Below are 70,884 nucleotides of genomic sequence, written 5' to 3'. Positions count from 1 at the left end.
TAAATTAGGATTGAGGTTGGCCTGTATGTCGCAAGGGTAGGCAGAGGTGTTAGTGTACGAAGCTTCAATAAAAGTACTTAGGCATGAACATATAGTTGACAGGTAAGAATTCTTATCATGAGCAACTAACACAAGTTCAAATAGACATTGATTTCGTGACCTGGGAATCGAACTCAAACTTCTTCTTCTTCTTTGTCAGTATCACTCTGATAGAGCGGTCGTGCTCATCACTTCAGGTGTGGTGGAAAGCTTCACAACACGTCGCCACTCTTCTCTAATGGCAGCCTTCCTCATGCATTCATGTAGTGATGATGAGCCATTTACTATTACCATTTAGTTTATAGGAACTCAAACTATTAACATTTAAATGGACTGTAATTTGGACTTATCTCACAATGTTATAAACTAGCGTTCAATAGCAAATACACAATACATTAAGGCGAAAGGTGGGCGATCTCAGAGCGCTGTCCACCGCCCCAGGGCAAAAGGCCTGATATCATCAATAATAAACTGGAATTATTTATCGATTACGCATATTAATGGTACTAATTATACAAAATGCTTGTTCCGATTATTTAATACTTGTACTTATGATTGAAAATTAAGTGGAAGTACTTGGAATATTACTTTAATTTACTTCGTAGGTCTTTCGGGTACAGTAGTGGACTAAGTAGTTTGTGACAATAATGAATGCTATTGTTTAGTACACTTATCAAACTTGCCGACTTATTCATTTGTATTCTCTTACTTATGTGTATCTTGCGTACGCGCATGTTTGGTAGGTATCACCGAGGTTTTTTTTTTGCTAAGCAAAAATATGAGTTATTTTCAAGTTGAATAACTAGGCATTATGAGGCATGCAGCGGCGGTTGCGGAGGACGATGCACTCTTTTCCGAAGGAACCCGCAGCCATCTCTTATGCGCCGAAGCTGGGCGGTAATGGTAAAAACTACACTTCCTCCGTGAAACCAAAAAGTAAAGCATTATAAGGCATACATAAGACTTATCATTTCATTAGATGACCAGCGTAATGCAGTGTTAAGCACTGTTTTCTAATTCAAAGTCCTGGTGGGTTTTACAGGCCATTGCTCAGTTAGATAGTCTGAAGAAATATTAATAAAATTCCCCTTAACAACAGAGATATTTAAGATGAAGAAATTAATATTTTTATGGGCCACATTTACACAGAATGGGCGGCACCGGCCGAGGTTATTTTGGGCCCGCCGAAGTGCTGTTGATGTGAGCAGGAAGTGGCACAACTTATATCTTATTTGTATTAATGTTATTTAAATAAATTGTGTAATGTCCATTGCTGGATGACGTTGATACTTGTGAATCGCGTTTTTATTTCAAATCCAACTGCATTTTTTAGTATGTTCCAGAAACGATTCGAGCTACTCTTTACGATTAGCTGGCTTGATCTAAGCTCCTTGATGCTCCAGTTTTGCCTAGAAATTGAACCCAGGCGGCCACAATATCTTACTAAACCGAGGAAGAGCTGAAGAACTTATCAAAATGCAGTACGAAATTAATTCTGCAGACATTTCAACACAGATCTATACACGACAAATCGCCAGACTATCAAATAAGAAAAATAATATTTTCTAGATAAAATGGACACTTAACTTGTTAAGAAATTTCTACATTAATCTTTCAATGTAAAGGATATGAATGATTGCTATATTACTGGGAACATCGTCTGCATTCGTATTCAGGTAATTGAGATGCTTGTGTGTGGAATTTGAGCTGTAAATGAACAGCTAAAGGTGTCTTTTTCGCTTGAAAATGTATTTGATCAGAAATATCTATTCTGATACTAGATATGCTCGCGACGTCTCTCGAGTCCTGCTGTGATTTAATAATTATATTTAAAGTTTAGCGTAAGTATATTGTTTATGGTTAGTAATTTTCTGGCTATATAATTGTGACTTACTCTCCAAGGGGCAAGCAAACTGTGCCTGTTACCCGTTTTAGTAGAGAACTACCCATTATGTGCTAGAGGGATATTTTGTCACTATTTACTAACACTTTGTGACACTAATTTATTTATGTTTAAACTAAAAACTCGTTTTTCAACTTTTCTTTATAAAGTATTTTTGTCTCTACCTAAGAATATAATCTACTAACTCATTCATAAAAACGCAATAAACCAATGCGAAATTCAGTGTACATTTTAATATTAAGATTTACTTTTCTCTGCTATAGAAAGCCAACAAACTTCAGGATATAGAGCTTCCGGCTTCCGGTTTCATTATTTACAGTTCCTTTTCATCCGGTTAATCTTCGTAGTTTTATTGCGCTGAGGTATTTCATTCTTTTTTAGATGGGTAGAAAGATAATTCTTTATTGTGAACCATTTTATAACAATGTAAATATAAAATGTTATAACAGGTAGTCTTGCTGCTAAGATCTTTATTAGTTAATTAATAACGAGGATAATTCAAAGGCATAGGTAAGTAAAGCTTATGCTTTCCAGATCATGTGACGGTGTGACGTTATCTTATGATATTGAAACTTAAAGTTAAACCAACGATAAAAGTTTGCCTAGTTTGGGGACCGTCGTCAATAAATTTATTAATTTCTTACTTTAATGTAAAATTAATACTTTGTATATTCGTTATGTATACCTATAGCAAAATCTTTTGTGTTAAATAAATATTTTTTTGTTATTTTATTAGACATTTACCGCTCTATGCAATAAACCATTTCAAATACTTTTTTTCATTTATCTCAAAAATGGAACAATCAGAATAAAGTTTGTTTTATATGCATATATAAGAGTTGCCCTGATTGTTTCGTGAAATCATTTAGCTTTATTAACTGATCTACTAATTATTACTCACATCAAAACGAGAGACAAAACACAGCCTAAATAATAAATTTGAAATTATTTCAGGTTGTATAACTATTTGTATTCATAGAAATATAAGCACAGACAAACCCATTCACAGAGAAGCGAAAGATAAATTTTAATTAGACATTAGCAGTGTGTCCCGCGCTTTGTGCAAATTATTTTCGTACCATTCCAATGATTTATTGTCGCTTCGGGGAAACGTGTACTCGTGGCTCTTAAATTATGATATACTGTGTCGTTTTGAAATTCATTTGGCAAGCCTGTAGATACAACATCCTATGCAGTTGTCAAGTGAACTGTAAAAAGCATGAGAGAGATAGAAGGAACGTGCGGGTCGTAGCTGTCTTGCTCTCACACTCCGATTGTTCACTTACATTCGTCACAACAAACGCAGGAATAGAATGAAAAGCTAGCCTTTTGTTTCAATATCTTTTTCAAGAAGTAGTAAAAAATTCTGGTGTTGCATTTTATCGGGTGCGTTTGGCAAATAAAATAAAACTCCTTATTTAATAATTAATTTGGTTCGTAAAGTCGACTTCCAACTTTCCAAATAATAATAATATAAGCCCTGTATTATACACTGTCCCACCTTTGGGCACGGTCTCCGTTAATACTGAAAGTGATTCGGCTTAAGTCTACCACGCTGGCCTAGTACTAATTGGTAAACTTCACACAGCCTTAAAATTTCTTTAGAGAACTTCTCCGGTATACAGACTTCCTCACGATGTTTTCCTTCATGTCTAAGGCAAACGATAATTCACGAAAAATACACACATAATTTTAGAAAATTCAATGGTGCGTGCCTTTGGATTTTGAACCTGCTGACATTCGTCTCGCCAATCCGTTTCACATTCAATTACGCTATCGCCGGTTCTTCTAAAGTGGTCCTATATTACAATAAAAACCGATGTTAGTAAAGTTACAAAATAATACATTTTATGCTCAGAAATATGAACATTCTAAGACAAAATACACAATAGCATTCCATTCCATGATTTGATTTCCAAGCCGAGTCCTAAAATGAAATATGTTTGAAGCGGATACCGGAAATTGACTGTCCCGCGTGTGAATGTTACATGGATCGCAGTTCCTGGACCAAATGAGATGCCGTGTTCAGATTGACGAATAGTCCAGGAATACAGGTATAGTGTAGTGACAAGTTCTTATCGATGTTTTGTGCGGCATTGTTCTGCCATATTGGTAAAACTGAAGAAGCAAGAATAAGGTGTGATGCCAAAATATTGCATGAAATAAAGGCGTAGGCTATGATATGTGTTGCCAAATGCCTAAAGCCATTGTTGACGTTGTGAGATTAATAGGTGTGGATCCGGAATAACAATGTACACTCTACGTGAAATTATAATTTGCTAAATTTCGAGACTTTGCTTGCATAAAATTTTAGCCAGAAGAATAGTAACGAAATCAAAATAAACATAGACATTTTATTTAGGAACTGTGTGGGTTAAAAGATACTTTAAGAAACCGCTTATATTTCTAACTAATAAACCTACTTCACCTTCCTATAGTGAAGTTCAACTAACTTAAAATATATAAATTCTAACACTCGTACCATTAAAATCGTTGACTTATGTTAAGAGTTAAACGGTGATAAATTCCCCATACGAGTGGGGAGAAGTTCCGAATTAACGTTCATAAACGGAGCAGGTGCGTAAAAACTTCGCTCAAAACTTTTATATTAGAGTTTCGATGATTTATTGTGAATGATGTTACAGCTTTTGAACGCACGCATACATGCAAATAAGTATTAAAGTTTTTTTGATACGTGCATGGCCATTGCACCTGATGGTAATTGGAGTAGGTGTAGTATCACGGTTACTTTAATGAAAAACACTTTTATTATGTATTAAATTTATATTTATTTAATCAACAATCACACACCAATGATCAAAGGGGGCACGGGGGAGAGGTGGGCTGCCTTTTTTCAAACGTCAGCTATCAAATTTAACAGATGACACGACTACCTAACATTTGAACCTTGACAAAGGAACCACAGACTCAACACTGCAACAGTGGGCTCCAATAGAATGTCGATTGGCGAAATATAATTACCCCTCGGCAGTCGACACAATTATGCTGGCCTGTTGGAAACAGATATACACAAGATGATCTTCGAACGTGATACACTTACATGGGCTACTATAGCGGGTTTTAATGTCTTGTGTACGATGGTCACTATCCGGACGGATATAAAATATATGCTACCACCGGCAAAATTGCAAGCTGTGTTCGTTATAGTTGCCTGTATTATACCCGCCTATCCTATTACCATGATGCGGGTGCACGTGTGGAAATGCGTATTCTTAACTGTGGCATCTATTGTTTTTTTCCTTTATTCGTTTATTGTAAGTAGCTATTTGTTACATGTTCCCTCCTCTGTAGCAATAAATATTTCTTTCTTTCTGTCTTTACACTGGCTAATCCTCGAATAAGACTTGTTGGGGCGCGTCATTAGGGCAGATTTTTATTGAGACATCATGGTCGCATTTTAGCCAGATGCAAAATATTTTATCTGTGTACAAAATACTTCCTTACATCAATTAGCATCAAAGTGTTGATGAATCACTCGGCAAAATGTTTATTGGCAAAGCCCAAAATACGCAAACAAGATAAGAAATGAACAGTACTGCAGTTGGTTTGTGACCAATTAAGGCTCGCGTTTGAGCCACGTCAGGCTCAACCGCGCAGTTTGCTAACTACGTTAAATTAAGGGCATTCATACACGAGGGACGCGTCAGCGATAATGTTTTGTAAAGCTTCGTTCACATGTTTTATGGCCTGTTGCTTAGTTAATGAACTTTATTTACGTATGGTTTTATTTCACGTGAGAGATTTTTTTATAACTTTGGCTGAATAAAAAGTTCTGTGATTACGAACGATGACAGAAGAATCTTTGATTCGTAGGGACTTTAAATGCAGGGAAGCTTTGGATTATTCCGAAATAAAGGCTGTGTTACTTTTATTGTGGTAGTTATATATTTCTAAAAAATATCATTGTAGTGACTATTGAGTAGCAGTATTGAGGTAATGTTGCTATTGTAGTATACACTCATGAATAGCATCTACCATTAAAGAAGCTGTTAGTTCAATACAATGAGTAAATTAACAGTCACAAACGTCACACAGTCATGTTAAGTATTACATAAATTACTTCAACAAGCAAAGTAATTAGTAGATCACACAACAATTTGTCTTAGTGCGTGTACCGAATATGGCATCCATGAAGGCTGTCAACCAACAACCGGTGTCTTTCACGAGAAGTTGTCAATAAGTCCAGTATGCACGCACCCTCACAGCATCAGCACGAGATGAGAGATGAAACGGTCATTAACGCGTCATGTTCCTTCGCAAGTTCTCCGAACCGAGCGGGGGTTTGATAAATCGTTTACAACTTTTGCCATCCGCCAAATGTCAATGGTTCGGATTTCGGTGGTGTTTAAAAGAAAATGGAATCAGATTTGGGATTATATCATCAAAGATTCTTACCAATTTTATTTTTAAATTATGATAAACAATTGTTATTTTACACTGAACTGAACGAATCGTCTAGCGATGAATGGAACTAGAGAGAAGTAATAACCAGAACTTTGAATTACGAATGCATTATGCCATACTGTTCTCACTATCCTGATACATTAGTTGTTAAGTCATATTATTGCCAGTAATTACATTAGCTACAATGCCCTCCAAGACATAACGCAGCAAAGCTTCGTACGCCACTAAATGGCAGTAATGACTGGTAATGCTTGTTCTAAAGATGAATTTAAGTAATTCCATTTGTATCTATTTTCGTGTCCTTCCTTCATTTTCCTTTATCTTTTTTTTGTGTTCATTAGTCGTGATCTTAAATATTCAATGTCTAAAATCGCTCAATTATAATATAACTATAAAGTTCTCGATATTTTATTCTCTGTTTACTCAGCTGACTGTAATACTTTACGAGCGCTTTTCATCTCAATTTCCGGGTTTCCATTGCAACAAACAATTGACAGAGAGTTTGTCATCTGTATTCGTGCCGTTACTATGGCAACGGCATCCCTCGACCTACCCCAGTAAAAATATAAATGCCAACTCCAATATTGCCTTTATTTCTCTAGGAAATGGGGATGATGTTTCATGTAGAGCTTAGTGAGTCCTTTCGTATTGTATGAAACGTGATATTGTTGAGTGTGAAACTGACATTTATTTATACTCAATATGCAACTGAAGTTATTACCGGCATATGCTGTGTTGGAGCCGTTTTGTAACAAACATAATTATAAGTATCTATTTCGTTAGTTATTCTTTACTGACTTACGTTGTTTTTTCTTGTTGCAAATAAATAATTCCTTACCACGATTTTTTAAAACAGTGAAGCAGTTGCACTGGTTTTGTAAGTAGTATCCGGACAAATTGAGAGTCGGTCGTAAAAAAAAACATAAATTAACTACGATACGAAAAAAATCTTCTTAATTAGTATTTATTAAAAAAATAAACATTTTTTTAACAATTTATAATTGATACGAAATACTAAATATTAAAGTGCACAATTGGTACATTTTAACAATAACGCCGAATGACAAGTTATCAACATCAGATATGTTTCAAGCCACAACACCTAACAAAAGAAGCAATTCCTAAAGCAATGATCAGAAAAATATTCAGGAAACTGATAAAATATACACATCACAGTCCCTTCCTGCGTTTTATGGGACCTTAGTGGCACCAAAAAACTGTATTGATGGTCGGAGGTCCAAATATTCATCAGAAATAGCCTTCGATTCACCATTTGGAGACATAACGCGTCTTTTTGCGAGTTTTTGTCGTGCAAAAAATAGTAAATCCTCTGGAAAATTCCAAGGGACGTGTCCATACAAAAATCGCTTTATTATTCCAAATTATAAGAGAATTCAGAGAAAACAGCTATTATTCTGACCAAATGAGTCGCGTAGGTCGAAATAATATTTGAATTACGGTGTCTTACTATCAAGGCAATGAAGTTACATTTATTTTGTGAGAAAATAAAATTATTCAAGGTTATTTATTTTTATTGTTGTAACATTTCCTCGCAGAAAAAATACTGTTAGTCAAGATATAGTGTCACCCTCCATAGTACCTTTTGTTACGATGGCGATCATAGTCAGATATTACAAGTTGAATTTCGTAAAGCCCAATAATTACGAACTAAAATGCAATTAAAACCAGGCTAATTTGTAATGCGATTGAATTATACGAAGCAATCAGGAGAATTATACAAGATGTCTTTTTACGATCGTTAACGCCTGTCTATTGTTAGGACATGTTATTCCCATAAAGTTTTTATTATCATTAATGATTGCACAAAGGCGCCTTGTCCACCGCCTCTGTGTGTCCACTCTTAAACTGTGGAAAACATTATATCTATTTATAGGTACACAAACATCGGCCATAAGCTATTCAGAAATACAATTTTCCTTGTGAAAACCTTAAAGAAACAATAAGCATGCGATATTATTTTGTTCCCCATATTACAAATCATATAACGTGAGGTCTTCCTCACAAAGCAATATGCACACATGAGATCTACAAGCCGTTTTACGAGACATAAATTTATTGTTTATATTACAGAGAAAAGTGAAAGCATCTTTAGTCTCACACACACACACACACCATCACACATTTTATCCCCGAAGGGGTATGCAGAGGCGCAACCATGGCACCCACTTTTCGCCAAGTGTGTTCCGTCCCATGATGTGATAGGGGGCGAGCCTATCGCCATATCGGGCACAAATTCCAGACTCCGGGCTGATACTGAGCAGAAAAACCCTAATATCACTTTTGCCCGACCCGGAATTCGAACCCAGGACCTCAGAGCGCTGCCCGTACCGCGCATGCAGTACAACTACGCCACCGAGGCAGTCACCAAGGTCACCGTAATTCCATATTTAAAAACGGTCCGAAATTTAAATGTTTTCGCCGTTAACTCGCGTGTGTAGCAACGATAGGGTGACGTGCGTAATCAGGGGTTCTACCAACATGACAAAACGGACAAATTATCCACTGGCCAATTTTGGACGAATAATTTTTAATATATTTTTTTGAGCATATTTTGGTCAAATAACAAATATAGTACGTGGTAACCAAGCGTGAAAACTCCCACAAGCCCGGAACATGTACTGGGATCTCAGTTTCCTCGGATTGGTTTGCTCAGTATGACGACAGGGTTATCAGTTAGTACTTTTTCCCTGTGCTTTACAATAAATGTGAGTTGGTATATTATTTAGGTCACAAAAAAGGTAAATTAGTTGGTGCATGGCGGTAGACAAGAAACAAAAATATTATATGTAGCAGCCACACTTAATTAATTATTGGAAGATAATTTGCTCGTAGTAAAACTGTACAAATAAAATACGTTTATACATATAAGACAGCAGACGGCAGGTAAATAAGTAGGTCACCACGTGGTAAATATAGTATCCTCGCCACCCATAAATAGAATGGTATATAATAAATTATGGGTGACCACGATTATCAGAGACTATGGAAACAGGCTGTCTGCTGCAATCAGCTCTTTTGACCTAATCAGAAGGATTACTATTGGTTCTATTTGAGAAAACAAATTGATAAAATAAAGTTTAGTGTTTGGGCAAAGTGATATTGGGCTTTTCTGCTCAGTTTCAGATTGGAGTCTAGAAATTGTGCCAGATACGATGGTAACCTAGCCCCCTATCACATCATGAGACGGAATACACATGGCAAAAAGTGGTTGTATTTGTAACAGCTCTGGCTACCACTTGAGGGTCTAAGGCGTGGTGTGTTTGTTTTGATTTTGAAAGTCTTCATTGAATTCCATGCATAGCATCACGCCTTTGTTTCCTTTTTAGTAATAAAGAGAAGTTTAACACACCAACATTTCGACAGCTATGTAAGTTCCCAAATAATAGGAAGCTATCCTATAATCAATTAACGGACACAATACCAGAGTTCGGGATGTAACTGAGCAGAAAAAAAATTCGCAACTTACTTCACAACGAAAAGAATTCACTTGAAATCTTGCGCGGGGGCGAACACAAAACCTCAACGGCTTGCCGCTTGCACTGAATTTATAACTACGCTAACGGGGCGGTTGTGGTAGTCTTAAAGTATTTTTATTTTTTCACAATAATTTAAGTACAATTTACAATTATAATTTACTCAATATAGTCTATCTGCACGTTTCCTATTCATTTAACGTGATCTTATATGTATAAAGGTGCAACATCTTAGGTATTGACATATTGCACTTGGATACACAGAAACGATATTAAATATTTAAAAGAGAAGAGAGCTCACTTCATATGCATAACCAGTAAAGGGGCGACAAAAGAACTCGTCCAAAATGTGGAATTATTTTTATATTTTCAATTTCATTTGTTGCATAAATGCTGTTACTTATAATTCTTTCTATGGAGTTCCGGCAACGGCCGAAGAAATAGCAAAGTTTCAAGAAAAAAATATCGCTCAGTAAGTTCAAACAACTTTATAATCAAAGACATTTCATAAGAAAATAATGCTATCAAAAACATTTAATGTAAAGTACGTTTTCAAGTTGGCAAGACTTAAGTAGAGCCGTGTTAATAAGTGCATCCCATCTTTGAGTAGGATCTTAAGTGGACATTTAATTTATTGAATAATTTAATAAACAATACCTTATTTATAATTTAAGTTTCGACGTTGTTTAATAAATAAAATTCAGCTATAAAAAACATAATATGCTGTGACTTAGACATCATTTGAAATGTTAACATCTGTTTATGAAATAGCGAGAACTTTAAGATGCTCACTTTAAGGTGACAGCTAATATCGCATTTCAGAGCGAAATGAGTTGCATTTTAACATGGCCCCTAAAAGCTAATAATATTTAAAGTTATATATATGGTCGTTAATTGGTCTACAAACTCTCTGATGATTAATGGTCTGCAAACCCTATATGTTGCTCGAAAAGACTAATTATCTAGGTTCCGTTGTAAGAGGTCCGCAGAACGTAAACAGGAGGTGTTAGTGTCCGTGTATGCGTTGTTAATACATCACGACAAAACAATATAATTTTTCAGTATATGCTTATCCAACTTCGAGCCGTGTGATGAGAACGAGTGGAGCCGCGTGGATGGCTCCTGCGACAATCTGGAGCATCCTACTCTTGGCATGTATAATACTCCGATGTTGAGGATGTTACCGGCCAACTATAGTGAAGGTTAGTGTTTTTTTTGTATCCTCAGAACTCCGGAGGATGCATTGCAATCGCAAAAAAAAACATTCAAATATAAATAGTCACAAAAATACTATTACACTGAATAAAAATATTATGTACAAAAATATATAATCATATTAGTCTGCCGAGGAAATTAGGGAGCCTCGCCATACTCTAAAATATGTAACTAATTTTGTGAACAGACAACGTTAATTTGAAAATGAAAAAGAAAAGAACGAAGTGTGCTCCCAAAAAATGTTTTTGTTCTACTGGTCAGGCTATAATGTGATATATGGTTCGCGGGTTAGGCTGGCTTGTTTTATAGCTGGAATACCCGTCACGCTCAATGGCTCGACTATTTTACGGGCGAAGTGCCGGAAAAGGAGCCCACAACCAGGTTCATGGGTTGATGGAGATGAAGCTTTCTAAATTCTAAAGTTCATACTACTCTACTAAAAACGCCATTGACGTACCCTAAGATTTAACAATTATTTTCAACAGGTTTCGAACCAAGAAAGACAAAATCAGGAAATGACCTCGACCTCGCGAGACAATACCGCTTATTACTCTTAAAAGTGGGTGAGGGGTTAAATGAGAAGTTAACTACGGCAGTCTCGTACTTTATGGAGTTTGTGACGGCTGATATAGGATCCGCTCATGATATTTGTAAGTACTCTATGAAGGTAGATGTAAAATGACTGTATATAAAAATTAAGAAAAGATACCCTTTGGATTACTTATCATAATCACGTATTAGGCCCTTCGATATAACCTATGTCTGTCAAGAAATATATAAATGCATAGTATATTGGCATTTTAATCCACCAAGGGGAAAATAAAAATATATATTATCTCGTTATATGATAGGCTACCAGCCATTATACCAAAAAAATTGCTGCGGGCGATTCAACTCAAAATGTCATAACTTAAGCTGTAAGTACGTTAACAGACCGGATATTGTGTCTCTTTTATTCTAGTAACTTATCTAGTTTCTGTACCATATTGCTGTCAACCAAAAGGCTTAAGTAACCCATTGTGCACACCAAACTATATACCTGAGAACGACAACTTGCACAGATTTACTGGCATCACTTGCCTGAATATGACCAGACCGCTATCGTTCCAGAGCACAGGATGCGTGGCAGCTGACACGGTTCCTAACAGGGCAAGTATATTGATTGTATATAGCCCATCTATCATTGCCAGTTCGCTGAAAGATTTCTGATATCTTTTTCTTAATGAAAATAACTCAGTATTTGGTCTATTGTCTACTGCTTCTGACTAAATTAAATTAAAAGCTTCGCGGTATTCGCGACGTATACTACTACGTAATTCTTCTTCACATTCCGCTTGCACGAAAAATATTACAGAGCTAATAATTAATTGCTTCATTCGAAAATGTTTTTAACGATCTACCACATGAACGTGGACCTTTTTGTAAGTAGGATGGTATGTGAAAGAAATACTTGAACCAAAAGTTTTGTTGAAGTTCATTATGACAAACTACCTCTTTGGTTACATGATGTGAAATCATAATGTATTTCATTGAATCAAAGTTTCTATAAAAGTTATTAGACGAATAGAATTCGTAATTAATTTTTATAATCTATTTGCGGTTATTCCTACTTGGCTTATTGTATTTGGTTCTTTTTTCATTTTTAATGTTATAAACGTCTGAGAGCCACTCAAGTAAAATAAAGTAAATGAGCTAGATAAGGCAGTTGATCAGGTCACTGGTTTGATGAACACTTCAACAAGTAACATAGTACGGCGTCTTAAGACATTACCGAAAAAGAAAGACCACCGTTGCTTGTCCTTCATTTGTCACTTCAAACCGGGAACTAAGGTGCTACCTAATGGCTAGTAAAGATCAAATAGACTTAATTACTAATAAAATTATAATTGTATTTCAGATTAATTTGGCAACAACTAATTTTGATCTATCAATGGTGTATTACTACGCCGCGGGATCTATCCAACAAACCAGGGCCTTCGAAGGTGGTCGGCTTAAAGTTGAAGTTGTTGAAGACGGTATTTTTCCAAGCGCCGCCAACGCCAACACTACCTGTTTCTTAAAAGAAGCTTTTAAGACAGGTTGCAGCAGAAATGGTAAGCGCGTTTGTTTGTTCGTAACTGATAAGTCTTTCGCATATGTTGAAGTCTGACTTGGTACTAATAGGAACTAACTCTGTTCTTATTACCCCGCTAAGCGGCAGTGTGGGCGTACATAAGGTCCGTGCCGAGCGTAACTATAAACTTTAAAGGTCGTGTGGCGCTGCTACTATTTCCGACTATCCAGAAGGTTACCTTTAGACGTTATCCAACGCGTCCCATCATAGTGTTATAGAACAAAACTTACTTGACATGTAAACATTCACATTTTCCTATTTATAACAAAGTAAAAAATAGGGTAATTTGAATTCTTCTAGAACATATATTATTCCAGTTCCAAACGGTTTGATCGGCATGAATATGTTTATCGTGTGGGTCTGGAGATTCCACAATCTGATCGCGGACACTCTAGCCAAGCTAAACCCTAGTTGGGATGATGAAACTCTGTTCAACACTGCGCGGGATATCAACATTGCCCACTTCTTACAAATTATGTTTTACGAGTTTTACACTATTATATTAGGTAAGTGCATATAGTAAAAGAACTGAATCTGTGAAAAAATTACTACCTACATTTAGTATAACTATCGACTACTTTTTTATAAAATTCATCCTATTTTATCATTTCGATAATACAAATTTAGTTTTTACCTTTATTTTCAGGTAGGGAGAATATGATAAAAGAGGGGATTATCGGGTGTGACAATGGGTTCAGAGATCCTTACGATCCTAAGGTTCTTCCTGGATTGTCCACCGAGTTCGGTTATGCTGCACGCTGGTTTCACATCACGCAGGATGCGAGGCAGCGGTATGTATAGTTGACAGAGTGCAAATATTTTGTACTTCACTAGATGGCGACAATTGTATAAGTGTTAAAGATAAAGATAAAGATAAAGATATATTTATTTGCAAACATGGGTGAAACAGATGATCATACATTAAATTATTTAGAGCAACCATATTTAACCAGTAGTTGGTATGCAAAATTAAATTGTTGAATTTAAATACTATGTCACAATTATTACATAAAAAAAGAATAGAAAAATTAAAAACATAAAATAGTAAAAAATAAAAAAAATGTCAAGTAACAGTATGCTAATGGGTCAATATTTAAATTAAGATTTTAAAAGAAAATTATTATATTATGTCATTTTAGGTAATTATATAATATTATTTATGCTCCAGTAAAAACTCTGTTAAATTATAATACACCTTATCTACTAAAAAATTTCTTAACTGTTTCTTGAATATTGATATGTTCAAGTCTTTTAATGCCTTAGGCAGCTTATTATATATGACTGGTGCTTATTATATATGCCAAAATACATGTGTGAATTCCAGAATGTACGACAAAAATAATAATTTCATTGACACGGTTGCTATCATCAACTACTCTCTTCGCTCGCAAAATTTAGCATTCAACAAAACCATGGAGGGATTGGCGCATGGCATCCACATACAGGCCGCTGCAGCATTCGACGATACTGTACACCCTGATGTGAGTTTCGCTTTGGATTATTAATATTTCAACAAAGTGTCCACGGTCTCCCAGCAAACACATTTTATATAAAAATTGTCTTTCTCTTACAGCTCGCTGATCTTGGTCTCGGTGGACTACAACGTTCATTTGACATCCTCACAGCTGATTTGTCCAAGGGAAGATATTTTGGATTCGCCCCCTACAGTCAATATAGAGACTTTTGTACCGACTACACTATCAAGCATGAGAAATTCGAAGACTTAAACTACCTCATGAGGCCTTCTGTAAGATATTTAAATATATTTTTTACCTCTCGATTCATTAGTTTCTTAGGTAGAGGATATTATAAAATATTCGCACTAAACATGAATTTGATCCATTATTACACTATCAACATATTCAAACTGCAATATTTCACAGAAAATAGAAGAGCTCCAAAGAGTTTACAAGGATTTGGTGGATGTTGAACTAATGGCTGGTATTTGGTCTGAGAACTTGATGGAAGGAGCGTGGGTACCGCCAACTATCTATTGCATTATCGTGAACCAACTGAAGAGAAGTGTGGCCAGTAACCGTCATTGGTACGAGAGACCCAACAGACCACACGCCTTCACCGAGGGTAAAGTTATTATTATTTTTTTAGTTTGAAAGTCGTGTATAGACTCTTTTGACAGAAAAATCGTCATTGAAATTCTAACTTCAATAGATACATTTTTGATATAAGTTATTTGAATACAACTTTATGTATGGTATATACTTATAAAAGCTACTGGTGTATTTCTTGTAGTACAATCCTTTAAATCATTGTAATATTTCTAGTAATTAATAGATATTATTTTTGAATATTTATAGCACAATTTCATGAAATCCGGAAGGCGTCGCTGGCTGGCCTACTTTGCGCTGTTGGAGATGGTATTTCCGAAATCCAACCACAAGTTTTCTTGAGAATTGGTCCCGGGTAAGATTACTAATAACATGTGACTCCGCTAACAAACCCCTAGACTAACATCACAATTCACAATGTTTGCACGAGCAGATGATAAGAGAAATTTAAGCAAGCAATCTATCAAATTAAAAGGATGACAGTTTAGGTATTTTAGCACGAAGAGTAATACGGAATTCTTAAATTTTCTGTAACGTAAATATAAAATTTATTACATATCAATTAATTTATTGTAATAGCACCGATACATTCCATCGCAACGCGTGTATAAGTTCAAGGAGACATCAAAAGACCCGACCCCATGAACGCCATTTTCATTTAAATATTATTAAAATAATTACTTTGGAGTATTAAAGTTTAAATTGGCTAGAATTATTAAATATTTAAAATGTCAATATTTTCTCACAGGAATAATAAGATGGGCTGCGAGAATATACCAAGACTGGATCTCACTGCGTGGAAGGACCCTATCTCTGACAGCAGATATTAATAAACGAATCACGTCTAAACATATCTATTGTTTTTATTTTCCTAGCTTTTAAGATTAACCCTAATTAAGTTTTGCTGTACGATTTGCATGCTGGATAGCTGAAGCTCATTTTTGCTTAGCGCAGGAATATTATTAAAAACAAATTGTTTCGACTTTTGAACAGTATTATTATACGTATTAGATTTCTACTGTAAATGGCCAGTCGCGTTGTTTACCATCAGGCAAGCGGCTCATTTGGACATTGGTTATAAAAACAGTGTACAATTACCTAGTTGGAAATGGAACCATCTGTAGAGACGAATTTCCGTAGGTACGGGTAAGATATATAATTATTCTACATAATAAGCTCCATATTATAATACAACTGTTATGGACCATGGGTATTCTGGAACAATTTCTCATCAAGTGCACGTCAGTAGCAGAATATGCGCCCGATGGCTGCGGCGGGACGCACTGCACTCGACGTGCTACAGTTAATTACAATAGGCACGGACACGCCACGTGTTGCTCGTTAAAATCACACGCTGCGTGTTCAGTTAAGGGCTATTGGCGATTAAAGGTGTGGGCGATTTTAATATTAGCAGGAGTCAGTTGCATTAATTGCTGATGGATTAGATTTCTTTACTATTGTCTCATGTAAATTCAACATATAAATAAGAATATTATACCATAAAACAAAATTCAAAGAAAAAAACTACAATAACTTACTTTTTCACCTCGTGAAATAACAAATGAAATGTTTTTTATGAGTGTTTTATATGGCATCAATGAGTATATACAGTGTCATTCAAATACATGATAATAATATAATATGGCCAAATTAATCATATTATTCAATAATCATCATATTATTTCACAAGTAATGTTGTCCCTAGACCAAGGATGGCGAACCTTTAATGGTTACTGTTCATAAAAAAATTACCGGTGACGTGGCATCCAGAACTGGTTTTATTTATCCAAGTGTCACTTTTTAGCAGCTTTTTTATGACCTAACTATGGTTTTTGTTTGTTTTTTTCTTTTTTATCGGGCTTCGGCTATGTGACTTCGCTGCACCTGATGTTAAGCAAAGTGAAGCCTAAAGAAATATTGCTATACAATGTTAGATTTACTCGTGTGACCGAAATATTTTGTCACGTGCCACCACTGGCACGCGTGCCACTAGTTCACCATCCCTGCCCTAGACAGCCAAATATATCTTGATAAATATAAAACTAGAAATGATGTAGTCAGCCCGCGGCCGCTTATAACTTGCACATTCACCTAATCGATCGTGTAAAGTTAGTCTAATTGCCGTAAACTTTCAAATGAGCAATGGGTGCTCGAATTGATCGCAACGTTGCTTATGACACTTGCTTAGGGCGTGTGCACACGCCAATATATTTATCGGTACGCTTGTTAGGTCCCTTAAATGTAAAGTGTTTGAACTGGGGTTCTAAAAAATATGCTGTTGACATAAGTTTTTTCAGTTTTGTTTTTCCGATGTTTCAAGTTTTTTTTTTACAGGTGGCGTGGTTTGAATTTGTGTAGCTGTTTAAATATGTAATAAGTATTGTTGGTATTTTTTGTAATTAATTAATCTATCTATATCTATACTTATAATAAATCTGTAGAGAGGTAAATTCTGTACATGAAATATATTTCAAAAATAACTATCAGGGGGGTGATTAGGGATCGATACAGATGCCAAAAATGCGATTAGTAAAATTTTTGTCTGTCTATCTGTCTGTCTGTCTGTCTGTCTGTCTGTCTGTATAACCGTTATAGAAACAAAAACTACTCGACGGATTTTAACGAAACTTGGTACAATTATTTTTCATACTCCTGTGCTGGTTATAGTATACTTTTCATCACGCTACAATTAATAGGAGCAGAGCAGTGAAGGGAAATGTTGGGAAAACGGGAGAAGTTACTCCATTTTTAAGCTTCCGTCGCGTGTGCAACCTTAATGGTTAAAGCTACGCAGAAATCATGTATGACGAAAATGTTCTCCTTAAAATTATGTAAAAAATATCCCACGACAGCATATGTCTATCTTTTATGGTTGACTCACAATAACACGTGTAACACCCGATAGCTTAGTAGTTCGAAGCTTTCTCATTATATTTGTCTACTCTTACTTTATAACACTCTCAGTCATCCCTAATTAAAAAGTTAACATTATTAAATATTTCATAAAAAAGAATCATAGAAATCGGTATAGAAACACCGAAGTTATACATGAAATACGCTAATAATTATAAGCCATCACGCGTGAATACTGAATCATGCTATAAGCTTCCTTCGATTTCACCAGGATCCCATCATCAGACCCTGACCGGACAATCGGACCACCTGCATACCACCATACATTAAAAAAACATCCCGACAAATTGAGCACCTCCTCCATTTTTGAAGTCCGAAATCCACGCGGGCGAAGCTGCGAGCGGAAGCTAGTATATAATAATTTGATAATGAGATTTCGTTGCAAGCGATTATTTTGACTACAGGATGAATAGTTTATCTAAACCTCACCACACTCAGCCTCACATTTATGTTTCTAGTGCAATTAAGAAGTATAATTAATATTATTGCTTAATTGCTCATAAGCCTACAACCTCTTAGCTCAAGTGAAGAGCAGATCACAAGATACCTGATATATTTATAACATTCTGTTTTAAAAAGTGGTAAAATTACGACACGCACAAAAACTAACGTCACCCTGATTCCAAATTTAAAAAATGGTTCGAAATTTAAATTTTTTCGCCGTTATATTACGTGTACTGGTCTCTGACACGTGCGCTGACCATTAGAAACAGATGTCGACTCATGTGTGAATAATAATCGAGCCGCGCAGCCACAGTAACGATAGGGTGACGTGCGTAATCAGGTAAGGGTTCTACCAACATAACAAAAGGGACAAATTGTCCACTGGCCAAATTTTGAACGAATGACTTTTTATATCAATTTAAAACAGATTTTGGACAAATAACAAACGGTATAGGATAACCAACCGTGAAAATTCCTACGATCCCGGCTCATGAACTGGAATGTATGGGCACCGCCAACAATAGTTTTAGGGAGGTACGCCTGCACTTATGCACTACTTATACTTTACTGGCGAAGATTTGTGATAAGCATAGAACCATATACTGTGTTTAACCTCTACTGATATAATTTGTCTGTAAATCTTCCTAAAATAAATAAATAAATAAATACTACATAATATCATTTTTTTTTTCAAAAATAAATCGCGCGTTAAAATGCTTTATCATAAAAAAACCTCGGTGGTGTTCCCTTTGTTGCAGATTTATTCAGTGAGATATTTTTTGTGATTTATTTCTAGGCAGGGGATGCACGTGCACTTGCGCCCATGCTGGGATTTGAGTTTTCTCGGATTTGTTTGCTCCGTACTACGACAGGCTTGTCAACTTGTAGATTTATCCTACGCCAATCTTTATGAGCATAAAAGTGAGTTGGTATATTTTTTGCAATACAAAAAAGGTAAGAAACTACATGATGCATGACAGTCGATAGAAGAAAAATAGTTCTGTTTGAACAGTCACACAGTTAATTAAGTATAGGTAGATCATAAATTACTCGTAGTTAAACTGTACAAATAAAGAACGTCTATACCTATACACCAACTTTATAATAACAGATGGTAGGTAATAAGTAGGCCACTAAGTAGCAAGTATAGTACCCTCGCCATCAATAAATAGAATGGTATATAATTAATTATGGGTGATAACATACGATTTTAAAACAAATCATGGATGCAGATACTGCTGATTTTTTTTTAACTAATGTAAGTATGTGATCATTTTTGGTCATATTTAAGAAAACAAAATGGTAAAATAGTTTATTTTTCGGGCAAAAGGATATTCGGGATTACGGGCAATGTCTGGAATTTGTGCCAAATATGACGGTAAATTGCCACCAATCATATCAAGGGACTGATGCCACTTGGCGAAAAGTGGGTGCAGTGGTATCAACTCTGGCTACCACTTTGGGGACTAAGGCGTAGGGAGCGATTTTTTTGATTTTGGAAGTCTTTCTTGATTGTCATAAACAGCATCACACCTTTTTTTCCTTTTTAGTAATGAAGAAGGGTGTAACACATTTCACTTGAAAACTTGTGCGGGCGAGAGCACAAAACTTCAACGGCACACGTAGCTTGCACTAAATTTATAACTATGGTTCTGTTTTTCATTATTTCACAATATTTTTAAATATTTTCAATAATAAAAATATATCGAACAAATTAAATCGATATAATTTTGGGATACTCTATCTACACGTGTTATATTTATATTATTGATCTAACGTGATCACATATGTATAAAGGTGAGTCATATTAGGTATTGACACATTACAGTTGGATACACAGAAACGAAAATAAATATAGAAATAATAAAAAGAGAAGAGAGCTCACTTCACGTGCAATAACCAGTGAAAGGGCGATAAAAGAACTCGTCCAAAATGTGGAATTATTTTTATATTTTTAATTACATTTGTTGCATAAATGCTGTTACTTATAATACTTTCCATGGAGTTCCGGCAACAGCCGAAGAAATAGTTAAATTTCAAGAGAGAAAAAACGCTCAGTAAGTTCTAACGACTTATTAATCCTAAACATTTCACAAGGAAGTGATAATGATTCTAAAAAAGTAAGGTAAAGTAGGTTTTCATATTACCAAGACGTAGAAGCTCATAATATTTCACTTTTAGAGTTATTTCATTTAATCTAGAGCCAAGCCCTAATGCTACAAGCCCTATTTTTTTATTGTTTTCGAAGGCAGACGAACGTACAGCCTCTCTTTCTCTCAATTATCAACCAACCCCTTATCTTGCTCAAAAAGATAATTGTCTAGGTGTCGTTGCAAAAGATCCTCGAAACGTAAACAGGAGGTGTTACTGTCCGAGCATAAGTTGTTAATACGTCACGATATAATAATATAATTTTTCAGTATATGCTTATCCAACTTCGAGCCGTGTGATGAGAACGAGTGGAGCCGCGTGGATGGCTCCTGCGACAATCTGGAGCATCCTACTCTTGGCATGTATAACACTCCGATGTCGAGAATGTTGCCGGCCTATTATAGTGATGGTTAGTGGATTATTATTTATATCCCAGAACTACAAAGGATGGAGGTCATTTAAAAAATATATAAATGAATTTTTGAATTGTTTTTTATCAACAGTTCAAAAGTTTTCCAATATCAGTCCCAACCCGGAATTCCAATTCGAAATATCAAAGCTACAGCAAATGGAACATAACTACGCCATTGATGTGGTTTAGCCTAAGATTTAAAAATTATTTCAACAGGTTTCGAACCGAGGAAGACAAAATCAGGCAAAGACTTCGACCTCGCGAGACAATACCGCTTATCACTACTTAAAGTGGGTGAGGGAATTAATGAGGAATTAACTACCGCCGTCTCGTACTTTATGGTGTTCGTGACGGCTGATATAGGATCCGCTCATGATGTTGGTGAGTACTCAATGAAGGTAGATGTTAAGATATATAAGGTATCTCTTGGATTACTTATCATAAGCATTTACATGGTTAATGACAATATTACTATTAGAGCATTCGATATGAACTTCGGCTGTCAAGAAATGTATACATGCATAGTATTATGTATAAGCTCACATTTTTGTCCACCAAGTGAAATATATAATGTCTTGTTGTATGAAAGGCTACCAGATAAATACCAGATAATAGATATAATATCAAAAAATTCTAGACGAAGTAACTACGAGCTTGCTTTCATTCGAATCGAAAAGCGAACATGTTACTAATTGACTTGGCAATCCAACTCAATATTATAACTCACAGCTTAAGTACGTTACAAAACCAAAACGATATGTTTTTTTTTTTCTAGCAAATTATATACTCTCTCTAACGAATTGCTGTCAACCAGAAGGTTTAAGTAATCCGATGTGCACGCCAAACTATGTACCTGAGAACGATTACTTGCACAGATTTACTGGCATCACTTGCCTGAATATGACCAGACCGCTGTCGTTCCAGAGCTCAGGATGCGTAGCAGCTGACACGGTTCCTGAGAAGGCAAGTATATTTATTTTATACAGAACATCTATTAACATCGTCAGTTCGCAGAAATATTGCCGATATATCTTCCTTAATGAAAGTAACTCGGTCTTTGGTTGATTATCCACTGCTTGTGACTAAAATAAATTTTAATAATCCTGTTCAGTATTGGCGATGAAAAATCTTTTTTACAATAGAGTAGTTGACGACTTTTTTAAATACTTTTATCAAAAATATATTTCATCCAAAGTCTATCGGAAAAAGAATATACAAAATCCACGCAATAATAAATTAGTTATAAACAGTTTGAAAGCTTTGAACTTTGCTGAAAAGGGAAGGTGTCAAATTATAGTAATAGTGAAATGTGACGTCACCCAGTGCCACCGGCCAAAACGCTGCGTGAGTGAGAAAAGGACAACGCGATAACCCCACCACGCCGCGACTTTTGCTCACAATAATATTAGAAATATGAATATCTGCTTTATTTTTCAAACAATTTTGATGCTGATTTCACAGAAGAATTTATTTTTCATGTTATTTTCTGTTATTTATAAAATATTAAACTAAATCTAACGTACGAAGCTACCTTAAAGCACTTGCATAAACAAATTACAGAACTAATAATTTCATGGTTCAATCTGTAAAAGCTTTTGAGGATCTATGATATGGTGTGAGCGTGTACGTACCTGTTTTGTAGTAGCATTGACTTTGTTAGAAATATTTTAAACAAGAGTTTTGTTAAGAATCATGTCGCCTAACTATTAGTGGTGTGTCTACTGTTTTGCCCGTATGGGCAAACCAAAGCGGGAAAAAAAAGGTCGCGTCTTCGTTTCATATAAAATGCGTGTTAGAAAATAAAATAGGTATCCAATATCACTTCGTCCGTCTCGGAGAGCGATGGTGGTGCCGCGCACGCAATACATGCAATGCCACCGAGGCAAGTTACGTATTAGACACTTTCATCTAAAGACGATTTTGATCCATCGAGACCTCTGAAAGGAAATTCTTGTGCTTTTGAATAACAAACACACTGGCTATAATATGATTATTCTAGGCGCACAATTTGTTTAAAAAAATTCTCGCATACTGTGCATTATTATATATTGAAAAAAAAGCGGAGCTTTCGTTACGTACGCTGCATAAATGGTTAAATTTAGGCAATAATCATGTGTGACGGAATTGTTCGTCTTAAAAAGAAAGTAAATCTAAAAAATACATTATAAATTAAAGTCCCTCGCTGCAACTGTCTGCTTGTCTGAACGCGATAAAATCAAAAACGATCCAACGGATTTAGATGCAACTTGGTATGGAGATAGTTTGAGACCCTGGAAAGGACATAGGCTGCTTTTATTCCGAAAAAATATAATATATCGGGACTTCTATCCCAAAAAAGCAAAAGCCGCGAGCAAAAGCTAGTTACTAATGAAATTATAATTGTGTTTCAGATAAATTTGACAACAACCAATTTTGACCTATCGACGGTATATTCACACGCTGCGGGATCTATCAACCAAATCAGGGCCTTCGAAGGTGGTCGGCTTAAAGTTGAAGTTGTTGAAGACGGTATTTTTCCAAGCGACGCCAACGCCAACACTACCTGTTTCTTAAAGGAAGCTGCTGAGACAGGTTGCAGCAGGAATGGTATGCTCGTTGAATTGTTCGTAACTGATAAGCCTTTCGCATGAAGTCTCAGTTGGTACTGGTAGGAACTATCACTGTTCCTATATTCCCGCTAAGCAGTAGCGTGTGCGTACATCAGGTGAGTGCCGAGCTAAACTATAAACTTCAAAGGTCGTGTGGTGCTGCTACTATTTCAGACTATCGAGACGGTTACCATTAGGCGTTATCATACCCACATCATCATACTGTTATGTAAAAAACTTACTTTTAACCAACATCGAAATATCTTCACATTATGCCATTTATAACAAAATAGAAGTAGGGTAATTTCAAATTTTATAAGAACATAACATTATATTATTTCAGTTCCAAACGGTTTGCTCGGCACGAATATGCATGTCGTGTGGTTCTGGAGATTCCACAATCTGATCGCGGACACGTTAGCCAAGCTGAACCCCTGTTGGGATGATGAAACTCTGTTCAACACCGCGCGAGATATCAACGTTGCCTACTTTGTACAAATTCTGTATTATGAGTTTTATGCTATTATATTAGGTAAGTGCATATAGTAAAAGAACTGGGTCCGTCAAAAAGGTACTACCTATTACATGTTTAATATAACTACCAACTTCTTTTATGAAATTCACCCTACTTTATAACTTCATTGATACAAGTTGTATTTTATCCTTATTTTCAGGCAGGGATAATTTGATAAAAGAGGGAATTATCGGGTGTGACAATGGGTTTAGGGATCTTTACGATACCGAAGTTCATCCTGGATTATACAACGAATTCGGTTATGCTGCACGCTGGTTTCACGGCACGCAGGACGCGAGACAGCGGTATGTATAATTATTGACGGGTGGGTGCGGATTTATTTCATACTTTACTGGATGGACTGTACAAGTAGTTAAAACCTGAATAACAGCTCGGTTTGAAGAAGAGCGTGCTTGCATTCCTGCGATAATTAAGACCTCATGTCGATATTAGAAGGTCACGTCTACGTGATAATGGTGTATTCACAATATTCACTTTACCGTATGAGAATTAAAAAGACATTGGGCATTACAAGTGCCAAGAATACCAGGATACGTCCATAATTGGCTATTTGACAGTTTTTACTACAAAATTTGTAATACATATAATATATGATAGCTTGGACGGAACTTTATTGAACACGAACTTATTATACAGCATTTTTTGCATTAATAGAAATTGAAAATATTTAATTTTGTAAAATAAAATTGCGTTTGCTTTTCGAAGGCCTTGATTGAGCCATGTGTGAAGTCAATTTTTTTGTTTATGTTTTACTCATATTGTTATTATTCTGTGGATTTTTATAGTCACTTGTTTTGTTTATTAAATATGATGCCACCTCTCAAATGTCACGTGACCGACTGCTTTCGTCAGATATTTGAAATAAATTAAGTTTTTTTTTTTATTATATTGCAGTTATTCTAGAAAATGTTTAACTAAATTAAATTGTAAGGAGTACCTATGAAATCAACATGTCTTATTTGTAAAATAATTTTCCGAAAACTGTCTAGTAGCGAATTATATTAATTTAAATACGTGTGTGAATTCCAGAATGTACGACAAAAATGATAATTTCATTGACACGCTTGCTGTCGTCAACTACTCTCTTCGCTCGCAAAATCTAGCATTCAACAAAACTATGGAGGGATTGGCGCATGGCATCTATATGCAAGCTGCTGCAGCATTCGACGATACTGTACACCCTGATGTGAGATTTATTTTTGGATTATTATTATTTTCACAAAGTGTCCACTGTCTCTTAGCAAACGCAGTTTATATAAAAATTGCCTTTCACTTACAGCTCGCTGATCTTGGTCTTGGTGGATTTCAACGTTCATTTGACATCCTTACAGCTGACTTGTCCAAGGGAAGATATTTTGGATTCGCCCCCTACAGCCAATACAGAGATTTATGTACCGACTACACTATCAAGCATGAGAAATTCGAAGACTTAAACTACCTCATGAGTGCTTCAGTGAGTTTTAAATATATCTTTTTTATCTCTCGGTTCATAGTTCATAGTAAAAGAATTTTAAGTTTTAAAAATATTAAATAATTATTTAAATTATATTTCTTACATAGAGGATATTAATGTAAAATAATCGCATTGTACATGAATTTGATCCATTATTATATTATTAACATATTAAATCTAAATTTCACAGAAAATAGAAGAGCTCCAAATACTTTACGAGCATTTAGAGGATGTTGAGCTGATGGCGGGTATTTGGTCTGAGAACCTGATGGAAGGAGCGTGGGTACCGCCAACCGTCTACTGCCTTACCATGAACCAACTGAAGAGAAGTGTGGCCAGTAACCGTCATTGGTACGAAAGACCCAACAGACCACACGCTTTCACCAAGGGTAATATTTTTATACATATTTTAGTTTTACAGACTACTTGTCAGTAGAATTTTTTTGACAGAAAAATTGACATTGAAGTTTTAACTTTAACGAATTAATTTTATTTTCGAGATTAGTGATTGAATACAACTTTATGTATAGTATATACTTATGAAAGGTATTGGTGTCTTTATTATAGTATAATCCTTTTAAGAATTGCAGTATTTATAGTAATTAATGCATCATTTTTATATAACATAGCACAATTATATGAAATCCGGAAGGCGTCGCTGGCCGGCCTGCTGTGCGCAGTTGGAGATGGTATTTCCGAAATCCAACCACAAGCTTTCTTGAGAATTGGCCCCGGGTAAGATTACTAATAACATGTTACATCCACTAGCAAACCCCTAAACTAACAGCACAATTCACAATGTTTGCATGACGAGATGATGAGAGAAATTTATAAGTAGTTTATCAAATTGGAAGGATGAAAGTTTAAGTATTTTAACACGAAGAGAAATACAGGTTTTTTAAGTTTTCTGTAACGCGCGCAAAATTTAGACAATCATAAAAATGAAATGGATTATATATCAATAAACTTATTGTTATAGTACCTAATACCTATACATTATAACCCGTGTATAAGTTCAAGGAGATTTCAAAAGACCCAACCACAAAAACGCCATTTTCATTTAAATATTTCAAAAATTAATATGAAGTATGGAAGATTGAAAGTTATTCTTTTCTCACAGGAATTATAAGGTGAGCTGCAAGTACATACCAAGATTAGATCTCACTGCATGGAAGGACAGAAGTTGTTAATAAACAAATCACTTTAAAAAATATCTATTGGTTTTATTTTCCTAGCATTTAAGATGGCCCATAATTAGCTGCATGTGTTGCATGCTGTATGGCGGAAGCAGAACTATTGTCATGAGATTTTGGGGAAGTGTTTGTCCAGCGTACTCGTAAAAATAGCAGTTAAAAGTTTTTAACAGTATTATAATAATAGATTTCTGCTGTTTATGTCCATTTGCGTCGTTTATCATTAGGCAAACGCCTATCTTGTTATTCAGTATAAAAATTGTGTACTGTGTGTAATTACTTAGTTGGGACTAGAACGATCTGCGGAGACAAATGTCAGCAGGCTTAAAACCCAGGTACACACTTCTAACATTCCGTACTGATGTATGTATAATCGTGAGGAGACTTACATCCCTTGGGAATCTCAAAAACAATTTTGACGGTATGTGGAGACCACGTACCGGTAAGCATAACGTTGGATGTCCTGCAATGTGGATAGACGACTTGATAAAGATCGCAGGAACACGCTGGATGCAGGCCGCTTTCGATATGTCTATCTGGAAAGCTTTAGAAGAGGCCTATGTTCAACAGTGGACTTTAGTGGTTGATGATTTATTTTTTTTAATTTACTCTATATATAAATTGTCTGAAGTTGTCAGAGATCTTAAATACCTAGTACATTATTAATATCCCTTATTATAATGATATATAATACAATTTACCAATATATTATAGCCTAGTTAGCCATAGCCTAGTTGGGTGTGGAACGGACTGCCAAGACGAATGTCCGCAGGTTCAAATCCCAAGGGCACACACCTCTGACTTTTCTAAAGACCATGTGTGTATTCTTTGTGAATTTATCGTTCGCTTTAACGGTGAAGGAAAACGTCGTGAGGAAACCTGCACACCTGAGAAGTTCTCTATAGGAATTTCGAAGGTGTGTGAAGTCTACCAATCCGCACTAGACTAGCGTGGTGGACTAAGGCCTAATCCCTCCCTCCCAGTAGTAGAGGAGGCCCGTGCTCAGCAGTGGGCAAATACATCATACAGGGATGATATTATTTTATTATATTATTATTATTACTGTGGCTGATGATTATGATGATGATATATGTGAAGTCTGCCAATTCGTACTAGGTTAGCGTGATGGACTAAGGTTTAAACCTTCTCAGTAGAGACGCGGTCCTTATTCAACAGTCGGTAGTATAAAGAACTAGGCTGTTATTATTATATAAAATATGTAGAAAATATTTTTTCCGCTGCCAAAATAAACTTTTACAACTGTGCTAATCGCGAAAAATAAAAATATCACGAGGTCCCTCATGTCAACAGCAGTTTCACTTGTCAGGTGCAAGCCTTCCGTCTGGCTGGTTCATTGTTTCTTATATTTATATGAAAAATGCACGGACACGTTTTGTAAAACGTGATGAAAATATTTTTTCATTATTGATGTTTTAACTGTTTGATTCAAGTACAAGGTTATGATTATGATTTTAACCATGATATAAAAATGGCTTCTGTTTGGTTGTATATAATATGTAGATGTAGATAAAAGAAGGTCCATAGATAACATAAACAGCAATTATATAACTGGTGCAAGTCGATTTTTTTCTCTTACTTGTAGAAAAAATTACATAATAGCAACCCTACTTGGAAATAAAAAAAGCGAATACCAACAACAACTTGATGAATTTACTCTGCCTCTAATATCTTCTAAACTGTAACATGACAAAACCACATTGCTTAGCGAGAAAAATAGACAAAGCGATATGTGCATTCTTAGTACCTATACGAATACACCATCTATTTTCAGTATGCATGTAGTATGGGAACAGAGTTTTATTGTCAAGAAAGAAATTACATTGCGTCGTTTAAAGATCAATGTAGAATTTCGTATTGGTACTCGTGCTGTTACTTTTATTATATTTTAAATTTATTATCGGGTGCTCTCTTGAAATAAAAATGAAATACTTAGTCTTAATCACAAACTTTATTCTTTACTGTATACAAAGATCTCTGCATCGAGTTTTCGTGCCGACTCCTTTTTTTTTCAATGAACGCCTGTCAGCGTTTCCTTCTTACTAAGTTATTTCTTTCTATTTGTTTATTGAATTCAAGGACTTTTCCAATGAAAAGAAATATTAATTCAGAATTTTTGTAAAAAAAAAAAAAAAATTCCAATAATCGAAATCTGGGCTTATATCTAGAGAATCTGAATGCTATTGCGTTATTTATAAGGATGTTTTTACGATTTCTAAGAAGCTATACGAATAAGCTTCGCGTCCGGTTGCCCATTCTATGAGAAAAATACGACTTTCGGATGTCAATTGGCAACACATTAACTTGCATAAGTTGTTTATCCTGTCAAAGTGACGTCACTGCATGTCGGGCTAAATATACCGGGAAACAAAATAACCAAATACGTGGAATATCTTACTTAATTCATCTAGTAGGGATAGGTTGATGTGGCTATGGAGGTAACACATTGCTTGTTCCTAGATTCAACTACTATGATTAATAGACGTAATCTAGCTTCTATGACCGCCGATGAAAAATAAAACTGACGAATGCAGTTATAATTTGTTAGAAAAATTCAATCAATTTATAAAAGGATAAAAAACCCGCTATAAAACACAAACCATCATACTAATGTTGAAATTATTTGACTGTAATAAGTTAGATTAACCATTGGAATACTAACTTGAGCTCTTCACCGTATGTATAGTCACAAACCAGACGGGTCAGGTCAGACTGGAAAAAACTTCATGCATCCTCCCAGTTTCCACTCAAACGGAACCGTGGTAAAAGCTAGTGTATTTTTAAAGTCAATAAAGTGTTCGATTGTTAGAACCGTTCGGAATTCCGAGCCGCGAACGCTGACTCAATTTGTTCGCTTTGTATGCAATATTCGTATTTTGTGATCGATGTGGATGAGCGTTTTAACGCTGCGTCTTTTTAACGGCACGACCAGCCGCTCGTCTGACTTTCTTGCTTGTAGAAAGCCGTAAAACTATTGAACGGAATGTGAAGAAATAATCACAGATAAAAATTTGTATATAGAAACTGAATATCCGAAGGTATATTTTATTTTTATTTGTTGAGTATTTTTTTCCGGAATTCATTTTAGTCCAAACGAAGTCGCAAGCAAGTATATGTTATTGCCAACCATATAATATCCATAACTAATATTTGTTTCTTTTGTTTCGCGACGATACATTATCTTTAAATATCTGCTTTTATGCTGGTCTTATTGGCAAGATATTTTATACATTATATTATTTTTATTATTGCCAAAAATTTCAGGGTCACAGATGTGAAACGTGTTTATCTATTCGAATTGTTTCGATGAAAAACATATTTTTATTGCCTACTTGGACGTACGAGTGATGACTTTCATAATAGCGAATTTGGTTAGTTTTAATGAATGGTCACAATTGCCCAGGACAGTCGCCTTAGTTTCACGAAGCCAAATCCTAGAAAGCAAGGTTGCATAACGTGAACTTAAGCTTTATCGTAAAGGAGTTAGGTAGAATTTCCATCAGCGTACCTACATTTTGCTTAACTTATGTTTTTCCTATAATTCATTGCAATAGAGAGCGATCCTATTACTATATTAGGCTCAATTTCTAGTGTTTGTTTTTAATGGTAAGTTATAGTACGTAAGCAGAATATTTTTTCCGTCCTCAGTATATATTTCATCCGATGGGCCCTCAAGAGAGTATCTTATTGGTTTTTTAAAAAAATACAAATATGACAATGAGCGTAGTGGTGCATCAAGCCGGAGATCGCGCCTCGTGGACAAGACTGCTGAATGACCTTGGACGAGATCACGATCCTCAGAAATGAGGGGCCAACTAAAGAGGGAGAAAAGCAAAGATGACTGTCATTAAACCAAATAAAATGTTGAAGAGCTTTTTGCATACTTTTTATGCAGCTTAATTGAGTTGGTTTCAGAAGGGTCATGTCGCTGTCTCACAAAAATTCGAAATGATAGCTTTATGATACGATACGTATTCTAATTAGGAAGAATATATGCAACATCTATATCTTAAAGTTCTAACCGAGGCGTTTTTTTTCCTGTGTATACGAGCGTTTCGTTTGACGCAGAGCCATAACCTTTTTATTTACACGAGAGCATTCTTCGCCCGACGTGTATATCACACATTAGCATAAATCGATATCGTAAATGTAATAGACTTTATGGTCATCCGGTCTCTTAATATATTGCTTGTGACGAGTGTTCGGGAATTTTAAAGAGAATTCTATGGGATTGCTTTTAAATAAATATCTTCTATCGTCTTATAAGTCTCCCGGTACTATGCTTGAGTCAAGACTCGTGAAGTTCTTGGATCAGTGCTCAGGAAATTTAATCTACGTAACTTCTTGAGTTCACAATCTATATTTTTATATACCTAATTAAAAACCAGACTAGCAAACCGCTCGTATGATGCTAAGCTATAAGATCAGCCAAAAACCTACTAAGACTATGCTAAACTTGGAATTACAAAGCACTGCGTGACATTCAACTGGGCTCGTTACCTTGGGACATATATCATAATATTCAGTAATTATGCTGGCTGCAATTTTTTTTCAAACTAAAATAGCCATTCCTAACGGATCCAGACCCTCACAGACGCGAGAGCTACTACTAAGTATAGTTGCTCCTCAGAATTTGAATTTGCGTCCAACATGTCGACAGCTTTGCTCAATCTTACGTTTGAAATATAATGTTAATTCGGAAAGTGTATTACAAGGATTTTAGCTCCCTGTATTCAGTTTATGAATGAGAATGCGTCAATCATGGTTTAAAAACAAAACTATATATGCTTAATACAAATATACCTAACTACCACCACTAAACATACAGTTCCAACTCCAAACCAAATATTTAGTTTAATACAATAAGGATAAATGAAATAATTCATTTGCAGATTCTTAATAAGAAAATATTGTATTCATACCTCGTACATTCAGGGTTTTAATTTTTAATTCCGTGTATTTGAATTTCTGTCTATTGTGGGAGGTGTGTTCTATCATGTCTCTATTATGTGAGGACTTCGCAACATACTTTTAGCCATATGTCGTAAACGATTACACAAAATCTTTACGATTACCTGCTTAAAGTTTATTTCCCAAGTTATTAAGGGATTTAGTTGCGGGTAAATATAATGTTACCAAAAACTAACACAGAGTTCTGCGACCTGAAAATGGAACCCATTACCTCCTTATCCTCCGTCCGTATACAATACCATAAGATCAAGGTAACGATACTAAATTATGTTTGCATGAAGCCTAGTCAAAATCTACAAGCTATATTCAGACCTACAAAGTTCAGCAGCGACATATATCTTCGGATTCTTCAAACATGGCTTCGAACCTGCGACACCTTGTTTATCAACCACTTCAACGTCCATGAGTCTTTTCACAGTAACAACTTCAGCGTACAAACTTGACTAACACACTATAATATATTCAGATAACGTTGTATTAAATTAAAACAGCTTAACAAAATATATTGCCAAAACATCTGAGCTAACAGACGATTTGGATAAATGTGATCGAATTTCTTTAACACCTTACTGAAGATTTGGTGATGGACGGGTGTAAAAGTATTATAGTACCTCTAGTGCTACTGCTTGCTTGGCGAGTGAGTTGCGCTGATTATTATAGCTCCTACTATGGTGCTAAACTAACCAGTGCACAAGTAGACGCATACAGAAGCAACGGGACTTTGGCGTGAGTAGTATTTTTAAAATAACATTTTCCTACTTTGTCTCCGCTCAGGTCTGTCTCTGGATTAAATTAGCATATAGTACCTACCTATTACCTACTACAATTAATTAAAAGTCACTGTTAAAACAAATATAGTTTGAATCTTTTATTTATTTGGTATGCTATTTTTTTTATCACGTGTATAATTGTTTGTCGAGGAAAAAATGTCTTGATAGAGCGAATTCGTTTGTTCGTGCTATATTTTGTTTATTTTTCTAGAAACTGCACCAACGTCGTAGAACCATGTAACCCAAATGAACCAAGACGTATTAATGGAACCTGCAATAACCTTAATAATCCTACAAGAGGAGCCACGAGGACACCCTACTATAGGTTATTAGACGCGAGTTTCGTCAAAGCCTCTGACTCTGGTAGGTATAATGGCAGCCTTTTTTGTTTTCGGGAGAAAATGCTATTTGCTACTATTGTCCAGCCTCAGGGGTAACTAAACTTTGACGTCACTGGTGTTAAAACTCAGTGTTAAGCCATACCTATAACAGTATAACTTCCTGCCATAACTCAACTACATAAAATAACTGCAATTCCTGTCAGCCAGATTAAGGGCATATATTTTACAGTCGAAAACAGTAAATAATCCCAATTTGTATCTCAGATAGATCCTTAGAATAAACTGGTCATCTATTAGCATGCCGATTTTTTTCTCAATTATATATTTTCGCGGCGGTTCAGATCATTTATTGATTCAGCCGTTAATAGCGTCAACCACTAAAGCTTAAGGAAACAATATACGTCTGAGCATATTTACTGCGAGTTTAAAAACACCCGCAGTGAAATTTATCAAATATCTTTCAGTAAATAAATAGAAGGTGGAAAGAAATGAGGGTCCAACGTCAATATTATACAATTATGACATCAGACAAGAACTTAGCGATTATACTATTTCTAGTCAGTGCAACGGTCTGGTCTTAGGTTTGATCTGAGAGTACCCAGATCTATTTGGAAGCTTTTTAAAATAATTGTAATCACGCTTTGATAGTGAAAGAAAATATTGTGAATAAAGCTAATGTATAGATTGTTCCTCGAAAGGCTTTTATCATCCCCACCCAGTGTGCTAGTATTGGATTTTAGTATACTAGAGTATACTCCAGTATCAAATTACGTAGTACATTATAATATAAGGTGTTTTAGATTTTGCTATTTGAATAAACAGTCTCCTGGAAAGTCATTGGGTATTAAAATTATAAATTGTTTTCAGTATTTAACCCAAGAGTATCAGCATGTACTGGTGCCTCGCTAGCGGGCGCGAGAGACCTCCGCCGTACACTCCTGGTCGACGGTCGCGTTGAAGACGACAAGCTCACTCATGCGGTCACTCACATGTCCGTGTTTTTCGCTACTGACATCACCAACACACAGGATACCAGTAAGATACTACATATTATACTTTTGTAGAAACTGGTTTATGTTGTTGCTAAAATAATTTAATATTCGTTATAAAGGAATATTTTAAATTTTAAAGCATTATTAAACTGGTAGAGTCATCATCATCATCATCAGCCTATATCTCTGTCTACTGCTGGACATAGACCTCCTCCAACTGGTAGAGTACCGGGTATATTTTGTTCATGATTCTATAGTGACTAAAGTACATAATGGTGAAAATCCCGGCGTAATAAGTTGTGCCGTCAATTCATGTTTAAGAATCAGGTCTTCACATTTAAAACGAAAGCTCATAAAATTCTGCCAAGGACGCAATGTCTTTCGCTGATCGATATTTTATTTGGTTTACGTTGTACATACCAGTAAGTGTAATGTAATAACTTTCCTGTATCTGAATAAAAATAATACAAATATTTCAGCAAACTACGTTGTTTGGAGGCCGTATTGCTGTAAGCCAGAAGGTGCTAATGACCCCCAATGCGCCCCGAATCTAGTGCCAGCTGATGACTACGTCCACCGCTTCACCAATATTGGATGTCTGAACATGACCAAGCCTCTCACCTTCCAGACTTCAGGATGCCTTGCCCAAACTACAACTCCCCTTAGAGTAAGAGAATTCAATGATTTGGTTTTATTTGCTATGATTAGACAAGCAGGTCACTTTAAAGTGTCACAGCTGCTTGAATTAAGTCAATATTCACAACTTTCAATAGTCCAAGATATTTGATGTTAAAAACTATTCTATGCTAACGATAAATTATATGTTATATCAGATTGTAGATGCTACGCCGCTGTTCGACTTATCTCCAGTTTACGGTAACGTCGATGAACCAGCCAGGAGGACCAAAAGCGGCGGAGAACTTAGAATAGAAACAATTGACGGTATCATGTTCCCGCCTACATGTAAGTGTATGGAAATGGCATATTCTTCTTAGTCGTAACACTTTTTACAGAACGATCGTGGTTGTCATATAGTGTTTTCCAATACATAAATATAGGTACATATTCGGTGCAAACTTGTTTTAAACTAATGTGTTTCTTTTAGCTGGATTAAACCTATTGCTCGGTGTAAACTTTATCGGAATCATTTTCTTCTGGCGGTTCCACAACCACATCGCTAAGAAGATAGCCGAAGTCAATCCTTGTTGGACTGATGAACAAATTTTCCAAACAGCTAGGGAAATCAATATAGCTAGTGGCAGCCAGATATTGTACTATGAACTCATGGCAACCTTGATGGGTGAGACAATCCAACTATTATAGACAAATGTTAATGGGGATGTTTGAATGTTGTATACATAACTATTCAGTTTAGTTATCATTGCTATTGCATAATGATAATAAAGCTAGAATGTGATAAAAAAAATATATTTATTTCACTACAACCAACTGTAGTTGTATTTTCATAAGTTAGAATATTTTTAAATTAGTGAATTTATTCATACTATTCTTCGAATGTATTTTCAGGTGCTGATAATCTTATCGCTGATGGTGTCTTAGCAGAAGATCAAAGTACTTTCAGAGACCCATATGACCCTACTGTTATACCACAGATTTCATTGGAATATCCTGCCGTATTACGTTGGATGCACTTGATGCAAGACGGCGCATTGAAGTAAGTTTTACTTCTTTATATTATTGGGCACCCGTTTGAAATATCGAACAGCATCAAGTATAAAAAAATATGAATACTCGGTGCACAAAAACGCCAGCCAACTTATCATACAGCTAGTCACGGCGGACATTAAAGTTACATGTCAAATCCTAACAATACTTCTGTTTTATCTTATATTTAATTTCATAAGATTTTTTGCATGGTCTTTCTACATCTTACCCTTATAAGACGAAAGGTTAGTGAAATACTCCTCTGTTTGACTCAATAAGGATAAGGCGAAATGCCTTTTTATTATTTTAATGGATCACCTATTTTATTACGCGCTGACGACTTATTTCTTTAGTGTGCATGAAATAATAATTATCTATTGTTTTAGATTCTACGACTCAAAAGGTACTTATCTCAACAATTCCTTCCCCATGGTGAATCTCACTTCGAATATAAACTTCATCAAACGAAATGGCAATATGGCGTACATCACCCAAGGATGCTTCAGACAACCCACTGGTAAAGTGAATGACGCTGTTGTAGACCCAGATGTAAGTTTCAAATTCTACTTCGGATCATAGAAAATAAGAGATACAGGAATTAAATTGATTTTGTTCTTTCAGCTCCTCAATTTGGGACTTGGAGGTCTCCAAAGATCGAACGACATATTGACAAATGACTTGGCTAAGAACAGATACTTCGGTTTCCCACCTTACGTTAAGTACAGGGAATTCTGTTCTGGAGAAAAGGTGACCTCATTTGAAGATCTGAGCTCAATTATGCCTTATTGGGTAAGTACCACTACAACTTATTATTTGTAAGAATCAATTTTTATACAAGATCTTTATTTAAAAATGTTTTATCTTATAAAAAAAAGCTCCGGGAGGTAATATTTCGATTATTTAATCAATAAAACAGTAGCCGTTCAAGGTCTATTATTATTATAAGACTTATCATGACGAAAAACATAGTGTAAGCTTAATAATTTGAAATTCTGAGTAGTGTCACCTTTGAGTATGAAGTTTACCATTAATGATTGTTATTACTCATTTGTAAAAAACAAGAGAGAACAGGTATTATTGATTGTTTATTTTCAGGCGATAGATGCTTTGAAATCTAAGTATAGTTGCTTTGAGGACATTGATTTATTGGCGGGTGTTTGGATGGAAAGCATAATAGACAATGGATATGTACCGCCTACTTTCTACTGCATTGTCAAAGAACAGTTGCTACATAACATCAAATCTGATAGACATTGGTACGAAAGAGCTGACAGACCAAATGCTTTCTCTGAAGGTATTTATACTAAGAATTAATGTGCAACTCTTTGGTAATAATATAAAGCTGTAATTTTTATTTATCGGAACACTGGATTAGAGTCGAGCCTATCATGATGACGGAAATAAAATTTAAATTGATAGATAAGGTGTTACCAGAGTATATTTTTATAAAATTCGCAAAAATCTGTTATAATTTTTTAATGCTCTTTATTATTTTTTCTACTTGTCATCCCACTCTAATATGGGGTCGGCAATACATTTTTCCGAGCGAGGAATAAGTTCAGTTAGTTTATACGGTCTGTTTCCAAGTTGACAATCCTTCACCAAATTCTTGATGAGTTAATAAAAAAATATTCAACTTCGCAGAACAATTGTGCGAGATAAGAAAAATCACGACTGCCAGAATGCTGTGTGACATCGGAGACTCGGTCAGCGAAATTCAGCCGAGGGCGTACGAATTAGCGGGAGATGAGTATGTTCATATTTATTCACGTTTAATTCTTGAATTGCTTGTTTCTATTAACTAGTAAACGAATCCAAGATGATCACAATTTAGCATAAAGTAATTCGAGATGGTTAAAATCTTATTTTTCGAGTTGTAAACGTAAGATTGACACAATTTAATGAAGTAACAAGCAATTTACTTCACGCATCATCTACCTGCTTAAGCACTCCAAGGTAATGCACTTCGATCATCATCGGCAAAGATGACTATTCTTCTGCCCGTATGCTATGCTATACGTAAGCTGCCCGAAGGTTTTTGGATGAGCAGGATGGATTTTATGACATGTTCTCTGATGTTAAAAAACATGAACTTTTGACGGACCTGAGAATCAAATCTAGGCTAGAGGCTATCACTAGACCAAGGAGGAATACTCATTCACATTATCTCTATTTTTGTTCTAGCAACGTGGTCGTCCCTTGCAGCGAAATTCCTGACATGGACTACTCAGTATGGGCCGACAGCACTTGCTCTGAATTAAAATCCAAACAATAGGCAACTGATTGATGATATTATTATAACTTTTTTTAATAAAGTGGTTCCCATATTTTTTTATCTTTTACTGCCATCTTAAAAACCTAGGCTGTATCTACCGATGAGCTGGGCACAGAATCCAGTATTTCAAACGCTATGCATAGCAAATGATGCAGCCCATAGTAATAATTGTGGTGTCAAATAGCTCGCAAAATGATACTTGACGGGCGAGAATGATATCTATGTAAATATTATAATTAGGTCATAATAAAGTTTATGTTTGGAGTCCTGGTGAAGAATATCTTTTACGACTGAATTATAAACAGTGAAACTACTGCTTTATGATCACTCATAAGAAGTTTAAAATCTCTGAGTGGCTACTTTTTATACCGAGAACAAATTTTACCATAGACAAAACTGCGGGCGAAAGCTAGTATAATTACATAAGAATCAGGCGATGAGCACGGAATTTCGGATTGTAAAAATAGCAATTTACCTTATGGAGCTTATATACGGTAACTTGTGGCAAAATTAAATTAATGAAGCCTTTAGTTTACAAGAGGCTTAAGGTTGTCCCTATGGTTTAGCCTCGACCCAGGTAAACTATTCGCACAGCGCAACGGCGACCGTTGCGGCGTGTTGATGTTCATTCATATTGCGAACTAGGCAAGTAAATCTGAAGAAAAAAACCTAGATACCAGTGCCTCCATGATTAAATCGAAAATTAACGTGTTATAAGGCTAAAAATTCCGTGACTAAATTACTTTGAATCATTAAAACTAACTCGTAATAAAGCGGAGAAGATAAATAAAATTTTTCCCATATTTACTTTAAATTCATTTAATTGAAATTTCCGGCCACCACATGCAATTAATACATGGTAATAAATAATATAATAAATTCAGCCCTGTATTATATACTGTCCAACTGCTGGCCAAGGGCCTCCTATACTACTGAAAGTTATACATGGTAGTAATACGATGAAATATAGCATCGTCAAGGTAATATCTACTTACCTTGATGGTAGATTAGGGCCGGATTCCTGTGTATCTACGATAATTCACATGTACATGGAAACACTGCTGGCGACTGATAATCAGGACAACCAGTGTTGAAGGCCATAACGTACGCGCGATGGCTTCAATGTGACATTGAGTGAGATGCATAGGGACATGGGTCTAGAGACTGACAAACAGGTTATCAAAAGTATATATTTAGTATCTCCTACACTTACTACCTTCATACCTGCTGCTATTCAGGTACTTGTACTATAAAAACCGGCTATTACGACCTCGGTTCTAACTACATACAGGTTATAAAATCCAAATAATAAGGTGCCTTCTGAAGCTCTATATAAACATATGCCTAACAGGGTCATCTTGATATTGCGTTAATAAATGATACCACATACTCGACTTTACCTCTGCTAACAATACGCCAATACAATAATCCCAATTTTGACTTTTTGCATGTGTTATTTTCAAGATTATAAGTATGTGGTTTCATTTATTAACGTAATATCAAAGTGACACTATACAATGACTCCGGTTAAAGCTACATTTCGGTTAAAGTGACTAGTATCATTGAAATTTATCGGCTAACAGTCGTATTTTATCACTGAGCCAAAATATTATTTCAATCCATATTATTATGTAAGAAGCTATAAATGACGAAAGAATGATTTATTTTTTATTAGCAATTTGCAAAATTTTCTGCTCTTTATGATATTTAGGCGTTGCACGTATTGACGACGGATGAAGTAGATTTTTTACGATAATCTTTTTGTTTCCAATTTTTTGCAAACTAGTCTAAACTCGTAATCAAATTTTTATTTCTATATTATGGTCTTTTTATTTCTTACTGGTGGTAAGTGCCTCATATGTGAGAGTTCGTCCGGGTAAGTACTACCGCAATGTCTATTTCTGCCGCCAAGCAACAGTGTCTAGTCATTGTTATGTTCCGGATTGAAGGATATTGTAGCCAATGTAAGCGCTGAACATAACAAGACGTAACATCTCATATCTCAAGATAGCGAGCGCAGTGCAATACCAAACAATTCTATAATTCAAGGTGTTGGATGGTGTTTGTACTGTTTATGGGCGGTTATATCGCTTACCATCAGGCGAACGGCAAGCTTGTCTCGTTATTCAAAGCAATAAAAAAAAATTGCATTGTTTACAACCATTATTTGGTATAGTGACAATTGGGTGGTCGCTTCAATGTCTTTAAACCCAGCATTGACTGTACTTACATGTTCCACACCTCTCATAGCATCACATAACAACGTAGGTATAATACAGCGGACTGGAAGCCGGCATCCTGAGTTCGCCAACTCGGATTCACGGCTAGCAAACTCGCTAGGGCTTTGATAGGTCTTCCGAGCGCCCGTTGAATTAGTAGTTATATTGGTTATAATTATCTCCTACCAAAACTCTGATGCTTGCATTCCTGATCCTAGTAGCAGAGTATTCGTTGCTTGATTTCCTTCCTGATGCTGCGGAAAAATAAATGAGTGCTGGTACACTCTCACATGGACTCATGCATATGGAGGCCCACTTTATTTTGCAAATTTTTATATTTTCACTATTCATGATACTGATTAATTTATTATTCATACACGTGACAACCCGCTAATTAACACAACTTAACAAATGTTTTCAAAGCAACTGAGCTAACACACGAATCGGATAAATGTATATGAATTACCTCATTGTCTCACTGGAGCCTTAATGATGGACAGGTGTAAAAGTATTATAGTATCTTTGGTATTACTGCTTGCCTTGCGAGCGAATGGCGTTGATTATTATAGCTCCTACTATGGTACGAAATTATCTAATGATGACGTTGATACGTACACAAAAAATGGAACCTTGGCGTAAGTATTTATTTTTAAAGGAATATTAGCAGTTTTCTTTTTTATTTTTGCCTTGGTATTTTAATTTATAGTGATGATTTTACTTGACCCGGATTCCTGTTGTGAATTCTATTGCCGAGGCAATATTTAACTTGTAGCTGGTGATGTTTTATATATTTTTTGTGTTATAGAAATTGCACAAACGCTGTCGAAAAATGTGATGCGAGTGAATCCAGACGTATTGATGGAACGTGCAATAATTTAGCCCACCCGTTCAGAGGAGCCACACGTACGCCCTACTTTAGATTACTAGAGGCGGATTACAACAGGACTTCTGACACTGGTAATTACTACAAAATCGTTGTCGTACAAAATCTCTTGGTATCATAGGGATATATTAATATCGACTATGTAAAGGTAGTAGACTTTAAATTCAATTATGTAAAGTGAGTAGCTTTAAAACTAAATGATGTCATATTAATATATGTTGCATCATGCTCAATGACCATAATGCACTCCACGGCTTTTGATGCAACTAATATTTTTTTATGCTTTTTGAAACTTTTGTGAGTAGGCCCAAAACATATATATTTGTTTGCTATTTAATTCATTCCAATCTCTCACAAATAAAATCCCACAGTTGCCACAACGACAATTTATTACTTGATTTGTTTTCAGTATTCGATCCAAGAGTATCAGCGTGTACCGGAAATGCTCTGGTCGGTGCTAGAGACGTCAGACGCACTCTCTTGGTTGACGGTCGCGTGGATGACGACAAACTCACCATAAGCGCAACTCACTATGCTGTGTTCTTCGCGTCTGATATCACCAGCAGCCAGGATACCAGTAATTTGCGTTGATAATTTTATCTTTATCTTCACGCCTTATTGCTCTACGAAGGTTCTTGATTCGATTTTCGGGTAGGACAAACACTTGGTGATATATTCCATTCAACAAATATTGAGTTGAGAATTCGTGCCCGATAATAGCAATAACCTTGGAATCATTGTATAACCTAAGCATGGTAGAAGGGGATATAAGATCGGCGAAGTTTGTATACATTCCACTTGCATTCTAATCGTGGAGGAATATGAGCATCCAAATTGACGTTACGAAGAGGGAAAATTTTGTATTATTTTTTAATTGTTATTTCATTTTAACTTTTTGGGAGAGTTAGTTTTGAGATACGATTCGCATTTTCAGTAAACTTTGTTTCTTGGAGACCGTACTGTTGTAAGCCAGAAGGTGCTAACGACCCCCAATGCGCCCCCAATCCTGTGCCAGCTGATGACTACGTCCTTCGTTTCACCGATATTGTATGCCTCAACATGACGAGGCCTCTTACCTTCCAAACTTCAGGATGTCTTGCTTCAAATACCACGCCCCTTAGAGTAAGTTCATCCTCTTAACAATCGTTATGCAAAATTTGAATCGATTTCTTTCTATCGAAATAGTACGGCTATTCGTCTGAACGCAAATATAGGTATACCATCTTGGTCAAGCCGACCCATTAATACTTTCAATAAAATGAAAAAGTGGCTTTATTTTTAACTTATTTTACCCATCTTTATCCTAATTTGTAGTGGAGGAGAAGCGACCAATTTTTTTAAAAGATTAATCGGCTTTTTAAGACTGGCTGCCTGTCTAACGGCATAAATATCAGATTATATGTAATAGATTGTAGATGCAACGCCGATGTTTGACTTGTCTCCAATCTACGGAAACGTTCTGGAATCAGCTAGAAGGACCTTCACCAATGGAACCCTTCGCACTGAAATTGTTGATGGAGCTGTATTCCCACCTACAAGTAAGTTACCTAAAAATTTATCATTGAAATTAACAGATATTGAGACATAATATTGATATATATATCATTATATCTATTTCAGCTGGTGTAAACGTAGCGCTCAGCGAGACTTTTGTCGGTACCATTTTATTTTGGCGTTTTCATAATCATATTGCCCAAAAATTGTTTGAAGTAAATCCTTGTTGGACTGATGATGAAATTTTCGTGGCAGCCAGAGAAATTAATATAGCTTGTGGCAGCCAGATATTGTACTATGAGCTGATGGCGACAATAATGGGTAGGTTGTTTTTGGTAGTCTTTATTTTATAAAATAAATAGCGAACGTGATGGTTGATGACTATCTTAAAAGGAACTGATACGAAACAACAGATTTGTCCGAGTATATTAATAGATACAAATATCGTACCTTTGAGTATGTTTTAATTGTTTCCTTGAATATGAACTCCTTGCGAACAGAATGTCCGTTTTTTTCTTAAATACAATTTTTGGAATAATAGCATCGATATTACATTTTTGTACAGGTGCCCATAATCTTATAGCAGATGAAGTCCTATTGAACAGTTCAGAGTCATACGGCTTCAGAGATATTTACGACGAGACCGAGGTTCCCCGGATGTCTATGGAATTCCCAGCAGTATTGCGTTGGATGCATAAGTTGCAGGCAGGACTATTGAAGTAAGGTCTATCTTCGTATGGCCATGTGACGAACATTAGTACAATATACCATTGCAAACATGGATAAGTGGAATCAAGGGCGCCAACACATTAGCGACTACTAAATGCGTCTTTAGGGAGGCAATGGATAAAAGCGCTTATCGTGTTTACACTCGGTATACCATTGTTGCATATACCTCGCCCGCGCCAACACGCGCTGGGACCGCGCCTGCGCACGCGCCGCCGAGCGACAACGCACGCTGCAGCACGCGCTGTATGAATGAATTCCGAAAATGAACTATTATTTGTTTTATTACATCTTTTTATTTTACAATATAGCGTACGGCACTCCTTGCATCAGCTTGTCAGACAAATCGGTGGTTCGCTAGACTTCAGATGAAAAATCACCAAATAACAATGCATATTTAATATTGCAGCTTTTATGATGCCAACGGTGTTTACCTCAATGAAACGTTCCCCATGGTGAACGTAAATTCAAACAGCGCCTTTTTAAAAAAAGAAGGTCGCATGGCGTATGTTACTCAAGGATGTTTCAGGCAGCCCAGCGGCAGGGTGAATGACCATGCGGTAGATTCTGACGTAAGAAATTTCATAGTTTTTGTTTTTAAATAATATAGGCAAAGCAGTATATGTACCTATATTTATATTTAGGGCAATAATGTTTCTTCGTAATAAGTTGACAGCACCTACGTTGACATCTCAAATTATAATTTGATAGTTAAAACAAAACACTGCTTGGGTTTACTCTCTTATGAAAAAAAATATTAGTAACGTAAAATATTTTAATTTTCTCTACTGCGAAATAATACCATTTAAAACTATTAGAAAAGTATAAAACCAAAATGTTATTTGATTTTTAGCTTTTGAATTTTGGACTAGGACGGTACCAAAGAGCCAATGATATATTAACCAATGATTTAGCCAAAACGAGGCACTTCGGTATGCCATCATACATACACTACAGGTCTTATTGTTTTGGAGACAAAATCTCTTCCTTCAATCAATTGAAAGGAATCATATCAAACGAGGTAAGTCAATAGAAAAGATTAGGTATATTTTTAGTTATAATCTACAGATGAAGATGAATTTCAAATTGTAGACAATGAAGGTTTTTTTTTTATTTATAATTAATTTTAGTACAGCAAAGAAACCACTGCACTAAGTGTTAAATATAATAAAAGACCAAGAAAAATATCGACTAGCGTGGACGCCACCTCAATTAACAACATAATTATGCTTCTTTTATTGTTTCCCATTCCGTTTACAGAACCCAATTTTATAAGAAGGGAAGATATATACTAGCAAACTGTTCCATTAAATGTTTATTACCATTTCCAGGGAATAGAAGCTTTGAAATCTAAATACAGTTGTGTAGAAGACATTGATTTATTAGCTGGAGTTTGGATGGAAGAGCTGATGGATAACGCTTTCGTTCCTCCCACTTTCTACTGCATTGTCAAAGAACAGCTCTTACACAACGTAAAATCTGATAGACATTGGTATGAAAGAGCTGACCGACCAAATGCTTTCTCTGAAGGTAATGATAAGCGTGTGCAATACTTTAATACTGATATTATGAAGTTGTAATTTTTATTTATCTGACCACTGCATTCTGTAGAACTATGACTAGAATTCTCGTTAAAGCATCAGCTGTATCCTTTGCTCTACGTTTCTTCTGGTTAGAAAAAAATTGTTCATTTTTATTGTATTCTTTTTTATTTTGTACTACAGTCAAATTCATCCAAAAATTAATAAGCTTGTAATATCTCCAACTCATAGACTGTGCTAACACTTATAATATTATCTGTTAATTGCAGCTGAATTAGGCGAAATAAGGAAAATCACTGCGTCAAGGATGCTGTGCGACGTTGGTGACTCAGTAACCGAAATTCAACCAAGAGCGTTTGAGTTACCAGGAGAAGGGTATATAATATGCATGATAATTTATATTCAACTTATTAACATAGTGAAATCTTCGATACTTATATGATCACTAATGCTGTACACTAGACTCCTTTACTATCAAGGTTTTTCATGTTTACTCGTTCATGCTAACCTAATGCAAATTTTCACATTGTAGCAACTACCTAAGTCTTAAATTCATTAATTTAAAACAGATTCATTCCCTATAAATCTGTTCTTTTCCACCAGTGGCCCACTCAAGTGTGTAACGTTCCGTCATCAGCCTATATATATCCGGCTCCAACAAGTTATGTAGACTGGCGAGGGGTAACATCTCTCGTCAGTCAACATTCTACTGGAACCCACTCCACTTACCACCAGGTGCAGTGGGATGGATTGCCGTTTTCGTATAAAAAAACACACGACATGCACAGCTTAAGATTCCAAAATGGACTTGTCTAAAGCCGTCCTGCATCCAGCGCGGTCCTTGCAGAGACTTTCCCGCCCTCACACCCACCACTACAACTCCTGTAAGCCAGGATCAGCAGTGGCACGCATTTTATGACACCGAGCAGTGAAGCTCGGCGAGTCTCAGGAAGAACTAAGATGTCATTATCCCGCAACGAAATTAATCAAACAGAAAGATAGGAAGGAGTTGGAAATTGCTATGCATTGCTATCGAGGGAAGTGGACAATTAATCCAGCGTGGTCCAGTGAAAAATCATCAATAAAAAATGTTAATGAAGCCTTTATCTTTTTTAGAAACGAAATAGTTTCTTGCGATGTCATCCCCAATATCGACTACACCAAATGGGCAGACAGCAGATGTACACCATACTCATCGTCAACTCAAGCTAATTGATCAATTAAAAAAATGCTGTTTGTTTAAATTATTTTTTTTATTATTGAATATGTTGATGTTATTTATTTTTTATTAATACAATTAAATAAAATACATTAATTGTGAAAATATATTATAGGAAGAAAGAAAGCAGTTGTGGATATGGGTAAGCCAAAGTAGCAAAAAAAAAAAGAGATCACATCGTCGTTAGATGTAAAATGTACTCGTATGTTAGAATTAATTAAAAAAAATTTTTGGTTTTAGTGATTCTTGAAGACGGTATAATATGGTATAACAATTATTACCCAGTAAAAAGTATTGAGGCAACAAACATAAAAAATAACCTCAACTTCAACCTTATTGATAAATAAAATTACAGTACAATATATTAAAATATTTTTAATGATTTCATTATAATCACTATACTAATACTAAAATATTTAGATATTCATGATAAATGAATAAGTACATCATTTAAATAATAAACATTCCTCAGAATAAATGCCACTATATTAAATGTAAGTTTAAAGTCTTGGCAACCCTGTATTTTATTATATTATCTATAGAGGCAAAAGTCTCGATTAAATAAATTCAATAATTCAGATTCAAAAACTACCTTTCCAAAAGTAATACAGTGGGTTTTTATATGAATTATTATTTATTGAAAATATTATTTCGTTTCATGGTCGTGTTGTAAGTGTTCTGTGTTTTTATCTGTCATACCTATAATTGCTAATCTTGTACTATTTTAAAAATATTATTCCTTTTTATACACTGTATCTGGCCGCACAATTTAGGGATTTGTTTTGCTATGATAATAGTGAGGTACAGCTGAATATCAAAGCTATTAAACAGCGTATATTAAGGTGGTAACCTTTTCACCACGAATAATACAACAAATCCGTTGTGTACCTAATATTGTTAACTATATGTTTTTTTATAGATAATTTTCTGATACTGATTGCTATAAAAAACTACCATAGCTATTCATGTGTGTATTTTATTTATGTGTAAGAAGTATGAAAGAGAGAAATATACAGGCACAAAGTTAGGCCGTAAAATCGAACGGGAGTGAGAGTGGTGAATATAATATCCAATGCGCATGTTTCGTATTATAGACAAAACTAGCTTTTGCCTGCGGCTCCGCCCGCGTTATTAAGTTTTTCGGGCTAAAGTTTTCCGTTATAAAATAATAAGTAAATAATTTTAGAGCAAGCCAGGACTTTTGCTTCTATAAAAGAATCGCCATTGAGTAGGACTGTTATTGTGGGAAATGACTCACGTGGGCAGTCACGTGAATAACATAATACTAAAATAAAGTTAAAAGAAACTAACAACAAAAATTATGTAAATATTTTATTTTGAGTTCAGACGGATTTAATTTTTTTTTTTTCAGTAAGCATCACAGCTGTCATCCTTCCAATAAGTGAAGTCTATGGTCGGAATTTCATCGCAGCTTACTTTGTAGTTACTGGAACAAGAAAGTTATAAAATGACATAAAAAAGACATATTGCATAAAAATCAACAATGCTATAAGAAAAGACTTCTCATTTTCCATACTCTTAATCAGTTATCATTACGATTACAACAGTTTATGGTGGCTTTTAATATAATCTTAATCGTCTTACCTCTCGCTAATCCTCAAGAAAGCTTGTGGTTGGATCATGGAAACCTCGTCTCCAATTGCGCAAAGCATACCCGCAAGTGTTGCCTTTCTTACTTCTTGTAATTGGTCTGTAATTAATAAAATGACATTAAAATAACTGAAGGGAAGAAAAGTTAAGTTCTTTTTGTATTCCAAAATTCTGGGTTCTGTTGCTACTATTTAAAGACGGTTTTTTTGTTGCGGTGAAAAAACATTTCTAGTATAATCCACATTTTTTTTGTAATTATATAAAACATGTTGGGAAAGCAACATTTTTAATAAACCTACCAGCAGTGAATGCATGAGGTCTGTTAGGTCTTTCATACCAGTGGCGGTCACTGGCCACGCTTCTCTGCAGTTGTTTTGAAAGTATGCAGGCGACTGTGGGTGGTATCGGGTTATTTTCCCCTATGTCTTCAGCCCACATACCAGCCATCAACTCAATATCCTCCGGATTCTCGTATACTCTTTTGAGCTCGTCAATTTTCTGTAATTTTTTTTCAATATTTAATTATTTATAATAAGAAGAAAATCGTAACATCACGAGGAACAATTTTAAGAGGAATAAATGTTATTACTCGTTAGTTAATCTCATACCTCTAAAACTTTCATCGATACTCTAATACATCATCTTGTGAATAATCGAACGAACTGAGGGAAATTTAACAATTTTAGATCTTACATTAGGTTTCATGATGTAGCTTAAATCTTCAAATTTCTCGTGACTGATTGTGTAGTCGGAACAGTAGTCTCTGTACTTCATGTAAGGTGCCAATCCAAAATATCTTCCTCTGGCCAAGTCAGCGGTGAGGATGTCAAACGCCTTGGCTAGTCGACCAAGACCAGAATCAGCGATCTAGAAATAGAAAACATTTTATCCAAACTTTTACTTACAAAAATAAAATTCAACTAAAGGATTCGTTTTTACAATTTTCAACATAACACCACACCAACGGTCTATCGTGACTCATCTGACTACAAATTCGGGTTTTGACACATAACACATTAGGAATAAATAACTATATGGCAAAGTGAAATCTTACATCAGGATGTACAGTATCATCGAATCCTCCAGCAGGCTGCATGTAAATACCGTGAGTCATTTGAAGCAACGTGTCGTGGAATGCCAGATCTTGTACACGAAGAGAGTAGTTCACTACAGCTTGCGTGTTGATGAATTTATCATTTTTGTCGTACATTCTGAAATTTTACAAGCAGATTATAGCTGGCATTCACAGGTTCGAAATGATTTAGTAAGTGAATCTCCAGTAGTATATTGTGATTTTTAAATCTTATTTTTTATTTACCTCATATTCGAGACGAGCAAGCTGTTACTCATTATGAAGTTAAGCGTTTGACTACGTAGGAATTTTCGCCATAATTAAATATATGATATATAATTATAAACAATGAATTAGAAAGTAACCTAATTCTAGAAGTAAAGTGGAGAGTGGACAGTGAGCATCAATCGGACAATTTAATCTCGACAGGCCATTCCAGGCTTACAGTTGTATGCTAAAGAGTGTTTAATATATGGAAAATATCTTACTCTTGTCGTGCGTCTTGCGTGCTGTGGAACCAACGTAAGGCATAAGCGAACTCCATGGCTAGGTTAGAATCAACATTTTTGTCATACGGATCTCTGAAGTCACCATCACAACCGATAATGTTATTATTTATCATGTTTTCTCTACCTGTAAAATAGAAAGTTATGTGTAGCATTTTCTTATACATCTACCTCATGTAATTATTTTATAAAAAGATTGGCTACCAAGTGTTAAATAACTGTACTGATATGCGTCATAGATCGTGTTTTCGCCCATATTTCTTTATATTGACTTGTCATAAAATTTAACTTACACATCCCAAGGAATTATGCGGGCCTAACTTTATACGGGAATGATAATCAGGAAATATGAGGGAGCATATTAGGCCTCCGTTAATTAGAGTCATAGTACGAAGAGACAGCATAAGTGACATATGACATCGGTTTCCTGTTAGTTCTACAATGCTTTTTGTCGGTTCCTGTATCAGAAGAGGCTAAGGCTTTATTAAAAAAATATTTTGATTTCATCAAAATTTAGTAGACACGGGTAAAAGTGGAGGTACGGAGCGACATAGTCGCGAAATAACGACCAAGCCCCTTAAATAAAGATTAAAAAAAATAAACCTAATTGAAAGTGTAGTCAACTACATATTATACTGTTTGTAGCATGACTTTATCCCTAAATTCCTTCGCACACGGGTCGTATCGTAATCCAAAATTGTTGGTCTCAGAACTTTATAAGGGTATATTTTACTGAGTATTTCAGAATCGTCTCTTCTCGTAGTTGTCAAGACATGCGACTATGCGTACGAAATGATTACGCGACGATATAGTGTGGGAAGAGGGTAACAACACTTACCAAGCATGAGAGGGTAGAACTCGTACATCAAAACCTGCTTGTACCATGCAATGTTGATGTCCTTCGCATTATTGAAAACAGTCTCATCGTCCCAGCATGGGTTCAGCAGAACCAACGCGTCCGCGATATAATTGTGCAATCTCCAGAAATATGTACTAAAAAGATTTGTTCCGAGTAAACCGTTGGGTACTGAAAAGGTTATTTGATTATATTTTTTGTTATTAATATCATCGGTTATACTTTATTTTCTATAAACTGTATCCATACCGTTTCTGGCGCAATCAGTTGCTACAGCATCTTTTAAGAAACAAGTTGTGGTTTCGTTTGCATCACTTGGAAAACTACCACCATTAACAACCTCAACTTTAAGTCGGCCACCTTCATAAGCTCTGTTTTGTTCAATAGATCCCGCAGCGTGATAATATACATTAGATATATCGAAAAATGTTGTTACGAAGTTAATCTGAAATATAAATGGTTTTCAAAATATTTTCATAGAAATAGATTAGAATGTAAAGAATTTCGCCACGGTATCCCCTGCCTGTCATAAGAAGCGACTATTTGGGGCGTCAAGGGGTTCGCGGGGGGAGCAATGCAGTCTGTTCACTTCTTTATTACAAATAACTGACACTGAGATGGACAGCGATGTGGGTGGTTAGTCTCACAATCTAAACGTCAATTGCGTTTTTTGGAGTCCGGATGCTACTTTCAGTCTCTTATAGAGATGGATCGCAATGCGTCACAGGGCAGGAATAGGCCCGCGGTACTAACTTGATGCAATAGATTATTCCGTGACCATCCCGTACGCGTTTAAGAAGGGCACCATAAGTTTTGATTGTTATGCCGCTGTAGGGTAAATAGAATTTGGAACTCAGGCCAATGATAGCTCAGACGATTTCCGCGCGTCAACGTTGGGTCGTAAGATCGGCGAAATTAGTATAACCGCTCCAGTCATTCCGTCAGTAGCGGTAACGGTATCAGGTTTTTACAACACGATAAATAATATAATCCTGAAGATAGACATAAAAAGCACGAGAAAGTCACTCGCTTTAAGGTGGCCATCCATCCAATCCATCTAGAAGTTCAAAATGGAATTCTAACCTATTACGGATTGTAATACTTACTCTTTCTGGAACTGTGTTAGTTGGTGCGCATCCTGTGCTTTGGAATGATAATGGTCTGGTTAAATTATGGCATTTGATACCCGAAAACCTGTGTACGTTGTCATTCTCTGGTATGAAATTAGGTGTACATCTTTTGTCAGTTAAGCCTTCTGGTTTGCAGCAGTGGGTTATCGTGCGCAAGTATAAACCTAGAAAACACAGAAATGTAGTTGACAACATTCATAATGGAATAGAAGTGAGATAAGAGAACTCAGGTTGGATCCTCGAGCAAAATGCAATTCGTTGTGCATAGATTCATTTCGGGTGCATGAGTGGCTGGGAGTCCAACAATCTTAGCTACATAGGGACCATAATGACCTCCGCGCACATGGCATAAAAATCGCTATAATACATAATATGATCCTACATATTTAGTATTTTTGTTGATTTACATTATTTGGACTAGGCCTTATCATTGAAGTCAATATCCCATATGTGAGGTATACCTGTGGGTTCAAAAGTTCCCCTCCAACCAATAGACCGGTTCATGCTAAAAACCGGGCCTATATATGTGTCTTCTAGGTTTAAAATAGATACTTACGAATATCATGAACGGATCCCACATCCCCAAATGCGAATTCAGCGAAATACGACAAAGATGTAGCGAAAACTTCACTTATGGAATCACCAACTTTCATGAGCATCAAGCGGAGGTATCTCGCAAGAGGGAAGTCTTTGCCCGATTTCGTTTTTCTTGGTTCATAATCTGAAAGAAACGGTAAGTATACCATTATTTACATTTTGCTTAGGGCCGGTTTCATAACTTCTGAGTAAATGCTACCTATCACATAAATGTTTAAGCTGACCACATACAAAAGTCATACACTAATCCAACTTCCAAATAAGTGTTAAAAAAAAGTACATTAACTGTTCAATACGATGATTGTTAAATAGAATTTACTTGCGACGTAGCGAACTAGACTTAATTTTTTATTATTAGGATCTTCCTCGCAGATTTTAATACGGAATAAATCTGAATACCGAATGAAGGACGACAATTACATGTTGAAAGCAGTATACAAAGTGTCCTAAGTGCAAACAAATTAGCAAACGTCTTAAGGGAGAGAGATGGATGTTCCTGAAGTACTGGTCCAGAAACAGAATTCAGCTTTTAATAAATATAAATGGCTAGCTAATTATGGTCGGCCATTCTGAATACGAAATACTCCTCATTTTAGCTTCCATGTCTAAATTAAAATAAATTTTCGTCATAATGATTATTAGGTACCAACTAACCGGCACTATAGTAGGCTGGCAACATCCTCCACATCGGAGTGTGGTACATGCCATGAGTAGGATTCTCCAGGTTGTTGCAGGAACCGTCTACTCGACTCCACTCGTTCTCGTCACATGGCTTGAAGTTGGAGATGCATATACTAAAAAAACACACAAATAAAAATTATTTACGAATCAAGAAGAATATAATTCAGTACGTAATGATTATTCGAAATTTTAACTGTTGCTTAAATTTTACATCGGCACTCGTAGTAATGATCTCTGAAGTAGCCTCACGCTTCAAAGTCATTTTCTATAGTTTAATGTGCTTAAACTTACTGAGATATATTTTTCGCTTGAAATTTGGCTACTTCTTTGCTATCAGCAGGAGTACCATAGTATGTATTATACGTTTCTGCATTTGCAATGCAGTAAAGCACATTAAATATACAAAAAGAAGTCCACATTTTGGATAGACCTTCTGCCGCAGTCCATCCAGTGGACATTGCCATAACTCACGGCACACTGTCTTTTGTATTATTTCTTTGTTTGCCTTTAAATTTTTCATGCACATCTGTGCTAATACTAACTTTGAAACCCAAAACGAAGCATGTCTTTTAATGTTAATTATATTTGTATAAGTTCTGACTAAGGCGAAGACACGTGTTGCCGGTAGGTTCATTTTCATGTGACAACGATTTGCTTGTGATAGAATATATTCTATATCACCCCGAATAGCGACCACCTACAAGGTGTTAAAACCCGTCATAGTGGCCCATATAAGTATGTCGCGTTCCGGTGTCAGCCTGTGTATATTCGGTTACAACAGGCCGGTATAATTGTGTCGACTGCCGAGCGATATCGTCAGTCAGTATTCTATTGGGCCCCACTCCACTTAACATCAGGTTCAGTGGAGTCACTTTGCCGTCTACGCATAATAATAACTACATCCCGATTCCACAGGTCCATAAAGAGTCTTCAACTAACCTTTACTCTTGCTATACTATAATATTACAGTCTAAACCATCTATCTTATGTTTTAATTTCGAGACTTTGTATTTTTTTCGAATATTCGTTAGAATTATCCAGTCCTAGATTTGTAAATAGGTCGTGTGTATAGGCCGCGGCCTATGGGCGGCAGCTTTTTAGAGGACGCTCACTCGATTTAATCAATCATTCGTATATTTAACTTTAGTGCCTTCCATAATACAAACAAATGGAAAATTATTAAGTATTTTAGAAACCTCCATACCTACATAGATATACCTACCTACATGGGGCGGCGGAAATAAAGTGTCCTACCCTCATAAAAAATATAAATCCGGCACTGGAAGTATCAGATCATCCGGATTTGAGATAATGGGTGATTATATTTCGTCTAATCTCGTTTTTGTGCATGACATGGTCACCTGTAATTATAGCAAAATTTAATTTTTGACTATTGTAAATTATAATTCGTATGTATTAATATAGCTGTATGTCATGTTAGTGATATTTATTGTAGTAGTGTCATGTGCAAATAAAGTATAAACAAAAACAAAAAAAGCGTTATAAAAATTAACACATAGGTTATGCACATAGTTCGACTTTTACTTCAAGAATGGTGTCTTACGCAGACAAACCCGCGAGTAACTGTAAATTATGATAAAAGGAAAAATATTTTGAATTTTCATTGGTACTAAAATATGAGACTAGACTATTTATAGAGTTTGCATAAATTGTTTCTGCAAGTTATCTTTGAATTGAAACATTACTTTTCCTTTTTTTAATAACCAACATAATGTACACCAGTAAAAAGCAATAAATTAAAATGAAACTTTTTAAAAATTAATCATTTAAGGTACATTAAATACATCTATTTAATTTATTTAACAACTGTATAAACGACTAGATTTCGTCCGCGGTTCCACCAAAGTGTGTTCTCGGGTTAACAGAACTTAATCAAAATACAGTAAAATCCTTATTATCCGGATCAAATAAAACTTGGGGTATTCCGTATAATCGAAAATTTGAATAATCGATTCCAAAGTCAAATCAAACAATATTCAAATTTCTATCAACTTTTGTTATGTGTAGTACATCGTTTCGACAATACGAAAAAAATAAGTGTCGGAAACGGAAATAACCTCTTCTTAATAGTATGCACAGATAAAATATTTTAAATCGGTAATTAGAGTTGTGACATGAGTCTGGATAATCAGGATTCTACTGTAGGTCTCTTACTTAAGCAAAGTTTGGCATTAAAATTCCCGTCCTGTTCTTACTGTCCTACTGATGGGCACAGGCCTTCTCTACTAACGAGATGGTTTAGTTTAATAGAACTATTTTGAAAATTGTTATGTCTTGAATAATATGTAAGTTGCTTCATGATGTATTTCTTTATTGTCAATGTATCTTAATGTAAACTAAAACATTTTTAAAATCCCTTCAGGAGCACGGGGAATTGCTTCTTAAAGAAAAACAAACCAACAAATTTGACCTCTTTATTAGTGAAGATTTTAACGTTATATTATTTTTTTTTTTTACATTCAGCTCAGCAACAAGACCATGCTATTGTTTCAACATATTTTTGTCAAAAAGAATGATTCATTTATTAATAATTATATTCTTTTTCGTCGCCAATGTTTGTCTTACTGTAGAATAAATTAACAAACGAATAGCTCTTTATCTTCCTTTTTAACCGACTTCAAAAAAGGAGGAGGTTATCAATTCGTCGTGAATGTTTTTTTTTTTTTTGTATGTTTGTTACCTCAGAACTCGCTCATTTATGAACCGATTTGGAAAATTCTTTTTTTATTCGATATAATTTCTCTCCAGATTGGTCCCATAATTTTTTTTCAACATCGCTTCAGTAGTTTGGTTTTAAAACTTAAAAAATCTAGAATAATTATGTCGTCCTAGAAAACGAAATCGCGTATTTTGCTTTTCTATGACGTTTTTAGTTATGTTTTTGCATTGAGTTTGGTTGAGTGTACTTCTCATATAATAATACATATAGCATAACATCTTTTCCGAGTGTCAGGGGTAGGCAGAGGCGTAACATTTCAGCGCGATAGTCGTACTGTGTGTGAAACATATCAGTTGTGTTTTTGCGTTAGGTTAGCTTGAATCTACTTCTTACATACATATATATAGCATCACACCTTTTCCCCTTTTCAGGGGTACTCAGAGGTGTAACTCCTCAGCGCGATAGTCGTATCATGAGCAAAACATAACTACGCCATCGAGACGGTCTATTTTTTACTAACACAAAAAAGCAAAGAATAAAATTAATTTTAACAAAAAATTAAACCGCCTTCAAAAACCACTCAAAACCAAAAAATAATTTCACATAACACGTATATATTGGATACCAATTTTGGAGTCGGTGCCTAATTAAAATTGCTAGTTAAGCTAGATAAATACATTTACGAATATACGAAAACAATGTGCTGCCAGCGTAAAAAGTCAGCAAGTCAGATCGTCACCGGAGATGAACACTCCGCCGCAGCACAGCAAATGAAAGCTATTAAGGATTTATTTAAATTTGTGAACTATACACTACCATAAATCTTCCCCTGTTACTTATAGCTGATCAAATGTGGGTATATTACACTCTCTGCCTCGAAAAAAGAGGAAATAAAAATATTAAACACCATACATGTGCTTGGTATTACACCTTTCACTGTGTATGTTTGTTAGTAGTACACGCAAACCTACTCCTTTTAATTGATTTGAAAGAAATTTAGCGCATAGACGGACTATGCAACAAATATAGCTAACTAGCAATTTTAATTAGGCACTGACTCCAAAATTGGTATCCAATATATACCTGTTATGTGAAATTATTTTTTGGTTTTGAGTGGATTTTGAAGGCGGTTTAATTTTTTGTTAAAATTATTTTTTTTCAAATAATATTGTTACGAAAAAAATACCCTATTTTACTTTATTGTAAGTAAAGTAGGGTCCAGAGAGAGTGTCAATTGCCAGAGATAATTATTCCTCGCCACTCGACACAATTATGCCGGCCCATTTGAAACCGAATATACACAGTCTGATGCCGGAACGCGGTATTTATCTGGGCTACTAAAGTGTGTTTTATATATAGTTTTTTTTTTGCTCCGCAGTAGTTATCACCGAGAAGCCCCTTTTAAAGGAATACCTACGACCTCTTAGCTTAAAAAATTGAAACTGCAGCAGCTCAGAAGAGGAAGTAAGAAAGAGTTAGAGAAAAAAGAAGGTTCCCACAATGGGAGGAGAAGTAAATTTGAAGTCGCACAAGCCAAGATTTGGGTGTGCGAATGACTATCAAGGAGTAGATGTATAATGTATATAGAATGGACAATTTATTAAGGACAGACAAAAATATTTGCGGTATAATATAATCATTTGCTTTTTTTCCTCATATTATTAAATTAAGACGGCATTTTATGCTATGCTGTAGGATATCAACTATAATTTCTATTGATAAAAAGATGTTTAAATCAAAAAATAATTAAAATTAAAATAGTATTTGGAACAACGGTTATAGTCTTTTCTGCCTGGTCATAATATAATTCAGGTCACCTGATGGTATACGAGCTAAACTAAATTAATTTTGCTTAGTTTTCTGTGCGAAATCCGGATTACGCCATGTCGACGGTGGAGAATTTAAATGTCTTAAGGAAAATACCTCTATTTTACAACAGAGATATAAAATTAAATTTTGTATTTCAAATCGTCACAACTTTTAAATTTCTTACAGATATTTTTTAAATTCATTTAGATACCTTTTTTTTTCTTTGCTTAACATGAAGAGACGAGCTTGCCGTTGGCGTAATGGCAAGCGATACCACCGCCCATAAACAGTAGAAACACTATCCAACAACTTGAATTACAAAGTATTGTTTGGTATTCCACCGTGCTCGCCATCCTAAGTACATGAGATGTTAAGTCTTACTATGTTCAGTAGCTACATTGGTTAATTTTTTTTCAAACCGGATCAGAACAGTGTCTACATACAGCTGTTTGACGGCAGAAATAGACGTTGCGGTGGTATACTCTCATATATTAGAGACCACCAGTGTACCTATAGCTAACTAAAACTAAGCTTAAGTTCATTAGTTTACCTCCTACACCTTAGCCAACTTTCAGACGTAATCTAACCTTTGTTGCAACTGTCTTTACACGCTTAAATTAAGTGTTGGAAAGCCAGTAAATAAATAAGTTTGTTAGAATATTAACGGTTCCAATGAACGGAATAACAGCTTGATGTAATTGTGGACAAATAAAATGTATAATAATTTATTTATGCTGTTATTAATAAAGTTATATAATACCTACCTACCAATCTAGTTACATTTACGATTATGGAATAAAAGAATAACTTCATTTTGAACCAACGCGAAAAGAGTGACAACAATCAACATTTCTATTTATACCACGACTTTATGTAACGTAAGTCGCACTTACAATATTGGTCTATTTCTGGCTTCTAAATAATTAACTTTACCTATTAGAAAAGGCTATTATTCCACTGTAGACAAATCTAAAAGACCAAGATATTCTGCGTGTAACCATTTCGTTACAGTACCATTTTCGCATAAGCGTTTCATATTTTTATATCTATATTAAGCCTCATTAGTTGTGGTTATTTTTTTTTGGATATTACAAGTGATATCGACTTCTTTTGCTAGCCTTTTCCACCTCTTCGGTGAAGACTTCCTTCATCTTTCATTTGTTGCGGCATTGAGCTATTTAATCCAATTCAAAATGGCGACTTCTTTCACGTCGTTTTTCCAGCGCTTTTGTGGCTTCTTACCGGGCGCTTTTTTTCTCATGGCTTTCACTCATGGATATGTTTGCATCACGATTTATCATTCCGAGTAACTTATCCAGCCCACTTTCATTTTGGGCGCGCCACTCGTTTCATTAAACTTGTGATTGCTTTGTTCTCTTAGCGATTTGTTTGTTTTGTGGTTCATCAATGTCAGCTCTGCCAGCTTTCTCTCTACTGCCCTCTGGACCACTTCCAATCTATTGATTTTATCTTTGGTGAAAACCCAGGTCTAGGAACCATGAGTGAGCAGTAGAATACATTCATTAAATACCCTGTAATTTTGTCCCCCACAGATTTCCAATAAGCTAAGTTCAGTTTCAAGTAGGCTGCTCAAATAAGTGTTTTTCGTTTATGGAGTTGGTTAATTTGGTTATCCTTGCCCATTTTGATTTGTTGCATATTTCGATACGTTACGTCAAATAAAAATACAAAAACAGTTAGAATGCGAAACTCGAAGTATACGGCTCACAGTTTTTCCCCTTTTTACTTTATTATAAAATAATTTGACGTTATTGCTTCTTTATTTTAAGAGATATCAAAATTTTCAATATACTGTTCGATGGCGAATTAAATTTTGCAATTAGTTGCATGTTCAAGGAAAATAGGTTCTTGAAAATTCAGTTTCTAGCAGTTATTAAGTGTTAGATCTCTCGTATTGAAGATTTCATTTGTTTATTTTTTTCCGCAGCAAAGTTTATTTATTTCATCAAACAAGAGACAATGTTGTTTTCCGGTATAAAAGAAGTTATAGCCAATGTGTGTGTATACGGTCTATATGCTATGACGAATACCATCGGTGGATGGCAATAGCATCGTCATCATTTATTTATTCCTTAGGATCAACGGCTTTCCGTGCTTTCGGAGTCACGGGGGTATGACAGCGCCATCTCCCTGACTCCGAGCTACGACTGAGCCGATTTGGCTTAACCCGGGATTTGAACCCAGGACCTCAGTACGATAGTTGTATTCGTACCGTGTACAATTATAACTGCGTCAACGAGGCAGTCACTTATTTATTAATATCAAAGTAATGGTAATTTGAATGGATACTCATAGAACAATTAAATAAATAAATACAAATAATTTTATTAATTTATCTCGTTTATTAGCAATTCTGCCAGTGCTCAGTCTGTCGTTTATTCGCAGAGGTTGCATTTATCATCTTTCCACATATTGAAGTCAATTCTTGGAATCTCCTCACAGCTTACTTTTTCATTGCTGAAACAACATATAAAATTATTAATTCAATCTGCTTATAAGCAAATACAAGCTCATGAGAATTATGTGTTCTGGATTTATCCTAGATTGAATAATATTTTGTGAGATTATAAACGGAAATTCCCGGGTTTGAATCTTTTTAAAAGCTTTCGGTCAGGGTACCAGTCAGATACTAACCAGTAAATTAGTAATTTTAACAAAATAGACATGTGCCCTCTTGTGATCTGACATAATATATGATAATAATATATCGCATACTTTAGACATAAATATTTATATAACAATCTGATAGACTCTTGATTTAAATGCGCACTTCATAACTATGTTCATCAGTCACGACAAACTTCTTTCTGCAGCAAAATTGTATAAAGCTGATATATTAAATTTCCTTTAAAAATATATGTCTATGAGTCTTACCCAGGTCCAATCCTCAGGAAAGCTTTAGGCTGTATGTGTGTCACATCATCTCCGACAGCGCAAAGCAATCCGGCGAACGATCCTCTATTTATTTGCTCCAATTGTTCTGTAATAATAATTGTTATATTATAAATAGCTAATAAATTTTATTATTAATCTGGATACAGCAGATGAATTCTGGAAATAGGAGAGCTATTACAAAAACCGATTATGGATACCGAGTGTCGTGGTGAAGAAATATATCTGAATAGAGAATTCCCTTCTTTCCGGAAGACATATCCAATGTGAAGTATATGGATGTTATAAGTAAAGGTATTATTTTACATGTTCACTAAATAGCTGTTATTACCGGAATAGTCATTCCACGCCAGTGGAGCACTAAGTAATAAACAAATCGTATATTGTACAATATCAGTGCTATTAAATATCACCTTGACCTTCAGTAGGGCTTTCAGACGTCCGAGTTCTTCTGGATACGTACTACATTATTTATTTCTGTCACCAAACAGCACATGCTAATATCGTATTCTGAGAAACAGGACATTATAGGAAACACTATTCCGTAAGGTATTATGAAGTTTCTTATTCTAAATTGAATCACCACTTACCAGCTGTGAAAGCATGTGGTCTGTTTGGTCTCTCGTACCAATGGCGGTCACTAACCACGGTTCTCTTCAATTGCTGAACGATTAGACAGTACACGGTAGGTGGAACCCAGGCTCCCTCCATCAAGCGCTCAGACCAGATACCAGCCATCAGTTCAATATCCCAGGGATCTTCGTACACTTTTTTCAGCAGGTTTATTTGCTAGAAAGTTTAATATTACTTATAATCTGCTCATCAGGCTTGTATTATAAACTGTCCAAATTATTGAGCTCTAATCTGCATCTGATCAGTCTTGACCAAATCATGTTAGAAAAACCCACAAGTACTATCCAACCTGGTATTAGAACTCAAAGCCTCCCGGGTCATAGCCCGTATTTGTTGCCACAAGACTAGGGAAGATATGATCATTAGTTGCTATTGATATGGTAAATATCTGTGTACATATGAGTCATATATCAAATGAGAAAACATGTGAATATACCGAGATAAATTGCAGTACAAGTTTCACTCTACATCGCTCACGTGGTCTTTAATTCGTGTGTACTAGTAGCGATCGTAGTAGAAATCCATGCGATTAATGATTTTATTAAAATTAACTGTCAAAATTTAGATCTAGTTGACAATTAATTTCAGATAGGATAACTTCACTGTCGCTAACTTGTTAAGTAGATACTATCGTTCGAAATACACTGAATACTAAAGAAATATGTTCAAATCTTACAGATTTATCCATGAGGTATTCCAAGTCCTCAAATGTCTCATGCTTCTTTTCATAGTTGGTGCACAAGTCTCTGTAATATATGTACGGGGCAAGTCCGAAATATCTTCCTTTCGCCAAATCGTTGCTTAAAATATCAAGTGTCTTTTGCAACGGTCCAAGACCGAAGTCAGCCATCTGCAAAAATAATCTTTTTTATTTCACTACAATCAACGTAAAATCAGGTTACTTGAATTAAATTATTTGAAGTAGGGTTCCCACGCGAGCAAAAGTGCAAGCAAATTCACTGTGTTATGCAAATGCCTAACAAAACATTCATGGTAAATATTCAAACGGGCCATTACAAACGCGATACTTCGGCACAAAAATCATAATAATATCAGCCCTGTCCCACTGCTGGACACGAGCCTCCTCTACTACTGAGAGGAATAAGGCCTTAGTCCACCACGCTGGCCTAATGGGGATTGGTAGACTTCACACAGTTTCAAAATTCCTATAGCGAATTTCTCAGGTATGCAGGTTTCCTCAAGTTGTTTTCCATCACCGGTAAAGCAAGCGATAATTCACAAAGAATACACACATAATCTTAGAAAAGTCAGAGGTGTGTTCCCTTGGGATTTGAACCTGCGGACATTCGTCTCGGCAGTCAGTTCCACACCCAACAAGGCTGTCGCCGTTTTTTTAGGCACGTAAACGATAGAAATTAAAATAATAATAATAATTAATATTTGAAATGAATTACATCAGGATGTATAGTTCCATCGCCGAATCCTCCAGCCGGTTGCAAGAAGACTCCTTGCGTCAATCGCCTCAAGTTCTCATCATAAGCCAAATCTTGCACTCGGAGAGAGAAGTTCACCGTCTGGGTAGTCCCCATGAAATTGTGATATTTATCGTATAATCTAAAATTATAGGCACATTAGAACAAGACTATATCATATTTATTCCCAGAAGGGTAGATAGACACGTTACTACACTGAAAAGTTCATATTTGTTCCATGATGTGATAGGGGGCGAGCTTATTGCTACAACCACCAGCCACAGAACTTCCGCTGCTCAAAATAGGCTTCCATAGATATTCCAGACTAACTACTAGAAGCGGCCTGCATCCAGTGATACCCTAGGACCTGTTTATATAGGCCCTAATGAATTTCGCAACAAATTTTAAAGTGAAAAACTTAGGAGCTTTAAATCAAGAAACTCATCCTCAATTAGTATTGGAATCGTGAATTGAATTGTAAAATCTTACAAAGTGGCAATCTAGTCTTTACCTACCCCTATAGGATAGAGGCGTGATACTATGTATCTATATATGTCGTTAGTTGTGGTTTTGTTTATCATGCTTAGATTAATATTTAGTCTATATGCAAAGGTCAAATTACTGGCCTATTATGCCAAAAAAGGTAAAACATACTTACTCTTGCGTTCCATCCTGAGTTTCGTGGAACCAACGAATCGAGTAACCATATTCAGCAAACACTCCAGGTAGGACCGTTTTATCGTATACATCTCTAAACCCATCATGAGAGTTAAGAACACCTTCTTTTATCAAGTTTTCTTTTCCTGTAATATAAATTTAAAATATTACGAGGAGGACGTAAAACCTTTCTATACTATTGAAGATACTCAATATAAATGTTATTAGGTAGTAGTGAAACGTTATTTGAAATGTTGGTATAATTAGAATGTACATAAAGTATTTTTGGAAGTAAACCATGAGAAAAGGTATCGTGAATAAAAGTAAGCCGTATCAAATAGAATTACAGTTGAATTGTGTAATAAAACTTTAAAGTAAACTATTTATGGATTTTATCGCGGATATTTCGAAGACTTTGCAGCCATCGTGGTCACAGGACGGACCGAGGTGTTGGTCATCCGCAAATCAAAGTTACAATATCTATCTGTCTAGCATTCGCGTAAACATAAGAAATCATTATGTGTAAGAAAACTTACCAAGAACTTCACCATAGAATTCATACATCATCATCCGGGTGTAATAGGCAATATTGATGTCCATAGCCGCATGGAAAAGTGTGTCATCATCCCAGCAAGGGTTTACTGCAGCTAATCCGTCAGCAGCATAATTGTGGAATCTCCAGAACCATGTCGAGAACAAATGTGTGCCGAGAATTGTGTTTGGAACTAAAAACATTTCATTTGGAACTTTTAAATCTTCAGATTGTGATAAGGTTTATATATTAGTACGTGAGGACTTGGTTGATATGAATATATAGATAATGGACTGTATTACATTTGATCATTTTAGACTTCCGTACCGAACAGTTGTTAACGGGAGATTTTCAGTTAGCCTATTCGACGGCCTTTGTCTGTCTATTCGACGAAGAGAAGGAAATTGTTAGATCTTTTTAGGAACATGATCTAACTGATTTCTAATCCATGAGTATTTAAAGAAGGGTTAAAAGTATTTCATAAAAGTTCTTAACATTCATTTAGTTCTTTTTTTCATATTTTGTACTGACAAGAGTGGTACGCATAATTATTTTTAGTGAAGACTATACGAAGGTATAGGAGAGAAAATTTATTACCATTCCTGGTGCAACCAGTCTCCCTAGCTTGTTTTATTAAACAAGTAGTGCCTTCAACAGCATCACTCGGTAGAGCTATTCCGTTCACAACTTCAACTTTCAGTTTTCCCCCTTCATTAGTCCTATGATCATGGATTGCTGACGCGTTTGCGTGCACATATGTCATAGACAGATCCATATGTGTTGTTGACTTCGTAATCTGAAATACACGTACGTTTTAATTTTAACGATGTTCTATGTTTTTTTTTTAAGAGCAACCGAGCTTTTTGTTAGCACGAGTGTTTTTTTTCCAAACAGCACTGCATAAGAAATTTTGTTATCTGGATTGAAGAAGACATCGTACTTAGGGCAGTATAGGACTTGTTTCACGATATTGTCGTTGCAGTATGTATAATTAAAAGTTCTGGGTAATAGTGCTATAAAATTTGATGGATATCTATATAGGCGATAAATGTATTGTTTGTACTTTGAAAAAACAAACAGTCAAACGAATATGTAGGTATAATAAATGAAGATTGACTGCTCAGTGGCATAGCTGTAATCCGTCCACGGTACGATTACAACTACCGAGCTGAGGTCCTAGATTCGTATCCCTGGTCGGGCCAAAAGTAATTTTGACTGGGTGTTTCCATCTCAGATTGAGCTGGTAATCAGGAAGTTGGCGGTTTGATACCCCAGTGGCTCGGAAAGCATATAAAGCCATTGGTCCTGCGCTTTATCTCTCTCCGGTCATTTCGGATTGCTGTCTCACCAGACTATGAGAGTGACGGAACACAGACAGCGCCTGAGTATTGCGCACACACTTGTGCACACATATCTCGGGCTGATTTTTGTTTTGTCTGGCCGCCGTAGTCGAAATTTGGCTAGGATTTCATACAGGTATATATTTCATAGTAAAAACTTACTCTGTTAGGAAGCGTATTAGTTGGTACGCATCCTTCAGTTTGGAAGGTCAGCGGCTTGGTCATGTTATTGCAGTTCATGCCAGAAAACCTGTGCACATTGTCATTTACAGGTAAAAAGTTTGGCGCGCAACTGGGATTGTTTAAGCCTTCAGGTTCACAGCAGTTCGTGTTTATCAAAACGTAGTTTTCTAAAAAAAAAACAGTAATTTATAACATTTTTATAAACAGTGTTTTTGAATCTTTTAACACAATTGCCTGCGCAGCCACACGCCTAGGCAAAAGTTTTATGAGCTGAAAGAAACAAAGATCAAAATACTCTGAGCTAGTAATAATAACACTAAAACTCCTTTTTGCGAGATCTCGACCGAAAAATTACGATCGTAATGCTTATTGTCGCCTGATTTAAAGAACATGATGAGTAGTAACTGACCGAGTATTATTTGAGCTTTAGGATTCTAAAAACCAATGGCAGTGGCGAAAGGCAAATTTTTCGGAAAGGGAAACCGAATCAACATATAGATACTAATAAGCATGAATGAAGCCTGCAAATTATTCTAAAGATAATAAGATTCTACATAAAAAGTAGCCAACATAAATCGGGTTATATGGACCCTTAGCTACTGCCACGTGGAGTGATGTGCGTGGTGTTAATATAGTTTACGGGCAGTCAAATCGCTAACAACAAAGCGGACGGCGTTATTCATCTCGACATTTATAAGTATAAGAAAATGTACATGATTTTAGCGTATTGAAGTATAATTATCAATATATTTACCTATGTCATGAATGGCCACGATGTCAGCAGTAAAGAATTCTATGAAGTATGATGCAGACGTAGCGAATTTGTCATCTATTCCATCGCCAACTTTAAGAAGATGTAAACGAACTGATCTCGTAAGTGGAAATTCTTTGCCTGATTTCGTTTTTCTTAGACCAAATCCTGAAACAAATTAATTCAAGTTTAGGTAATAATAACTAAATATCGGCTGCGGCAGGGCTTTAGGCGCCAAAATTAGTAGATATTACCAATATAAAAAAATAACATCAAAGACTAAAATTTTAATATTTTTAGAATCTCGTATTTTATGTGGAGCTACATACGTTAAATTATTTAGCAAAATGTCGAATACTGGATTAAAGAACTGAAACAATTCTCCAAAATATATAGGCCAGCGTGGTAAGCGAACCGTGGTAGCCAAGAAAAAAGATATTGAACAAAAATTACGTTTTCCTGTCCGAAATTCGAACCCAGAATCTCAAAGCAATGTCAGCAGAACTTAAAGAAGAAGAAAGGTGGGTATTTAGGCCTCTGAAAATTTAAGTATGATATATTTACTAACCTTCACTATAATAAGCAGGTAATAATCTCAACTCAGGCGTATTCATGGTTCCATGGCTAGGATAGTCCAGGTTGTTGCAGGAGCCGTCAACTCGCCTCCACTCATTCTCATCGCAGGGTTCGAAGGTGACTACGCATATGCTGAAAATATTATTATTGTCCAAGAGATGTATAATGTTACTAAATTACGAGTACAAACTGATGGCGATCGTAATGCTTTCCCACAAACAGCAGAAACTTCATCTAGAACTAAGAATTACATACTTGAAGTAAGTAAGTATGTCCTACTAAAACACAAATTGTTAAGTCTCATAATATCTTGAAGCTTCCAGTGCCTAAATAGGCTGAAGTGCTTATTAAACTGGATAGAAACGCTGTACCAAGCGATATTATTATTCATCTTCCATTTCATAATTCCAAAATATTTTTTTGTGCCATGATCCAACATGGTTTTATAACCGTCGTCTATTAAAAAATGTTAAGTTAAACTTACGCGTCTTTATTATTTGCTTTGTATTTAGCTACTTCTTCCTCTGATACTGGAACTCCATAATAAGAGTGGTATGTAAGCGCGTTGATGCAATAAAGGAAATTAAAGAAATAAAATGTATACCACATTTTAAGCCTTCTCGCCAATTCTATCTCGCGAACTGCACGTGTCCTGTTACTTCTGTCATTTATATATGCTTCATCTTCATGTCATATCCGTATATTTCAGTGCATTTGTGTAAACTAAATGTTATGACGGAATTAAGGGAGTGCCCCCAGCATAGCGACGCGCTAATTCTATTTTTACTGCATAATGGAAATATCAGTAACATTTTTGATATCGTGTATCTTCTTCTAAATTACATATCATTTTAATTTACAATCAACACTATTAGATAGATAATTTAATAAAGAATATTTTGACAGTTTAAAATTTTCAAAAAGACCTATAATTAAAGATATTGTTTATGAATGTTTACGTATTCCCGCCGGTCACTCGCACGCCGACAATAATGGGTCGAATCGCTCAAGGCCGTTGGCTCGGGCGAAGGCCTTAAGACAATTTAATGTACTATTTCAATAGTTACATAATTTAACATCTTTGTAAACATGTTATTGAATTTTTATTAATTAGCATGTTGGGAGAAAGTTTTATAACTGAATTTAAGTGTGCTTTTAGTAAGGTTTCGTTGCGATAAAAAAGGGGTCTCTGTTTATCAGATTAGCAACTTGTTATTGTTGTTGTTTATTTGGGTTTTTATTATATAGTCATTGGTGTATTAGTTGGATATATTTAAATTGCTGACGTAATTCGATAAATAATTTAATTTATCGGAAGATACCCTTACGTGACGTATTATTTTTCACGCATTTATCCCCGAAGGGGTATGCAGAGGCGCAGGGCACCCACTTTTCGTCAAGTGTATTCCGTCCCATGATGTGATAGGGGGCGAGCCTATCGCCACATCGGAACAAATTCCAGACTCCGGGCTGATACTGAGCAGAAAAACCCAAATATTTTTATTTATTTATTTATTGCACTTAATATACTAATGTATACAGGCGGACTTAATGCCATAGGCATTCTCTACCAGTCAACCTTAGGGTGGTGCAGAGATAATCAAGGTAGGTGCATCACGGTAATATGACATTGAGAAAGAAGGTATATATAAAATACCTATAATAACTATAAATACAATATAAGTAACATTATAACTATCAAAATACATAAAATACATATTATAATTACATAAACATATACGTATAAATATACATATATACATAAGAATATAATGTAATATTATAAGTTAAGGTGGTGACTATTCCGCTTCATTCAGCAGTAACTGTCGAACTCTTTTTTTGAAGACAAACCGAGTGGTTGACGATCTGATTTCGGTTGGGAGTGAATTCCATAGAAGAATAGATTGGACAGCGAAAGAACAGTGAGTAAAGTCAGAGCTATGACGTGGGCATTTAAGGAGAAGATTGTTAGCTGAGCGAAGGTTCCTATCGTGACTATTACAGAGGTATTGGAAATTTGAAGATAAGTAAGTAAGAGGAGTAGGGGAGTTAAGAAAAGAGAATAAAGTAGTTAGTGCTTGCAACGAACGCCGCTGACGTATAGGCAGCCATTTAAGTTGTAGACGATAGGAAGAAATGTGATCATATTTACGGAGGTTAAACACAAATCGAATGCAGTTATTTAGAAGTCGGTCTAGTTTGTTGAGTAAGTCTGCATTCAGATCAAAATAGCACACATCACCATAGTCGATTATAGGAAGGATTAAGGATTGCACCAGCAGAGTCTGTCTTGGACGGGAGAAAGTTCTTCAGACGGTAAAGAGCACGAAGGGTACCGGTGACTCTCTGACAGACTGGCGTTACCTGGGGCCTCCAGCTCAGGTAGCTCAAATATCACTCTGCCCGACCCGGGATTCGAAACCAGGCCGTCAGAAAACTGCCGTACCGCACATGCAGTACAAGTTCGCCACCGAGGCAGCCATATTCTTTTTTTATTTGTAATTTATAGTAGTAGGCTATGGTACAGGAAAAGTTCATTTGTCATACAGATGCTGTAAGTGTTTATTTTGTTGCAACTCATATTATTTTGTCCATCTGTTCAAATATTTTAAATTTTTAGTGAAGAGGGAGACAACTCAGGATTGGGGAAAATGAAGACATTGGTAGTGAAAATAGAAAAAAAAATGTAAATAATATTCTGATCGTTAAATTTATTAATTTCATGTTTTCTTCTTAAACAAAACATTAATTTAGTGTTTTTTTTTTGTGTTTACACAACAATGAAGAAAACGATTGTTTTTTTTCCCCTGTGTCATGCACTGTATTTTGTCCCTAAACTGATTTTGAAAAGAACAATAATAATTTGTTGCACGTTCTTCTCTACTAAGAAATGCTTTCTAAACTGGTAGTAGGGCTAAAATTGACGGAATCTAAACAATGTATAACATTTTACAGGTTCAAATAAATTATTTTATTCCATTTCAATGGTGCCCCCGTCACCCCTACATTAATAAATTAATATATGTATTTAATAGTTATTATTCAACTGTTTCGAAAAATGTAGGTATTAAAATTTTGTTATTTCATTTTTTGTTTTTATATCTGACTCATACGAACACCTTGTACACATTTTGAAACTCTGAAATGTGCTAACAGTAAACTCAATGAATTTTAGCAGGGCAGTTGGGTTGTTTGCAATTATACATATATAGTAGTTTCTGCTCGTAGTTCCACCTGCGTTACCTGCATTCCAGTGTTAAAAACTAGTCTTTGGGGATAATGAAGCTTTTGAAAAAAAAAATCATAAAAAAAGAAGAATTGAATTCACCACGGAAGAATAAGGTATTTTGAAAAAAAAAAAACAAAAATATATAAATAAGATAGTTTAATCAAAAAACAATCGGAAGATTTAGTAGTTTCAGTTCATAAAATTATAAAATATTTTTTTAAAATTCAATTAAAAGTCTTGACTTTTTTATCTGTTTTACAGATATGCAAAACGAGTGCCGCCATGTCATGACGTCGTCTTGGATCTGTGAAAAAATCAAACTTCCAAGCCAACGCAATCAAAAGATACGCCGTTTATGCCGTAAATTTTCGAAACTCACAAGGGAATCAAAACCTACAGGGTACTTCCCGTAAATTCAGAATCTTGAAATTTGGTACGAAGCAACGTCTTACAGTACAGATAAAGGAAAAATTGCGAATACCGTAAATTTTAGTTACATCATATAATAAAAACTATTTTTAATAATTTCAAAGTTCCTACCCCTTTCCTCATAAACGCGTAGAGGTATTAAATTGGAATTCATATCAAACACCTGAGTGTATAATAACCTTTAAGCTGTAACAAATTCAAACTTCTATGTCAACGCAATGAAAAGAAGCAGCAATTTAAGCCGCATATTTTCAAACTCACAACTACTCGGCATAAAGCAGTGTTTTATAGCACATGTAAAGGAAAAATTCCGAAAACTTCATTTTTAGAACTTCGTCTTTAATTTATGCTCCTCCAGCTTTCCATATTGTAATGTCAAGGATTTCATTTTGCAATAAAAATACCATAATTATGACTCGATTGTCGTGATGGATGAACTTTTACTTATATACCTACAGGTTTGCACGGAACCCTCGGTGAGCGAGTCCGACTCGCATCTGGCCGGTTTTTTATTTATTCTATCGCGGAATAATAAGTTCACTGTACCTGGTGTTAAGTGAAGTGAAGCTCAAGGAAAATATCGACTAGTAAGGGATAATGCATCTCATGATAATCGACACAATTATGCCAGCCTATGTAGCTACCTCTGTGGTCTAAGATAAGATGTATTTTACAATCATTAAAGCTAATAAAAAAAGGCTAATAAAATGAAATAAATAAATATTTTTTATTTATTTCATTTTTTTCTCTCAAACTTTGTCCTAACCAAATTTCATTGAAAGACGTTGGGTAGTTTTTGGGATTATAGCGTTCAGACAGATAGATGGGGCGGGGGACTGTTCAAATACTTTCTAAAAAAAATTGAAAGAAACAATCCCGTCATACTAGATTGTTGCGTTACTTTAATTGTCTACGAAGCGCACCCAACGGAAGGTCTCAAAAGGAATACATTTTCTTCGTCTTTGCAACAATTTTAATTTATACTCCACTGCTATCATAGCGTGACGTTATTTAGCCTATAGGCTTTATCGATAAATAGGCTATCTAATACTAAAAGATTTTTCAAATTCGAAACAGTAGTTTCTAAAATTAGTGCGTTCAAAGAAACAAACAATATAGTTATAGTTATTGACCAATAAATATTTAAAAGGTAAATAAGAAAAGGCATTCAATATTTATGAGGGAAAATAAAAAAAAAACTACAGTGA

At 35.4% G+C, this 70,884-nt stretch overlaps 6 protein-coding genes across 6 annotated transcripts; 4 read left to right on the top strand and 2 right to left on the bottom strand.

Annotated features, from left to right (window-relative positions):
- Window positions 1-10,162: 10,162 nt before the first annotated feature.
- LOC115448486 (peroxidase) lies at window positions 10,163-16,108 on the top strand. The gene is made up of 12 exons (XM_030175911.1): window positions 10,163-10,333; window positions 10,924-11,063; window positions 11,562-11,726; window positions 12,038-12,225; window positions 12,974-13,169; window positions 13,507-13,695; window positions 13,836-13,980; window positions 14,514-14,670; window positions 14,763-14,936; window positions 15,073-15,271; window positions 15,505-15,610; window positions 16,004-16,108. Exons 1-12 carry the CDS (start codon window positions 10,209-10,211, stop codon window positions 16,083-16,085), a joined length of 1,866 nt encoding a protein of 621 aa, XP_030031771.1. The 5' UTR covers window positions 10,163-10,208; the 3' UTR covers window positions 16,086-16,108.
- Window positions 16,109-20,492: 4,384 nt separating this feature from the next.
- Window positions 20,493-26,964, top strand: LOC115448484 (peroxidase). The gene is made up of 12 exons (XM_030175909.1): window positions 20,493-20,669; window positions 21,033-21,172; window positions 21,392-21,556; window positions 21,951-22,138; window positions 23,566-23,761; window positions 24,107-24,295; window positions 24,438-24,582; window positions 25,328-25,484; window positions 25,578-25,751; window positions 25,942-26,140; window positions 26,381-26,486; window positions 26,872-26,964. Exons 1-12 carry the CDS (start codon window positions 20,545-20,547, stop codon window positions 26,939-26,941), a joined length of 1,854 nt encoding a protein of 617 aa, XP_030031769.1. The 5' UTR covers window positions 20,493-20,544; the 3' UTR covers window positions 26,942-26,964.
- A 5,516-nt stretch (window positions 26,965-32,480) lies between these two features.
- LOC115448485 (peroxidase) lies at window positions 32,481-38,030 on the top strand. The gene is made up of 12 exons (XM_030175910.2): window positions 32,481-32,659; window positions 32,915-33,066; window positions 33,912-34,079; window positions 34,516-34,703; window positions 34,870-34,999; window positions 35,142-35,336; window positions 35,564-35,711; window positions 36,088-36,250; window positions 36,323-36,490; window positions 36,797-36,995; window positions 37,346-37,451; window positions 37,886-38,030. The coding sequence occupies exons 1-12, from the start codon at window positions 32,517-32,519 to the stop codon at window positions 37,974-37,976; spliced, it is 1,851 nt and encodes a 616-aa protein (XP_030031770.1). The 5' UTR covers window positions 32,481-32,516; the 3' UTR covers window positions 37,977-38,030.
- Window positions 38,031-40,680: 2,650 nt separating this feature from the next.
- Window positions 40,681-46,056, top strand: LOC115448482 (peroxidase). Its single transcript, XM_030175907.1, has 12 exons — window positions 40,681-40,830; window positions 41,001-41,152; window positions 41,488-41,655; window positions 42,013-42,200; window positions 42,487-42,616; window positions 42,699-42,893; window positions 43,138-43,291; window positions 43,708-43,870; window positions 44,152-44,319; window positions 44,630-44,828; window positions 45,109-45,214; window positions 45,956-46,056. Exons 1-12 carry the CDS (start codon window positions 40,685-40,687, stop codon window positions 46,053-46,055), a joined length of 1,869 nt encoding a protein of 622 aa, XP_030031767.1. The 5' UTR covers window positions 40,681-40,684; the 3' UTR covers window position 46,056.
- A 1,317-nt stretch (window positions 46,057-47,373) lies between these two features.
- LOC115448481 (peroxidase) lies at window positions 47,374-53,023 on the bottom strand. Its single transcript, XM_030175906.1, has 12 exons — window positions 52,803-53,023; window positions 52,485-52,624; window positions 51,790-51,954; window positions 51,210-51,397; window positions 50,353-50,548; window positions 50,086-50,274; window positions 49,230-49,374; window positions 48,724-48,880; window positions 48,363-48,536; window positions 47,969-48,167; window positions 47,664-47,769; window positions 47,374-47,505 (listed from the first exon to the last, which is right to left on the bottom strand). Exons 1-12 carry the CDS (start codon window positions 52,973-52,975, stop codon window positions 47,427-47,429), a joined length of 1,911 nt encoding a protein of 636 aa, XP_030031766.1. The 5' UTR covers window positions 52,976-53,023; the 3' UTR covers window positions 47,374-47,426.
- Window positions 53,024-59,343: 6,320 nt separating this feature from the next.
- LOC115448489 (peroxidase) lies at window positions 59,344-66,689 on the bottom strand. Its single transcript, XM_030175915.2, has 12 exons — window positions 66,503-66,689; window positions 66,011-66,150; window positions 65,446-65,610; window positions 64,671-64,858; window positions 63,766-63,964; window positions 63,173-63,361; window positions 62,638-62,782; window positions 61,962-62,121; window positions 61,223-61,396; window positions 60,504-60,702; window positions 59,896-60,001; window positions 59,344-59,478 (listed from the first exon to the last, which is right to left on the bottom strand). Exons 1-12 carry the CDS (start codon window positions 66,625-66,627, stop codon window positions 59,397-59,399), a joined length of 1,872 nt encoding a protein of 623 aa, XP_030031775.1. The 5' UTR covers window positions 66,628-66,689; the 3' UTR covers window positions 59,344-59,396.
- Between the last annotated feature and the right edge of the window lie 4,195 nt (window positions 66,690-70,884).

Source organism: Manduca sexta, chromosome 26 (genome assembly GCF_014839805.1).
Source record: "Manduca sexta isolate Smith_Timp_Sample1 chromosome 26, JHU_Msex_v1.0, whole genome shotgun sequence".
Lineage (NCBI taxonomy): Eukaryota > Metazoa > Arthropoda > Insecta > Lepidoptera > Sphingidae > Manduca > Manduca sexta.
The sequence above is the reverse complement of the archived record's forward strand: the minus strand, read 5'-3'. Positions and strand labels throughout refer to the sequence as shown.

What these genes read in the sequence shown, in the direction of transcription:
- LOC115448486 (XM_030175911.1), top strand. Translation starts at nt 10,209, where the DNA reads ATGTGGAATTATTTTTATATTTTCAATTTCATTTGTTGCATAAATGCT. An exon ending in CAAGAAAAAAATATCGCTCA is followed by an intron (nt 10,334 to 10,923) that starts GTAAGTTCAAAC and finishes ATAATTTTTCAG; the next exon opens with TATATGCTTATCCAACTTCG. An exon ending in ACGCAGGATGCGAGGCAGCG is followed by an intron (nt 13,981 to 14,513) that starts GTATGTATAGTT and finishes TGTGAATTCCAG; the next exon opens with AATGTACGACAAAAATAATA.
- LOC115448482 (XM_030175907.1), top strand. Translation starts at nt 40,685, where the DNA reads ATGATGGACAGGTGTAAAAGTATTATAGTATCTTTGGTATTACTGCTT. An exon ending in ACCAAATGCTTTCTCTGAAG is followed by an intron (nt 44,829 to 45,108) that starts GTAATGATAAGC and finishes TGTTAATTGCAG; the next exon opens with CTGAATTAGGCGAAATAAGG. An exon ending in TTTGAGTTACCAGGAGAAGG is followed by an intron (nt 45,215 to 45,955) that starts GTATATAATATG and finishes TATCTTTTTTAG; the next exon opens with AAACGAAATAGTTTCTTGCG.
- LOC115448481 (XM_030175906.1), bottom strand. Translation starts at nt 52,975, where the DNA reads ATGGCAATGTCCACTGGATGGACTGCGGCAGAAGGTCTATCCAAAATG. An exon ending in GTTCTACCCTCTCATGCTTG is followed by an intron (nt 49,375 to 50,085) that starts GTAAGTGTTGTT and finishes TCTATTTTACAG; the next exon opens with GTAGAGAAAACATGATAAAT. An exon ending in GCTACATCATGAAACCTAAT is followed by an intron (nt 48,168 to 48,362) that starts GTAAGATCTAAA and finishes AAAAAATTACAG; the next exon opens with AAAATTGACGAGCTCAAAAG.
- LOC115448485 (XM_030175910.2), top strand. Translation starts at nt 32,517, where the DNA reads ATGGACGGGTGTAAAAGTATTATAGTACCTCTAGTGCTACTGCTTGCT. An exon ending in CGTCAAAGCCTCTGACTCTG is followed by an intron (nt 33,067 to 33,911) that starts GTAGGTATAATG and finishes AATTGTTTTCAG; the next exon opens with TATTTAACCCAAGAGTATCA. An exon ending in ACTCATGGCAACCTTGATGG is followed by an intron (nt 35,337 to 35,563) that starts GTGAGACAATCC and finishes ATGTATTTTCAG; the next exon opens with GTGCTGATAATCTTATCGCT.
- LOC115448484 (XM_030175909.1), top strand. Translation starts at nt 20,545, where the DNA reads ATGTGGAATTATTTTTATATTTTTAATTACATTTGTTGCATAAATGCT. An exon ending in ACGATACTGTACACCCTGAT is followed by an intron (nt 25,485 to 25,577) that starts GTGAGATTTATT and finishes TTTCACTTACAG; the next exon opens with CTCGCTGATCTTGGTCTTGG. An exon ending in ACCACACGCTTTCACCAAGG is followed by an intron (nt 26,141 to 26,380) that starts GTAATATTTTTA and finishes TATATAACATAG; the next exon opens with CACAATTATATGAAATCCGG.
- LOC115448489 (XM_030175915.2), bottom strand. Translation starts at nt 66,627, where the DNA reads ATGTGGTATACATTTTATTTCTTTAATTTCCTTTATTGCATCAACGCG. An exon ending in ACCACATGCTTTCACAGCTG is followed by an intron (nt 60,002 to 60,503) that starts GTAAGTGGTGAT and finishes TTATTATTACAG; the next exon opens with AACAATTGGAGCAAATAAAT. An exon ending in TTCCTGAGGATTGGACCTGG is followed by an intron (nt 59,479 to 59,895) that starts GTAAGACTCATA and finishes ATGTTGTTTCAG; the next exon opens with CAATGAAAAAGTAAGCTGTG.